The sequence below is a fragment of the Gadus chalcogrammus genome, chromosome 4 (genome assembly GCF_026213295.1).
Source record: "Gadus chalcogrammus isolate NIFS_2021 chromosome 4, NIFS_Gcha_1.0, whole genome shotgun sequence".
Lineage (NCBI taxonomy): Eukaryota > Metazoa > Chordata > Actinopteri > Gadiformes > Gadidae > Gadus > Gadus chalcogrammus.
The window spans coordinates 3,270,882-3,337,620 of NC_079415.1; the positions used below are offsets into that span (position 1 = coordinate 3,270,882).

The following is a 66,739-nucleotide window of genomic DNA, read 5'->3' on the forward strand; positions in this document are numbered from 1 at the left end:
CGTCATGAAAAAAAACATATGGGGTAACACTGTTCCTTTTTTTATTGGTCGTCATGAAAAAAAACATAAGGGGTAACACTGTTGTTTTTTATTGGTCGTCATGAAAAAAAACATAAGGGCTAACACTGTTGTTTTTTATTGGTCGTCATGAAAAAAAACATAAGGGGTAACACGTTTGTTGTTTATTGGTCGTCATGAAAAAAAACATAAAGGGGGTAACACTGTTGTTTTTTTTGGTCGTCATGAAAAAAAACATAAGGGTAACACTGTTCCGTTTTTTATTGGTCGTCATGAAAAAAAACATAAGGGGTAACACTGTTGTTTTTTATTGGTCGTCATGAAAAAATATATAAGGGGTAACACTTTTGTTTTTTATTGGTCGTCATGAAAAAAAACGTAAGGGCTAACACTGTTGTTTTTTATTGGTCGTCATGAAAAAAAACATAAGGGGTAACACGTTTGTTGTTTATTGGTCGTCATGAAAAAAAACATAAAGGGGGTAACACTGTTGTTTTTTTTGGTCGTCATGAAAAAAAACATAAGGGTAACACTGTTCCGTTTTTTATTGGTCGTCATGAAAAAAAACATAAGGGGTAACACTGTTGTTTTTTATTGGTCGTCATGAAAAAAAACATAAGGGGTAACACTGTTGTTTTTTTTGGTCGTCATGAAAAAAAACATATGGGGTAACACTGTTCCTTTTTTTATTGGTCGTCATGAAAAAAAAATAAGGAGTAACACTGTTGTTTTTTATTGGTCGTCATGAAAAAAAACATAAGGGGTAACACTTTTGTTTTTTATTGGTCGTCATGAAAAAAAACAAAGGGGGTAACACTGTTGTTTTTTATTGGTCGTCATGAAAAAAAATATAAGGGGTGACACTTTTGTTTTTTATTGGTCGTCATGAAAAAAATCGTAAAGGGGGTAACACTTCTGTTTTTTTTGGTCGTCATGAAAAAAAACATAAGGGGTAACACTGTTGTTTTTTATTGGTCGTCATGAAAAAAAACATAAGGGGTAACACTGTTTATTATTTTTCGTCATGAAAAAAAACATAAAGGGGGTAACACTGTTGCTTTTTTTGGTCGTCATGAAAAAAAACATATGGGGTAACACTGTTCCTTTTTTTATTGGACGTCATGAAAAAAAACATAAGGGGTAACACTGTTGTTTTTTATTGGTCGTCATGAAAAAAAAAAAAAGGGGTAACACTTTTGTTTTTTATTGGTCGTCATGAAAAAAAAAATAAAGGTGGTAACACTGTTATTTTTTTTGGTCGTCATGAAAAAAAACATAAGGGGTAACACTGTTCCTTTTTTTATTGGTCGTCATGAAAAAAAACATAAGGGGTAACACTGTTGTTTTTTATTGCTCGTCATGAAAAAAAACATAAGGGGTAACGCTTTTGTTTTTTATTGGTCGTCATGAAAAAAAACATAAAGGGGGTAACACTGTTGTTTTTTTTGGTCGTCATGAAAAAAAACATAAGGGGTAACACTGTTTATTATTTGTCGTCGTGAAAAAAAACAAGAGAAATAATAGAAATACACACATACATTTTAATGTCATGTATATCCTCTTTATTGATGATTGATTATTGTGTAGTGACATCTTCCAGTGGTGCAGTGGGGTGCACTCTGCCTAATCCCCAGGAGACCGGGGTTCACGTCCGGTTGATGACCTCTGTTGGAAGTATCTTTTCTCTATTTCATGCGAATTATAAAGTCAAGTATAACCTTTGTGATGACTATAACTGGTGTCTTGATGGTGCATTGTTAAGTTCGGAGGTTAACACTCTAAACAGCTCATGTTCCGATCACTGCAAAAACGTCGACAGGGGTGCCACTGTCGTTTTTTATTGGTCAACATGGAAAAAACATGAGGGGTAACTGTCGTTTTTTATCGGCCGTTATGAAATAAATATAAGGGGAAAACACTGTCGATATTTATCTAATAAAACATAGGGGGTGACACTGTTGTTTTTCTTTGGTCGTCATGAAAAAAAACACAAGGGGTAACACTGTCGTTTTTATCAAATGAAACATGAGTGGTAACACTGTCGTTTTTATCAAATGAAACATGAGTGGTAACACTGTCGTTTTTATCAAATGAAACATAAGGGGTAACACTGTCGTTTTTTTCTTTGGTCGTCATGAAAAAAAACATAAGGGGTAACACTGTTGTTTTTTATTGGTCGTCATGAAAGAAAACATAAGGGGTAACACTGTTGTTTTTTATTGGTCGTCATGAAAAAAAACATAAGGGGTAACACTGTCGTCTTTGTCAAATAAAATATAAGGGGTAACACTGTTGTCTTTGTCAAATAAAATAAAAGGGGTAACACTGTCGTTTTTTATCAGTCATCATGAAAAAAACAAGTCGTTTTTTTTTCATGACGACCAATAAAAAACGACAGTGTTACCCCTTGTGGTTTTTTTCATGACGACCAAAGAAAAATATTAGTGTTATCCCCTATGTTTTATTTGATAAATATCGACAGTGTTACCCCTTATGTTTGTTTCATGACGACCAATAAAAAACAGCAGTCTTACCCCTTATGTTTTTTTTCATGACGACCAATAAAAACGACAGTGTTACCCCTTATGTTTTTTTTCATATATATATGTATATACTGAATAGTCAAAAATAGTTTTGAATAAGATGAACCGATTTCACCATCCCACCAGTAATGAGTGATGAGTGTGTGTGCTGAGTCAGTAAGACCAGACTCCTTTGTCCTCGATATAGAAAGGTTTTATTGAAGACACAAGAAAAAGGATGTAGCCACCAGTCCTTAAAGCACGCTGGTCTACGAAGGGCAGAAGGAGTACATCAGATGCACCCTTCAGCTCCTGCTTCCAAAATCATGAGGTCACTTTCTGTGCCCTGAGCGATGCATAACCTCACAGACGCACACGCAAACACACGCACACACAGGCGCACAATAAAATAAATGAATAAGCGCACATCCACTTTTCCGTAAGTTTCCTTCGATGTTAGCATGTCGGTATGGAAGGTTGCAGTAGTCGTGTTGGGGGTAGCCGTGGTCGGGTGCTGCAGACGGAGCACCCCTAGCACGAGGTGAGGTCCACCTTGAGGTCCTTGGACAGCAGGTCCAGCATCACCGGGTGCATGGCGGCTCGGTGGGTCTTGAACATGCGCACGGCCTCGTCACGGAACTTGTCGAAGTTGTACACCTCCCTGCAACGACACGGTCAACGGTCAAACTGAGGGCCAAACCAGGGCGTTCAGCAGACGCTATGATCCTGAAAGACGACGGTTCAGTCGCCATCATCGGGAGCCGTTAGGGTTAGGTGCCTCGCCCAGAGACACCTCGAGGAGCCAGGGATCGAACTAGAAGGGACATTTTTTCCTAACATAAAGCGGCATTAACGACGACAAAAGGGACAAAGGTTCGCGATCAACAATTTTGCGACAATCAACAATATTTTTGCGAGGTTTAACTGTTTTTTATTCCGATATTTCTTTGTCGTTAATGTCGCTTTATTTCTTTGCTTTTGCAAAAAAACTATAAAACTGATGCAGACCGCAAGAGGCGGACAAAACCAAACCAGTGAATCACCAGTCAGGTTCTCAACCAAAGGCCTCATCACAAAGACCAACGTGAGTACCTCCATCGTTCACGCACACAGCAGGGGGAGCTCACGCTAAAATGCTGAACCACAAAGCCAACTTCACAAATTGTACTTATAACGGAGGTTGTGGTGAAACCAGGAGAGACGGTTCGGCCAGTCTCTGAAGAGGTAAGAACTGCACCTAGGGCGATCTCAATTTCGATTTTAGCGTCTAACGATCACAAAATAAACGAGTTTTCTATATATATTTTTTTTTTATGTTTTATAGAAACTGCAGAACGGCTGGACACATATCTGTACATTATTTTAGATTTGAACATTTTCTTTTGGACCATTTTGTGTCATTTTTTAAGGCGAAATTCCACAGCTCTCAGTTACAAAGTATATTTGAGAGAGACACGCTCAAGAAATACTCAAAGTTTCCAAACTCAAAAAATAAATCGTTTGAATAATGGTGATTTCAACATTGACCAAAATAATGGTGATTATGATTTTCTCCATAACCGAGCGGCTCTCACTGCACCTGAACAGGGGGCGGGTGAACTTCATGCGGCCCTGCTCCGTGGCCATCTGCAGCGCCTTGGGGACCGCCTCCTCCCACCGGGACTTCACACACAGACGCAGCCACCTGCAGGCAAAGACACACACGCACACACACACACACACACACACACACACACACACACACACACACACACACACACACACACACACACACACACACACACACACACACACACACACACACACACACACACACACACACGCGTTCAGGTAACATGCACGTGGCAGGAGACGTAACGGTGGAGGTCTTCTTGCTAAGCGTGTCTATCAGCGTTAATGAGATAGATCAAATCTAGAAAGAGTTGCTATCTAATGTTACCCGAGTATGTTTCCCTCACTATTGTATGGTGACATAAATCGCACGTTTTTTTTATTGACGTTTTGTAAAAAGGACAAACTAAATTATAGACAAACAGTGTCAGCTAACAATCCGAATGATGCTTTCTATTTGGTAATGCTAGTAAAAAAAAACACATACATATACCTATTTTAGCGATCGACCGCACTCTGTGTGTAATCTAGGAAACTACAGACGCCTAAAATCGTTAACCCCGCCCTACGTAGAGCGCCTGGTGGTGGGGTCGGGGAGCTCACCTGGCGCGGATCTCAGCGTTGATGCAGCTGTTGAAGTCGTACGCTTCCTGCATCCTCTTCACGTGGGTCAGGGGGAGGGGCTCCTGAAAGAGGGGGGGGGGGGGGGCTGTTACCTTATGCACAGCAATGGAGGCAACTCTTCCAAGTGTGAAGTACGCATGAATGAGTTTGAGAGTGATTGAGGCAGTGGGTTGGAGAGCGAAGGAGTGAGTTGGAGAGTGAGTGAACGAGTGAGTGAATGAGTGAGTGAGTTTGAGAGAGAGAGAGAGATTGAGATTGAGTCAGTGAGTTTGAGATTGATTGAGTTAGTTTGAGAGTGAATGAGTGAATGCGTTAGTTTGAGAGTGAATGAGTCAGTGAGTATAAAAGTGAGATATTCAGAAATTGAGGCCCGATCCCATTTCTACCCCTTACCCCTCCCCCTTACCCCTTCAAAACAAGAAGGGAGGGGTAAGGGGAAGGGGTAAGGGGTAGAAATGGGATTGGGCCCGAGAGTGAGTGAGTGAGTGAGTTGGAGTGAGTTAGAGTGAGTGAATTTGAGATTGAGCGAATTTGAGAGTGAGTGAGTGAGTGAGTGAGTTTCGGAGTGAGTGAGAGAAACTGTCTGTCTGTCTGTCTGTGTCCGTGTGTCTCACCTCCTGCAGGAGGAGGGACAGGAACTCGATGACCTGGTGGGAGGAGAGGGTTGTCAGGTCTGCCGCGGTGAAACCCCCCAGGTCTGCCTCACCGGCCTAGGAGAAGGAGAAGGAGGGGGAGGAGTCAGATCACAGGTCAGACCCGGTCGCTCTGGTGTGTGTGATGGCGCCGACGGCCGTAAAGGGGGGAGGTTACCTTGGTCCATTTACTGCACAGCGCGATGCAAGAGTCCGCCATCGTGGTGTCGTACCTGGGGGGAGACATTCTAATCAACTCAACATCCATGGAGCCGATATAGAGCCGTGATACTGGAGAGGGAGTCGTACTGACCGTGGGTCTGATTTTAGACCCATATCTAAAGGCTGATGACTTTAGAATCATAACTCAAGACTTTAGACTCTTATCTAAAGACTGATGACTTTAAAATCATATCTAAAGACTGATGAGTTCAGAGTCATATCTAAAGACTGATGACCGTAGACTCAAATCTAAAGACTAATGAGTTTAGACTCATATCTAAAGACTGATTTACATTTACATTTAGCAGACGCTTTTATCCAAGGCGACTTACAATAAGTACATTTGTCATAAGAATTGCATCAATATATATCTGTCGGTACAGAAAGGATGTTCATAGAACCAAGTGCAAGTACAACAATCGCTAGGCTAACCAATTCCCCGTGTTACAGCCATGATAGCAGCTTCTGCAGTTGCTACACAGTTAAGTACTATAATACAATACAACACAACACAACATGACCGTAGACTCGTATCTAAAGACTAATGAGTTCAGACTCGTATCTAAAGACTGGTGACCGGTCAGTTTATTTGCATTCGCTACATATTTGTTGCCATGTACCTGTAGGCAGGGATCTGTAAGAGTGTGATTCGAACACAAATTTGGCCAGCAAATATAAACAATAAAAAGGACTGAGGAGAACACTGTGATTGGCCAGTGTGGAATTGAGAGCTTCGTCCATTCAACAAGAATGATTTCTCCTTTGGAGCGTGACGGTATTTATCTGTCACGTTCCGGGAAAAAAAAAACGGAGAAGCACTCCCGACGAGGCGCTCGATGTCAACGCACTCGGACTCCGAACGAGCGTGCCGATCGTAACCACGGCGACACTCACTGCGGTTTGACGGGCGGCATGCCCGGTGTGTGCATCCAGGCGTTCCAGTCCACCGTGTTGAGGACGTCCACCTGGAGACAGACCCCAGGGGGGGGGCGACGTCAGGAAACGGTATATAACATGTTACAAATATAATAAGTCTGATGCAGGCTGATACAGGCCCAATCCCATTTCTACCCCTTACCCCTCCCCCCTTACCCCTTCAAAACAAGGGGGAGGGGTAAGGGGAAGGGGTAGAAATGGGATTGGGCCTTAGCCTGAAGAGGCCCCGGATGGGGGGCGGGAGGGAAAGGTCAAAGGTTACCTTGTCCTGGAAGTAGGTGAACAGGTATGCCTTCCACTCCTCTGTGGTGGCGCTGCCGTAGGCGAACATCTGGATGTAGGACTTGACGAAGCCCATGAACACCACTGCACCGGGGAAGGAACACAACAGATTATTAATCGTGACAGTCCTTTATTTTCTACTCGGATGGAAGGGAAAATAATCAAGCACTTTTCCTAATGCCCGAAGTCAACAATTTGTACACGGTTGTAAACACACTGAAAAACAAACTTTATTAAAAAAGAATAATTCAATCCAATGCGTTTCAGATACAGTTTGTGTGTGTGCGTGTGTGTCCGTCTGTCTCTGTGTGTTTATGTTTGCTGAGTATATGTGCGTCTATGTGTGTGTGAGAGAAAATGGTTTGTGTGTGTATATATACACGTGTGTCTGTTTGCGTGTATGAGTGAGAGTCTGTCTGTCTGTCTGTCTGTCTGTCTGTCTGTCTGTCTGTCTGTCTGTCTGTCTGTCTGTCTGTGTGTGTGCGCACACGCATGCGCGCGCACACGTACATGCATACGTGTGTACGTACGTACGTACGTACATGCATGCGTGTGTGTGAGATATTAAAAGAGACTGCGTGTGTGTGTGTGAGCGAGGGCAATAGAGTGTGTGGCTGCACGATAGACAGACGGAGGCAGAAGGTGTGCGTGTCCCCCTCACCAGGGCCCCCCAGCAGCTCCTCCAGGTGGTAGAGCAGGGCGAACCCCTTCTCGTAGGGCACGGAGGAGAAGGCGTCGTCTGGGTTCACGTCCTGAAGGCTGGGGACCAGGTTAGTCAGGGGGTTGTCGGCTCCGAACGTCTTCACCTGGAGGGGGGGGGGGGGGCGTGTACGGTTTAGTGTCGGGTTACACACACACACACACACACACACACACACACACACACACACACACACACACACACACACACACACACACACACACACACACACACACACACACACACACACACACACACACACACACACACACACACACACACACACACACGGCCAGCTCGTCAGGAGCAGGCAGGGTTAGAGAGGCGTCTTGCCCAGGGACACGGGTAGGGTGTATTCCATTTAGATGGCTGTCCTCCGAGAACAGACTGTGGTTGAATTGGAACTGGGAGGGTTGATCTGATCGGTAATCATTGAATCATCGGGACTTCGCTATTTCACTGCGGTGTGTGTGCCTCTGTGTGTGTGTGCGTGCGTGCGTGTGTATGCCTGCTTGTGTGTGTGTGTGCTTGTGTATTTGTGTGCATGCTTTGTGTATGTGTGCATGCTTGTGTGCATGCGTGCATGCTTGTTTGCGTGCGTGCGGGCTGTTGTGTGTTTGTGTGTGTGTGTGTGTGTGTGTATGTGTATGTGTGTGTGTGTGTGTGCGTGTGTGTGCTTGTGTGTGAGTGCGCTGCTCACAGATTCCTGCAGCTCTTTCCAGCCTCCCATGGCCTTGAACTGTCTGAACTGCTCGCTCTCCATAGATCTGCCGATCATGCGCTCCAGGTAGACGGTGTGGCCCTCGTTCAGCCTGGGGGGGGGGGGGGGGGGGGGGACAGAGAGACAGAGTAAGAGAGACAGAAACAGAGAGACAGAGTAAGAAAGACAGAGAGACGGGGAAAACGAATGTGTTGCAGAGTTGAACTGGTTTGACAAAACCAACCATCTAGCCAGACCACAATCACCACCCCAACTATAATATGATGGTTGCTACATGATGGTAATCAATCACAGTCACAGGTCTACTCATGCTTAGAATGCGAGCGACGCTATTAGAGAGTATGTTTTCTCTCCTAATGTTCGGGATTTCACTATCAAAGAGTCTGTCTGTCTGTCTGTCTGTCTGTCTGTCTGTCTGTCTGTCTGTCTGTCTGTCTGTCTGTCTGTCTGTCTGTCTGTCTGTCTGTCTGTCTGTCTGTCTGTCTGTCTGTCTGTCTGTCTGTCTGTCTGTCTGTCTGTCTGTCTGTCTGTCTGTCTGTCTGTCTGTCTGTCTGTCTGTCTGTCTGTCTGTCTGTCTGTCTGTCTGTCTGTCTGTCTGTCTGTCTGTCTGTCTGTCTGTCTGTCTGTCTGTCTGTCTGTCTGTCTGTCTGTCTGTCTGTCTGTCTGTCTGTCTGTCTGTCTGTCTGTCTGTCTGTCTGTCTGTCTGTCTGTCTGTCTGTCTGTCTGTCTGTCTGTCTGTCTGTCTGTCTGTCTGTCTGTCTGTCTGTCTGTCTGTCTGTCTGTCTGTCTGTCTGTCTGTCTGTCTGTCTGTCTGTCTGTCTGTCTGTCTGTCTGTCTGTCTGTCTGTCTGTCTGTCTGTCTGTCTGTCTGTCTGTCTGTCTGTCTGTCTGTCTGTCTGTCTGTCTGTCTGTCTGTCTGTCTGTCTGTCTGTCTGTCTGTCTGTCTGTCTGTCTGTCTGTCTGTCTGTCTGTCTGTCTGTCTGTCTGTCTGTCTGTCTGTCTGTCTGTCTGTCTGTCTGTCTGTCTGTCTGTCTGTCTGTCTGTCTGTCTGTCTGTCTGTCTGTCTGTCTGTCTGTCTGTCTGTCTGTCTGTCTGTCTGTCTGTCTGTCTGTCTGTCTGTCTGTCTGTCTGTCTGTCTGTCTGTCTGTCTGTCTGTCTGTCTGTCTGTCTGTCTGTCTGTCTGTCTGTCTGTCTGTCTGTCTGTCTGTCTGTCTGTCTGTCTGTCTGTCTGTCTGTCTGTCTGTCTGTCTGTCTGTCTGTCTGTCTGTCTGTCTGTCTGTCTGTCTGTCTGTCTGTCTGTCTGTCTGTCTGTCTGTCTGTCTGTCTGTCTGTCTGTCTGTCTGTCTGTCTGTCTGTCTGTCTGTCTGTCTGTCTGTCTGTCTGTCTGTCTGTCTGTCTGTCTGTCTGTCTGTCTGTCTGTCTGTCTGTCTGTCTGTCTGTCTGTCTGTCTGTCTGTCTGTCTGTCTGTCTGTCTGTCTGTCTGTCTGTCTGTCTGTCTGTCTGTCTGTCTGTCTGTCTGTCTGTCTGTCTGTCTGTCTGTCTGTCTGTCTGTCTGTCTGTCTGTCTGTCTGTCTGTCTGTCTGTCTGTCTGTCTGTCTGTCTGTCTGTCTGTCTGTCTGTCTGTCTGTCTGTCTGTCTGTCTGTCTGTCTGTCTGTCTGTCTGTCTGTCTGTCTGTCTGTCTGTCTGTCTGTCTGTCTGTCTGTCTGTCTGTCTGTCTGTCTGTCTGTCTGTCTGTCTGTCTGTCTGTCTGTCTGTCTGTCTGTCTGTCTGTCTGTCTGTCTGTCTGTCTGTCTGTCTGTCTGTCTGTCTGTCTGTCTGTCTGTCTGTCTGTCTGTCTGTCTGTCTGTCTGTCTGTCTGTCTGTCTGTCTGTCTGTCTGTCTGTCTGTCTGTCTGTCTGTCTGTCTGTCTGTCTGTCTGTCTGTCTGTCTGTCTGTCTGTCTGTCTGTCTGTCTGTCTGTCTGTCTGTCTGTCTGTCTGTCTGTCTGTCTGTCTGTCTGTCTGTCTGTCTGTCTGTCTGTCTGTCTGTCTGTCTGTCTGTCTGTCTGTCTGTCTGTCTGTCTGTCTGTCTGTCTGTCTGTCTGTCTGTCTGTCTGTCTGTCTGTCTGTCTGTCTGTCTGTCTGTCTGTCTGTCTGTCTGTCTGTCTGTCTGTCTGTCTGTCTGTCTGTCTGTCTGTCTGTCTGTCTGTCTGTCTGTCTGTCTGTCTGTCTGTCTGTCTGTCTGTCTGTCTGTCTGTCTGTCTGTCTGTCTGTCTGTCTGTCTGTCTGTCTGTCTGTCTGTCTGTCTGTCTGTCTGTCTGTCTGTCTGTCTGTCTGTCTGTCTGTCTGTCTGTCTGTCTGTCTGTCTGTCTGTCTGTCTGTCTGTCTGTCTGTCTGTCTGTCTGTCTGTAAGAGAGAATGGTGAAACAGGCAGACACAGTGAGATGTCTGCGTGGGCCTCTGTTCACACTGATCCCAGGATTAAGGACCAGGCCGGGAGAGAGATACACCCCAGTATAGCTTCATACTGAACAATGTATCGTGCGCATAGTCAATACAGCGACGAGTATTGTTCTTGCATAGCTGTGGAGCGATATATTCGAGGGAATGTCAGGGTAGAGATGTATTACTGGACAAATTTGCTATAATTCCTCCCTCGCTTAATTTCACTAGTTTAGGGGAATTTTCTTTCATATGAAAACAATCACACACACGCGCGTGTGTGTGAACTCATACAAACATCACACTTGAAGAGCTGCATCTACACCAAAGATGTCATCTTCTTTAAGGGTTATAGTGACGCGTGTATCAGATAGATGATGCGTTGAATGGCGGGAACAGCCCAACCAGAAGTTAGGGCTGTGCAATTAATCAAATTGTAATCGTGATTTCGATTTTTGGGTCAAACAATCTCCAAAATAATAGTTGAGTTGAAACAAAAAAAAAAAATTAACATCTGGACACATACTTGCTTTTTTTTTAAGGGGAGATTTCAAAGTTCTCCATTACAAAGTGTTTTTTTTGGTGAGAAATGCTGAATAAATGCATCATGTTTCCAACTCAAAAATAATCGTTAGAATAATCGCGATTTCAATATTGACCAAAATAATCGTGATTATGATTTTGTCCATATTCGAGCAGCCCTACCAGAAGTGCTCCCAGGTCTTGTTAGTCACCAGGTTACCGGTCCAGCTGTGGGAGATCTCGTGGGCGATGACCTGGGGACGGACAGACGGACAGACGATCACCGTGATACATGCTTTTTGCATACAGTGTTGTTTTCAGCCTCATTGTGGCTCTTTAATGCAAAACGCACACACTGTCATGCAAAGTCTGATTCAAAACAAATATGTTGGGATCAGGTGTGTTGCGTGTTTGTGTGTCAAAGGATTACAGAGAGGGAGTTTTTGTCTTACGTTGGATAAGGATCGGTCTCCGGCCTGCAACACAAAATAAAAAACAAAATTTTACATACAAATATCAAGATACCAAGAGTACAAATCCTAAAAATATGGCAGGTGCCATTTGAAAATATAATAACTTTATTTTAAATAGCAATTTTGATGGTTTTATTGTGAAGTGATACACACCTCACAAAGCATACAATTACTCAATATGTTTTAATTCACTGTCTAAAATCAAACCTGAAACTTTGTGTTTGCGTAATATATAATATAAATGTGTGCGTGTCTAATACAATATAAATGTGTGCGTGTGTGTGTCTAATACAATGTAAATGTGTGCGTGTGTGTGTCTAATACAATGTAATGTGAGTGTGTGTGTCTAATGCAATGTAATGTGTGTGTGTGTGTGTGTGTGTGTGTGTGTGTCTAATACAATGTAATGTGTGTGTGTGTGTGTGTCTAATACAATGTTGTGTGTGTGTGTCTAATACAATGTAATGTGAGTGTGTGTCTAATACAATGTTGTGTGTGTGTGTGTGTGTGTGTGTGTGTGTGTGTGTGTGTGTGTGTGTGTGTGTGTGTGTGTGTGTGTGTGTGTGTGTGTGTGTGTGTGTGTGTGTGTGTGTGTGTGTGTGTGTGTGTGTGTCCTCCTACCAGCAGGGTGGGCGTGGCGAAGGTGAGGCAAGGGTTCTCCATACCCCCGTAGGGGAAGGAGGGGGGCAGCACCAGGATGTCGTACTGGCCCCACACGTACGGCCCCACCAGGGACTCCGCCGTCTTCAGCATGTTCTCCGTCTGCGGAGGGGCGGGGCATACACAGGAAGTGTCACTCACCCGCACGTCCGGTTGTTAAACGGAGGAGGGATCAGGGCAGAGTGGGGTGAACTATAAAGGGGATGAATCTCACCTCGGAAAACTCAAACGCCGCCTTGTCTACAAACTCCTTCTCGGACCAGACAAGAGACCGGGGCCCGATCTCTCTGGCGGGGGGGGGGACGAAAGATATAACATATAAATATAAACATATATAATGTAATATTAATGCAGAAGATAGAAATAAAGAAGAGACTATTGTTGACTCTTAGCCTACACAAGACCAAAGCACACGGGCCGTAGAGGTAAAAGACTCTAGAATCTGAAAATAGACATGATCCTTTCCGGAGGGTGAGAAAAAAATTAGGCTACGCTAGGTATGCGCTCGGGGTACTTTGCTCCTTTGAAACAAGACGATCCTATTGGTTGTATTCAAAAGTATGAAAATATATATAGAAAAAAACGGGTTTTACGCCTAGGCTAAATCAGGCTTTTCCCTGACAAGACTTCACCCCCTGGGAGACCGAGCCTTCTGCTCCGCTGCCCCTCACATCTGGGACCCCCTCCCTGAACATCTGCGGAAACCCCAGTCTGTGGAGACTTTTAAAAAAGGACTAAAAACCTTTTTGTTCAATCAGGCGTTCTTAAATTGTCCTTTGATTTTTTACCAAAATTAAATCTTCACTTCAACTCCTCTTTTAGCTGTTTTTATTAACGTATTTTATCACTGGACTTTAATGCCTGATTGCCCTTAGTGTTTGGTTATTAAGTTTTTTTCGGTTTCTGTAGCACTTTGAGATTGTTTTATGAAAAGTGTAAAGTGCTTTACAGTTAAAATGTATTATTATTATGTGTTATTAAGTGTTCACGTGTCAGTACAGTGGAACACTGTCAGCGCAGGCTGGGGCCGTTGCTGGTTGTGTGTCGGTTCAGGGAGCGGAGAACACGGTACCTGCTCTCCAGCGCCCCCACCACGATGGCGATCAGGTAGGACGGCATCGGCACCTGAGGAGCATGGGTGGGGGGGGGGGGGGGGGGGGGGGTCAAAGGTCGGCAGATATACACACAATTAAAGCGGTTTCTGTTTCCTGTATTGGAGACACGCAAGCCTGGTAGTTCCTCATGACAGCAAAATGGTTCCCGAGCAACACAGGCTAACGTACGCCGAGATTGGCGACGAGTTAATACAATAAATGATTTGTGACACGATGACAGGGTGTGTGTGTGTGTGCGTTCAAGTGTTTTTGTGTGTGTGTGTGTGCCTGTGTATGTGTGTGTGAACATTATCAGGGATGCAGCGAGTGATTGTTGAGGTGACCTATGAAACGGCTCCTAAAACGTCTTTGAGCCAATCAGAAGCGAGGACCGGAGAGCGGCGGGGAGATGTGGGCGGGCTCACCGGCTGTCTGAAGCGGTAGATGAGCCGGCTGCTGTCCTCCGGGTCGGGCGCCTGTCCGTCACGCATGGCGCTCATCACGGCCACCAGCTCCTGTGGCACGGACACCTGGAGGGCAGCGCACGCACACGCACACGCACACGCACACACACACACACACACACACACACACACACACACACACACACACACACACACACACCTTAAGTACAGCCAGGATGATGCAGGGCTAGGCTGTACAATATGGTCATATTGATTCATTATTATGTGACGAACATTGAAAAGATCCAATTATATTATTGCAATAATATAATAATGATTTTTTTTTTACATAATACTGTTCTGGGATTTTCTGCAGTGAAACGTAGATACTCAAAACCTTGTTATTGGCCCATTTTTTAGATTTTGGAAGCTGATCGAATATATGATTTAGTCACTTGTTTTTATGTATGGACCCAGCACCAACAAACATATCTGTTTTTCTGTGTCGGGTATGTCTGTCTGGTTGTCTGTCTGTATATGTGCTCGTGTGTATCTGTGCGTGTGTGTATCTGTGTGCGTGTGTGTATCTGTGTGCGTGTGCGTGTGTTTTACCTGAGCATAGTAGGTGTGCTTCACAGAGGGCGTGTCTTGACACGGGATCATTGTCCTGCAGTGGATGGCCTGTGAACGGGTCGTAGCGCGGTCAATATCCTCATATCTTCATATTAATCGCTTGCCCCTGAAGGTAATTACCTTTTCATGGGGTGAGGACATTGACCCGCAAAAGTGAAACTCTTTCTACGTGCAGCTTATCAGTACATTAATTATTAAACTAAATATTAAGCATTACAATGGAAGCCTGGAGGCAGTTAACATCAGTAGAGGGGAAATTAAAATGTCAGTAAAACAACATCCCCAAAACTACCAAGGGGGGGATTTGAAGTGACTCAGATGTGTGGTCTGGAACTGGATTTCTTTATGATGGAGCTTCAATCGTTATTTAATCCTACCCCCTTTGATCCTGTTATGACTAACCCATTGAGGGGAAGTGTGTGCGTTTTATTGCCTGAGGGTGAGGGACAACAAACTGCGTGCGTGTGTGTGCGTCGATATGTGACAATGTGTCGGAAGCGTTGCAGACACACGCAGAAAAAAAAAGGCGGTAAACCAGCGCAACATCCACTCTCTGCAACTGCTAGTGAACCACAAGGCACGGGAGCAGTTTAGAATGGATCTCCTTGTGCGTTCGTCCAAAGACTACCTGGCACTGGCTGAAGAGGTACGGCTGTTTCTTCCCCGCCGTCTGGTCAGGTGTGAGCCACTGCAACGCGGTCGCCTTGGGAGCCGTCTCATAGGCCACCTCCACAATCACTTGCTGCCCCCTGATAATGTCCAAATACACACACACACACACACACACACACACACACACACACACACACACACACACACACACACACACACACACACACACACACACACACACACACACACACACACAGGCCAACATACACACACACACAGATTTTATCTATGACTGCATTTTTGGGAACGGTGTAATCTGTGATCGCAGAGACGCAGAGACACAAGTTGTATGGCAGTGGATCAGATTAAAGTATAAAAAGAAAACAAAAAAAACTGTTATGTTAATGGTTGATGGTTGAAGGTGAGATTACAGGAAGGGGCATGTCACCTGGAGAGCTCAAATGGCAGGGTGATCTCCAAGGGGGTGCCGAGGAAGCTGTGTTCCGGACCCATGTTGAACTTGGCACTTTGTCCATTTGCTGTCGCCGAGAAGATCGTGAGGTCTCGGGTGTCCAAAGTCTTACAGATAGCAGGAAAGAAGGAAATAAATAAGGGGGAAGGGGAACTTACACAACGGGAACACGAACACAACATAGTTTGGGTAATCACTGCGGGGTTGGCACAGGATGTACAAACGCCAACGGGAAGTTCTACAGAGAACAAATCTTCGGGTTTTATTGTTGTTTCTGCTTTTTGACCCCAGGTATCAGATGGTGGCTTTGTGCCGCAGAACTGTCAAACCAAGCGCACAACTTTCTTTACGCATCATCAGCATTACTGTACCGGTCAAAGTTCAAGGAAACATATCAATTGTTGTAAGTTGTAAGCTTAAATTCCTCCCAAGGAATACTTTTAAAACATGACAATTTTGTAACTATTAAAAAAATAAAAACAATTAATTATCTTTTCGATTCAAACAGAGGGCATATTTTCGTCCCCCTCAATCAAATGCTTTTATTTGATTGTACAGCGTATTACGCATCTCTTACGGCTCTGGGAGCGTGTAATAATCCCACCAGTGCCAGTAGTACCAGTAGTGTAAGCATAGCGTTACTGTACCACAGTCGAGCAGCGATCCTCCAGAACCTCCACGGTGAGCGCCACCTTCCCCTTCAGAACCCGTCTCTCGAAGTCCACATGGTAGCTGAGGTTCAGATGCTTGGTGGTGCACTTGGAGGAAGACGCAAAGGAGCAGGGGTCTTGAACCGAAGCCATTGTCAATTCAGTGAGAGGGAGCAGAAAGCAAGGCTCAGGCTCAAATGCCGGGGTTTTAAACTACAACCGAGGGACCGCACATTTTGATGATGACGAGTCGCGGTGCATTGTGGGATATGTAGTCGCCTCGGGCGCAACCGCGAGATTTCGGCTTGTGACCAAATTAACCACTTTACCGTTTTATTTTTAAATATTTTTTTAACAGAGTTTTACTTAAATGACAATAAAGACTAGAACGAGAATACAATTAATATGTATTAAGCAAGCACCGTTTGTTGACATAGTTCGGGTACATATCGACAGGGGGCGCCAGAGGGCGTCGTTGGTATCAGCTGGAAACACCTGACACACACGAACACACACATGTTGTGAACACGGTGCGATGAAGACCCTGACCTCTGATTCGTGATGGATCCGTCCCACGGACCCGCATCTCATCACAATGAGACGGGGAACGCAGTGGAAAGAACGGATTCCCGCTCAACGTGGGCCCAGTTTCTGTCCTGGTTGGAATGCGTGTGCGTGGTTACCTTCGACCTCGAGCTCGGACAAGCCATAGAGGTAACAGAGGTTAGCTTGTAGCATCCTCCACCGGCAATAAGAGGTGCAGAGGTTAGCGTGTAGCATCCTCCACTGGCCATAGATGTGCAGAGGTTAGCGTGTAGCATCCTGCACTGGGCAAAGAAGTGTGCAGCGGTTAGCTTGTAGCATCCTCCAGTGGCAAATAGAGGTGCAGTAGCTAACTGGTAGAATCCTACAATGTCCTTAAATACACAGTAGTTAACTAGTAGCATCCTTCACTGGCCATAGTGGTACACTAGCTATCTGGTAGCATCCTCCACTGGCCGTATCGTCAAAGTAGTCGGGTCCTAGCATCCTCCACTACCCATAGAGAAACAGTGGTTAGCTTTTCGCATAGCTAGGTTGTAGCATCCTCTACTGACAGGTGCTGATGATAGCGAGGATGCTGATGATTGAAGAAAAAAGTGTTTTTCATAGAATACCGTTATCTTGTTGAACATTCTCTTGGATTAAGTGTCATCATGTACTTGAAAAGCTATACAGTCCAAACCCATTTTGTTATAGTTTACATTAATGAAGTGTTTTGATTATCTTTGGTTCCCCAGTTGGTGTATCCCCATGATGCTAAACTCACAGAGAAGGAGGTAACTCTTAGTTTTACCTCGATTCATCAACATTGATTATGTTTTGTCCGAAATCCTCATTGTTTTGAATGCTATTTAGGTATTTAAAAGCAAACAGACCTAAGTGTTGTATCGTATATCCACATTGTTTACAGAAAACCAGCATCTGTTACTTATCCTTCCCCGACTCTTACTCAGGTAAATAGATATTTACTCCCACGGCAAGCACAGAGCCATGTCATACACAACAGCAGGTGACGCAGACAGTTAATCTGACCGTGTGCGTAATATATCTTTTCCCAGGATGCCTTGGGGATACACAGTTTAGCTTCAGGTTTCGCCAGTCCATCGGACGCATCAGCCCCGACTTTGGGGAAGATGCGTACGACCGGGACGCCCCCGTCACGCTTCAGGTGAGGCCAGCCTGGTTTGTGCACGCTAACATTTACTCTTACTGTGGATACTAATCCAAAGCGACCTACAATAAGTACATTTGTCAGAAGAAAGAGAGACGATATATCGCTGTCGGTACAGTAAGGATGTTCATAGAACCAAGTGCCAAGCACTAACAATCACTAGTTGAACCCATTCCCCGTATACAACAAAGATGGCTAGGATAAGATGCTACACAACGCTAAGTACTATTTATTTAAGTGCCAGGACGTACAACGAACCAGAACCAGTACCAGAACATACAACTTAAGCCCTTGACCTGTCTGGTGCCTTCAACTGATTTCACTGGACTGGTAAACACCTCAGTCATGGGTGACGTTAAAATGGCATCCGTTGAAAAGAAGGAATTCCATTTGACGGAGTATGTTTGTCCTTCTCTTGTTTTTCTGTCTGTCGGTCTGCCCATACCAGCGTGACCTGGGCCATTTCTATGGTTACGTGTATTTCAGACAAGTGAAGGACGTCTCCGTCAAACGAGGGTACTTTCAGAAGGTGAGACGGCCCCCTGGGATCTCTCCCTCACAGCACTAAACCACGTTCAACACCTGTGCATTCCTCAGCATCCATCTCCATGCCTTAATATAACCATATTCTCTCTCTCTCTCTCTCTCTGTCTCTGTCTCTGTCTCTGTCTCTCTCTCTCTCTCTCTCTCTCTCTCTCTCTCTCTCTCTCTCTCTCTGTCTCTGTCTCTGTCTCTGTCTCTGTCTCTGTCTCTGTCTCTATCCTCTCTCTGTCTCTATCCTCTCTCTGTCTCGTGCACTAGTCTCTGGTTCTGGTGTCCAGGCTGCCCTACGTCCACCTCTTCCACACCCTGCTGCAGATCATCGCCCCCGAGTACTTTGAGAAGCTGGAGCCCTGTCTGGAAGCCGGTGAGTGAGATTGCCCCCGGACGACAGCATTCCACCGGAAACAACTCTCAAATACCGTCATGGTTCTGATGTGGTCTGTGTGTTAAAAGTGACCCTGTTCTGTCTGCCGCACAGTGTGCAACGAAATAGACCAATGGCCTTCGCCGGTGCCAGGCTTGACCCTTAACCTCCCCGTGATGGGCACGGTTTTACAGGTAGGCACAACACCTCAAAGCAAGCATTGGTGTCCCCTTTGATGTGTCATTTATTCAGCCAGTAAATCGTCCTCTGGTTCTGCAGGTTCGGATCCCATCCAAGACGGACAAGCCAGGGGGGAGCCCGGCCAAACATGCCCCGAAAGAGGTACGAGCCTGTGTTGTTCTGTTGGACCTGATGGCGTTTGACTACAGATATTTATACTGACTAGATATCACCTGAGCTGTGCTGTTCAGTGGCATGCATGCGTCAATGCCGCCGCCATCTTGCCGCGGGGTAAACCTCATCGACGGTCGTTGATTCAGTCAGGTGGGTGGTTGCCCCGTGGCAAGATGGCGGTTTTGTTTATGCATGCTTAGAAGCCGCAATGCAATATCTAGTCAGTATATATCTATGGTATTTGACAGCAAGTCGCAGTAAACTGCGGTATAACATAGTGACCGTAAACAAGCCGTTTTCCTTTTTGCCTCAGCATCTTCTCCCGGCGCCGACCCTGCTGCCCACAATTCATGAGTTGGATCTGTTCAAGTGAGTGAGAGAAACGATTCATGGTTTAACAAGCATCTGTTTGGATGAAACGGCTTCGATCTAGAAATATTTCATAAAAAGATATGATCGCTTATCCTTTGTGTTGCCATGTATTCTGCTTCAATAAACAATCGTTTAATCTCAAAAACATGGAGTCGATACACAGGGCTTTAGATCAGATCTCGCTATGATGTGATTCTTCCAGACTGTCCTACTGTGATAGGTGTCATAGGTCAGAATATAATCAAGTGACCTCTCTCTCAGGTGTTTCCAGTCAGCCCTGATCCACCTGCAGGTTCTCTGGGAGCTCACGTTGCTAGGGGAACCCCTGGTCGTCATGGCGCCGTCTCCGACGATGTCGTCCGAAATCGTGCTGGCCCTCGTTAGGTAACCTAATTCACCATATAATAGAATCTATCATATACTTATATAATATATACTCTCCTGTGCCTGACCTTTCCCCTTTTTAAAGGGCACACATAATAACAACAGGTGTGAGTGTGATTAGCCATTACAAGCTGTTTTGAAAATCTGCCTCCTCTGACATCACAAATGGGCGTGTCCACCTACCAGCCTACCCAGCGGACTGTAGCAAACATTGCTCGTCTATCCGTCATGCATCCAGGTGGACACGCCCACTTGTGATGTCAGAAGAGGCTGATTTTCCAAACGGCTTGTAACGGCTAACCCCACCCCCACCCGGTGGTATGATATGTCACCATTTAAGGTTTGAGAAGCGCTCTGAACCAGCCTCTCTGCCCCTGTAGCTCCATCGCGCCGCTGAAGTACTGCAGTGACTACAGGCCCTACTTCACCATCCACGACAGCGAGTTCAGGGAGTACACCACCAGGACCCAGGCCCCGTGAGTAGGACGCACGATCCTGTGTTGGTGTGGGTCTCAGTGTGGTTCTTTTACCACTCATATTTGCGTTGTTAAAGCGAAATGGGTGGTGCAATGTATTTATGTATTATCTTTTCTCTCCGTCTGTATGTCTGTCTGTCTGTCTGTCTGTCTGTCTGTCGTTCTCTGTCTGTTTCCGTTTTTCTCTCCCTCTGTGTGCGTCTCTTTGCTTCTCTTTGTGTGTCTCTCTCTTTCCATCTGTGTCTGTTTGTGTCTGTCTTCCTTCTTCTCTGTGTCCTTATTTCCTTCTCTTGGTGTGTCTCTCGTCCGCCCCTCTGTCTGTCCGTCTGCCTGCCTCGCTCGCCCTCAGTCCCAACGTCATCCTGGGCGTCACCAATCCGTTCTTCATCAAGACCTTCCAGAGCTGGCCCCACATCGTGCGTCTGGGGGACCCCAGGATGGCGGGGGACCTGCCCAAGCAGGTCAAGGTGAAGAAGCTGGCCAAACTCAAAACCCTGGACACAAAGCCAGGTAGGGTCTGGGCAACACTTTTGCTAATGTACAAATGTGCTAATCCTAGATGCTTATCCCACAACACGAATCCATACCGTGGAAGTGGTTAAGGTCTTTAAACAAGACATCCAGGCGAATAATCTCCTCTGCAATGTGACCCTCTGTAGGTATCTACACAGCATACAAAACCTTTCTGCAGAAGGACAAGATCCTCATCAAGAGACTACTTAAGGTAGACGCTGGTTCATCCCTCTGGCCACGCCCACTCTACCTCCTGACTCTGCCTCCTGACCCTTCCCCCTGACTCCACCTCCTGACCCCTGACTCCACCCCTGACTCCACCCCTGACTCCACCCCTGACTCCACCCCTTGACTCCGCCCCTGACTCAGCCTCCTTGCTCCACCTCCTGACCCCGCCTTCTGACTCCGACTCAACCTACTGATTACGACTCCACCTCCTGACCCCGCCTCCTGACTCCGCCTCCTGACCCCACCTCCCTGACTCCGCCTCTGTCCACTGCGTCTACAGGGCATCCAGAGGAAGAGGCCGTCGGAAGTGCAGAGCGCCATCTTGAGGAGACACCTGCTGGAGCTCACGCAGAGCTTCATCATCCCCTTGGTAAGACCCTCCCTCCTCTTCCTCACCGTGTCCCCCGGCCCTGGGAGACGGGGGGGGTCTGACCGCCTGTGTTCTGCCTTTATTGATCGTCTTTCTATTGTATGTTGGCTTTAGCTTTCTGCTAAATTTTAAACACATTGAACTTTCTTTTAAACTTTTCCTTTTCTGTTCTTTTAATTATCTATTTTCTTTTATAACTTATCTTTAGTGTATGTTTGGTTTAGCTTTCTGCTCAATCTCAAACACATTGGACTTTCTTTTAAACTTTTCCTTTTACTTATCAATTTTTTTTTCATTATCTCATGTCATTGTATGACTTATGTTTCAATGTGAATCACCTGCCTCGTGTGCTAAAAGTACTTTATAAAGAAAGTTGCCTTGTCCTCCGTCCCCCAGGAGCGGTACATGGCCAGCCTGATGCCCCTGCAGCGTTCCGTCACCCCCTGGAAGGTGGGTCGCTCGGGGGGGGGGGGGGCGGGGTCGTCCCACTCTGCTGTGTAGATAAGGGGGAGGCAGGTGGCTCAGGAGGTAGAGCGAGGTTGGCTGGTAGCCGGAAGGTTGCTAGTTCGATCCCCGGCTCCTCCTAGTGTCTAGGTTTCCCCCCTGAGCAAGACACCTCACCCTGACTGCTCCCGATGAGCTGGCTGTCACCCTACCTTTGTAAGTTATGTCAACAATGAGCACAACAATGCCGCAGCTTTTGACTCCGTAGACCATGAAACACTTTTAAAGAGACTAAGGGACTGGGTTGGCTTATCCGGCACTGCCTTAGGTTGGTTTTCGTCATACTTATCAAACCGGATGTGCTGTGTCTCCATTAAGAAACACACCTCATCAATATCCAATATTAGGTATGGAGTACCTCAAGGGTCAATACTTGGACCTATTCTTTTCTCAATTGATATGCTTCCACTAGGTGAGGTCATCAGGAGACATGGCATTTATTTGCATTTTTATGCTAATGATTCTCAGTTGTATTTACCCATCAAGCCCAACGACCCATATATGCTATATGCTAAGTGCACTTCATGAATGCCTAAATGACATTAAAAGCTGGATGGCACAACATTTTCCCCAGCTTAATTACAAAAAAACTGAAATCCTGGTCATTGCCCCCAGCAAATATCCGAAGAAATACTGCCATCTACTGGTGACCTGTCAAAACTTATCAAACCTGTTGCAAGAAGCCTTGAAGCCCTGTTTGACCGTAATTTATGTTTTGAGCAACACATCACCAAGATCGTACAATCTTGTTTTTACCAACTCCGCAATATTTCTAAAATTAGATCAAAATTAAATCTCAGTGATGTAGAAACGTTGCTACAGACTGCTGCCAGGCTTTTAACAAGATCTAGAAAATATGACCATATCACCTGTTCTAGCGTCTCTACATTGGCTTCCCGTTTGTTTTAAGGATTGATTTTAAGATTTTATTGATTACTTTTAAGGCATTGTACTTTTATTTGTTCAGCACTTTCTTGTAACTGTTTTGAAAAGTGCTATATAAATAAAGTTTATTCATATTTAATATCCTTCCGTGAAATACAAACCTGTTTCAGAAGGCTTTGGATGTTATTAACAAACATGTACAGTACAGACAAAACTCTAGGGATATTTAAAAGGAACCCATCTTGAGCTCTGGGTGCTAAGCTGTTGATGGGTAACAATGAAGGAATGGGGTAAGGTCTATGTATCAGTTGCCTTGGAGATGAAAATGAGTTCCCAGTGGTTTCAGTGGGCTGAGGCATGCTTGTGTTAAATGGCCCCACGATCTGTCCCTCACACACGTTCTCTTCCCATTGGCTGTCCCCTGTCTCAGACTCCTCCCCAGATCCGCCCCTTCAGCCAAGAGGAGTTCATGGCCACCCTGGAACACGCCGGCCCCCACCTGACCTCCATGCTCAAAGGGGATTGGATGGGACTCTACAGGTGTGTTTGACTCCCCTCTCCTCTCCTAGGACCATAATAATAATAATACATTAGACTTGTATAGCGCTTTTCTAATTACTCAGACGTTTTACAGAGTGAACACAAAATGAAATAATTTGATAAGAATGTATAATAGTAAGAAGATAAGCAAAAGGAGGAAGGGGAGGGACGGGGAAGGAAGTTATGTTGTGAAAGCGATCTTAAAATGGTGTGTGTTTAATGAAGGGAGAGTGATAGCCTGTTGGATGTGGTTGGGGAGGTGGGAGGGTAACTGAGAAGGCCCTGTCACCCCAGGTCCAAAGCTTGGTCCCGGGGGTTCTCTGAGTGTGGTTGTGTCCGTACACCGGAGGCTACGGGTGGTGGTAGTAGTAGTGTGGTGGAGGAGGAGGTCGGAGAGGTAGGGCAGAGCCAGGTTATTTACGACCAAAGGCGATGGACTGTGTCCGTGTCCCGTCTCCCCTCTGACCGATGGCCCTCCGCTGTCTGCCCACAGACGGTTCTTCCGGTCCCCCAACTTCGACGGCTGGTACCGCCTGCGCCGCCGGGAGATGACCCAGAAACTGGAGAGCCTCCACCTGGAGGCGGTGTGTGACGCGGTGAGCGAGTGGTGGCTCTGAGTGACTCTCTCGGGGGTACTCTGGCTGTCTTTCGGACAGGGTTTTGGATCTTGGCTCGCGGTCTCCCCCCGTCACGAATTGGGTTCATGCCCCTTTGAACATCACGGTTATGGGTTATTCTTAAACTGACAGAGGAGGTGAACAAGTTGGACTCAACCACACGTACAGTACTTAGCATTGTGTCGCATCTTACCCTAGCTATCTTTGTTGTATATGGGGAATGGGTAAAGCTTGCTATTGTTAGTGCTTGCCACTTGGTTCTATGAAAATCCTTACTGAACCGACCGCGATATATTTTTGTTTCTTTCTTCTGGCAAATGTACTCGCTTTGGATAAAGCACCTGCTAAACACGCTAAATGTAAGTGTGCACAGTACAGTGAGACGGTGCGTGATACACTTGGATTGTTAGTCAGAAAATGCCTTGGGATCGAACAATCCCTGGTACTTAGAGCTAGTATTGATTTGTATCCCGATTTAGTTTGAGAAGAATTAGTAGAGATTCATCTCTAAAATGGTCATCGCATTGAGAGCGCTGTGTGATATGTCCTAGCTCCTAAGATGGTCGTTGCATTGAGAGCGCTGGGTGATATCCTAGCTCCTAATATGGTCATTGCATTGAGAGGGTACTGTGTGATCATCCGCCCTGCTCTTCTGTCACGGGACCACCCTCCCCTCCTCAGGATCTGGTGGGCTGGACCAAGGACAAGTCTGAGGTGGAGGTCGTGGACCTGGTCCTCAAACTGAGGGAGAAGCTGGTACGTAAACCGGGAGTCACGTTCTCACAGTACAAAAGAAAACTACAACAACGACGGACCCAGCCAATCTCCTATGGTTATGGCTAGAGTCCGACCGGTACTGGATTTTAAGGCCTGATGCTGTAGAAAATGACCGATATCGATATATCGGCCGATATTCTAAATATTGTATATCATTCGTCATTCTGAGTATATCGGCCGATATTCTAAATATTGTGTATCATTCGTCATTCTGAATATATCGGCCGATATTCCGAGTAAATTGGCCAATGTTCTAAATATGTATCGGCCGATATACCAAATATATCGGCCGTTATTCAAAATATATCGGCCGATGTTCAGTGTATATATTGTGGTATCCTGGGGGTCGGAGGTCCATCTTTAAGGCCTTAACGTTTGGCGGTTGCCCCCCATCCCCAACAGACCAAGGCCCACCGGCAGCAGCTGTCGGTGCGGGAGGGGGCCGTTGACCAATTGGAGGGCTGCGTTCAGACCATCGCGGCGGCGCTGCCAGAGGACCTTCAGAACGTCCTGCACAGACACAGGCCGTGACGACTCCACCACCACCACCACCTCCTCTGTTGCCCTTCAGCCCACGGCAGCTCCGTTTATATTCTAGATCTGAGATCCGAGCGAAGCCAGTATTTTTCAGTAATATTCCAAGTAGTTACTGTAAGGTTTTGCGCAATCCTTTCCGAATTTCTAGGGTGTGTGTGGGTGGCAGCTTTGCTCAATTTCTTCCGTATTGTTTGTGTGACTGAGCTCTGATCGGTTTGTCTGGTTTAAGAGGCGCGTGTGTTACAGAGACGGTCCAAATCTCTCCCTGCTTTTTAGCAACTCAACCCCCAACCGTTGCTACTTTAATTTATACTGGGTGGAAACACTTTTTAAATCAGTGTTTCGCTTTCCAAATCGGTGTTTCGCTTTCCTCACACCTTTTTTGATTTCAGCATTGTATGTTATAAGAGTAAACTTTTATTTTGAATTTAAATATTAGTTGGATATTTTCAAAACTATCCGGCAGTAAATAATTCTATACCAGCAGGCCTAAACCTCAATTCTCTGCTCATTCAGTCTTGACTTACACTAAGAATGTAAAAACAGGCAAGCTTTGCCTTTCATTTACCACTATAACTTATACTTAATGTTAGACTATAAAAAAGGATGTTTATTTAATGTACTTATGTTGAAAGCCCAACGCTCTTGTAATATTTTCATAATCAAGACGTGAACATTCATAGTAAAATGTTTTCTAAAAATGTGAATACTTGTCTTGTGTTACAGTACACTTTCCATTTCTAGTTTTGTCCCAGCCAACAGTCTGATTCACACAGGAAAAATAGTTTAATTCTCCAAGGGAATCAAAAATATACATATGAGTGGCATTATTCACAAAGTGCTTCTTCCAAAAGGTGGTCCAGGAGAATATAACCACAGTGTCAAATGTTAGTGTTTACACGCACATCAAACACACACGAGTAAACATCCAAGCACCAACATGTATGTCACATGCAACTTCCTATGTCAATACTCAAGAAAACACATCAACCCTAACTGGGGTTATTTTTGGAATGAAACAGGAAAGTTCGGAGTGACTCGCCCCCGTTCCTCATAATAAATCGTAAAGTATTTTCCAAAAAAAAACAAAAACGTTAGATTGTAAATCGGCAAATTTTTCAAGAAAGGAAAAAACCAATCTAATATTGCCAACACACCCGGACCTGAAACACCACCACTGCCATAATGAACCGTTCAAGTGAGTAAAAACCAAACCAGTCCTTCTGTTTGGAGGGCGCGGTGGTCCCTTCCTACTTGCCCACCACGGGCCACCACGTCTGCCCCTGCAGCTTCAGCACCGCCTTCTTCTCCTGGGGGCTGAAGTGCAGGATGGTGAGGATGGCGCCCAGGGTCTGCCGGCGGCCGCTGACGTCCTGCAGCGTGAGGAAGCGGTAGATGACGTTCTTCAGGTACTCCAGGTTGGCGCCCTCCCGGCCCTGGTCCCTCGTCAGCTTGTCGAGCCGCGCCCGGAGCTCCGCCGTCTCCTCCTCGTGCCGCTCCCCGTTGCCCACCAGCCGGCCCTGCAGCTGGTGGAGGTCCTCCTCCAGCCGCCGCTTCTCCCGCCGCAGCGCGCCCGCCTCCGCCTCCCGCCGCGCCAGCTGCTCCACGTAGAGCAGCAGCTGCGTGGGCGCGCTGGTGCCCGCCAGCTTCAGCGCCTGCGTGATGATCTCGCTCTCCTCCAGCGCCGCGTCCTGTCCGCACGCCGCCACCTCCTCGCCGCCGTCGGCCCTTCCGGCTTCCCCCGCCCCCTCTGGGGTCCCGGCGGAGTCGGCGTCGTGGCGCCCGTGGCGCTGGCCCGGCCCGCCGCCGCACATCAGCGCGACCGACCGCAGCTTCTCCAGCTCGCGGTCCTTCTCGTCCAGCAGCGCGCCGACGCGCTCCCGCTGCTTCTGCAGCTCCGCCTCCAGCCGCAGCAGGCCCTCGCGGTGCGCCGCCTCGGCGCGCTCCAGCTCCTGCCGGTGGGCCGGCAGCAGCGCCGCCGCCGCCTGCTCGCGCTCCCCCACGTCCCTCCGGTGCCGGGCGTCCGCCTCGTCCGCGTGGATCCGCAGGTTGATGTACTTCTCCTTGAGCTCGGCCAGCTGGTCGCGGGCGGCCTCCAGCTCCTTGGCCTGGCAGCCGTCCTTGGTGTTCTTGTTCTTCAGCACCACCTGCGCCCGCAGCTTGTAGCGCTCAAACTCCTCACGCAGCAGCCGCAGCTCCTGCTGGCAGCGCAGCTCCGTGCCGTTCTGCTCGCCGCCGCCGTCGTCCTCCGGCTCCGACAGCTTCTCGATCTCCCCGACCGCTGTCCGCCGCTGCTCCTCCTCGGGGCTGCGGCGTGACGCCAGCATCAGCAGCTTCTTCACCCGCTCCATCTTGTCCTTCAGAGCGCCCACGTCCAGGCGGGCGTCGTCGTCGTCGTCGTCGCCACCCTTGACGGCGACGACGCTCGGGTCGGCGGCGGAGACGCGGGCCGACGCGGCGATGGCCAGCGTCTTGTTCTCCGTGTCCAGCTGCAGCAGGCGATCGCGCAGCCGCTGGAGGCTCTGCTGGTCGCGCTGCTTGGCCTTCTCGCAGGACCCCAGCAGCGCCGACAGTTCCGACAGCCGCTCCTCCAGGCTGGCCACGCGGCCCTCCTCCCCCTGGGCCTGGCAGCGGGCGCGCTCCTCCGCCTGGGACGCCTGGCCGGAGACACGAGAGAGGAACGCGTCGTTAAGGTCCAACGCAGGGCGGGGCGAGAAATCGAATTTTGAGCGCGTTTTCGCGTCAAACGGTCAAAAAATTTACATAATAGTTTTTCCAATTTTTATTATTTTTCAGATTTAATGTTTTATAGAAAGGGCAGAAAAGCTGGACACATCTGTATATTATTTTAGATTGGAACATTTTGTGTATTTTTTTAAGGCGGAATTTCACAGGTGTGTTTTTTTGGAGAGACATGCAGAATAAATACAACACGTTTTTAAACTCAAAAATAATCGTTTGAATAATCGTGATTTCATTATTGACCAAAATAATCGTGATTATGATTTTTCCCATAAGCGACGTGCGCCTCCGAAAAAAAAAATAGTACACAGCATCATGTAGCATCTTATCGTACTATCTTTGTTGCATACGGGGAATGGGTTAACATAGCGATTGTTAAGTGCTTGGCACTTAGTTCTATGAACATCCTTACTGCACCGACAGCGAGATATGGTCGTTTATCTTTCTTCTGACAAATGCACTTCTTTGGATAAAAGCGTCTGCTGAATGCCCAGGATGTGAATGATCCGGTCGTTCAAACACCAGCACCAACACCACCGCCCCTGCCACCACCCTCGCCACCGCCCCCAGCACCACCACCACCCCACCACCCTCACCGCCCCCCCCCGCCCATACCTTTCTGATCTCGTGCTGCAGCTGCTGCTGGTGGTGTCCCTTCGTCTCGGCCAGCTCCCTCTGCAGCTCCTCCACCCGGGGGTCGGGCTTCCTGCGCTCCTCCTCCGCCGCCCGCAGGCCGCGCCGCATCTCCTCCCGCTGCTCGCCGCTCTCTCTCAGGCGCGCCTCGCACTCGGCGCCGCGCTCCGCCGCCCGCGCGCTCTCCTGCAGCGCGGCGCGCGCGTCCTCCAGCCGGAGCTCCGCCTCCTGCCGCAGGTCGCGCTCCTCCCGCAGGAGCTCCTGCAGCTCGCGCAGCATGAGGGCGTGGTCGTCCTGCTCCCGGGCGCGCTCGTGCTGCTGGGTGATGACGCGGGCCTTGCTCTCGGCCAGCTGCTCCTGCGCCGCCCGGGCCCGGGCCTCGTGCTGCCGCCGCTCCTCCTCCAGCCGGCCCTGGAGCTCCTCCAGCTCCTGCTTGGCGTTGCGCTTGTCCGCCTGGAAGCTGGCCTCCATCCGCGACTTCTCCTGCGACACCGTGGCCAGGGAGCTGGTCAGGGTGCTGAGCTGGGTCCTCAGCTGGGTCACCCGCCGGTCCGCCTCGGCCTGGGGGTGGCCGGTGGCCGCCGCCGGCGGCGGGGGCGTGTGCTGCCTGAGGAGCTGATCCGGGCCTCGGCCGCCGGAGCCGGAGCCGACGGCGCTCTCGGAGCCGCTGGCGTCCGGCTCGGCCTGTTGGCCCCGGGCGCCGGCGCCTTCGCTCTCCCCGCCGCCTTCCTGCTCGTCCCCTACCGGCTCCCCCCTGGCGCCCTCGCTCGTGACGCTGGCGGCCGTGTCCAGGCTGTCGGCGCTGTGCATGGAGCAGCGGTCGTCCAGGAGGTCGGAGGTCACCGAGGCCGGGCCGGTCGGGGAGCCGCCGTCCCAGGGCTGATGGCCCAGGTCCACCTCCTGGGACACGGTGAGCACCTTCAGGCTGGCCTCCAGGGCCTCCTTCTCCTTCATCAGGCCCTTGTAGGCCCGGACCACATCCTTGAAGCGGGTCTGGTACTGGATCAGCTGCTTCTTCTGGGACTCGATGGTGTCAAACATGTCTTTCTTGCTCGGGCCGCCCCCGAAGCTCATCCCAAACTTTTCCATGACTAGGGGGAGATTTGAACCCGACTACATTGAAGCTCCAACCAGACCCATGCTTGTTGACATGACTCACCTGAGGAGGAGAATAACGTGTTGGGACTCAGTGTCATGTTGATTTTTTATGTAGAGTTCTTGGAAGGACAACAACGTTCAGTTAAGACAATCGGGACAAACAAAAGCTTGTTGCACAGAATTACATATCAAGTGCTGCATTCCACGTGATGAAAGCAGATATTGTGTGTCTACATAAAGACGGAGAGCGCAAGACAGAGGACATAGTTATCTTATGAATATTGATGTCAGAAAAAGAAAACACTACTCGAGATCGAACAATATTCAAATAGTTGACATGTGTTGTTATGTATTAGCCCTATTGTACTCAACCCGGACATGGAGACGTGGCTGAGCTACGTGGATGCAATAAGTTTGTCATGATATCAGCTGACCCTATTGTCATTATATTATATGAAAATAACCTTTTGACCTAATTATACGTGATCGTTCGCTGTTTTCAGACACTTTATATAACGGTGGTCAATACAAGGTTGTCCTTACCAGCTGTTTACATGGAATAAGTACTCTCCAGCACTGATCATGAATGATCCGGTCCGGGAAGAACTCTTTGCCCAATACTCAACAATCAAAAAGGTGTGTCTGGTGAAGGTAAAAAAGCTGAAGGAGGATAACTAAATCATATCAACCAACAGAGGGATGCGAGCTAACGTTAGCCGCGTCGGTCCGGATAACTTTTAGAGGCGGCGCATGCGCCTGGAGAAAAAACTTTTATTTAAAACGAATAAATAAACAATTCTGTCGCTCAGCGAAACAATATGGCTTGCATTCAAGCCCCGAAATGTATATATTTTTGTTTGCAGAATATAATTTAAATTAAAGTAGGTTCAAAGCTAATCCGGCAAACATTTTGCCAGATATTGCGTTCCGTTGCCTCTATGAAATGAATAAAAAATAATACATTGTTTATCAAGAGCAAGATATGTATTTTCGAAAAAAACCTCAAACGTTTTTAATCCGGCGTTAAAATTCCACGGTGCGATACAATTTTTGCCACGTAAAAGAAAAAGTGCCCAAAAATAGAATATCAATAAAGTTGAGCGAAAGGCGTGACGTCATTTGTTCCGCGTTGGACGGTACGTGGCACCAGGGAGGAGTCCGCGACGGAGAGCTGCACCCACTTCTGCCCTGTTCCACGTCCGATTCTTTACTTTACCTGAGCACTAAACCCCGCTCCGTTGACAGCTTAAGGTGTCAGTATCTTCTCTTAAGGTTAACTCTCTATCCCCGTCTCGGACAGTCCAGCACGATGGGTCTCACCTTCTCGTCGCTGTTCACGAAGCTTTTCGGCAAGAAGCAGATGAGAATACTCATGGGTGAGCGGAGAAGCTAATGCTAGGGCTAACAGCGGTGTAATGTAATGCAGACAGGACGCTGTCCGTTCTGCTGTTGGGCTGGTTCAATTATGGTTCTGACTGCTTTATTCTCTGGGTTTAATATGCCATTGACTTGTTTTCGTTTTGTGGAGGGTGGCCTCTTTTATATCTCGAAAATGTCTGTTTTTAACCATGGAGAGACAGCTAGCTAGTCCTTTGATGGCTAATGGTACCACCATTGGGTAAACATTAACGAATCACCCTGTGTAATGCATTGGCTGATGTGGTGTTTCATGTAATACGGCGTTTGCCAGTGATGTGTCAAAGAACCGCGTTCAAGATCCATGCCAATTCTGAATGTTTCCTATTTTTCTTTTGCAGTTGGATTGGATGCTGCTGGAAAGACCACTATACTGTATAAACTGAAGCTTGGGGAAATCGTTACCACTATCCCGACAATCGGTACATTTACTACATTTACTTTTCATTTCTCAAGTAAACTGCAAATGTTTAACGTGTGGTGATGACGAGTAGCTATTTGCATATTTGTAATTAAGTTGGTACCCATTATTTGAAACTGGATCTTGAGTATTAATTTACTATAGTTCTTGGACAAGGAGTGAACCCAACCCCTCAAAGAGATTTTCTGTTGAGGTTGTCAAACCCAGGGTTTTTTGTTTGCCCTGATATTGATCCCAGAACCGTGACCTAGTCTACCGAATTGAACCCACTTCAAATCCCAGAGCATCTTGTTACGTCATCCCTTTAAAGCCGGCCTTCCGGTTTTGTAGGTTGTCTTTTTTTCTTTATTCGTACAAAGGCATGACACACACCCATTACCTCTCTCCGCCCACTCCCAGGTTTCAACGTGGAGACGGTAGAATACAAGAACATCTGCTTCACTGTGTGGGATGTCGGCGGTCAGGACAAGATCCGACCTCTGTGGCGACACTACTTCCAGAACACGCAGGTACAGTAGGTGGGGTCTCGGGACAGTGCCGCCTAAAGGCACTGTGTCATGGCCGTTTTTTTTTATTGATCGCGTTCTTTTCAACGCGTGATATAAATGGGATGAATAACCTGAATTTTCCTGGACTTTTTCAGGGCCTCATCTTCGTTGTGGACAGCAACGACCGAGAGAGAGTTGCAGAGTCCAAAGACGAGCTCGTGAAAATGGTGAGCACCAAGCATACAATGCTGGTTTCTTGTTTTGGGCTTTTGTTTGGCCTCGGGGATATTTAATTAAACTATTAGCTGGTTAGAGAACGGCGGGATTTGGGATTCTTTAATCGTCACCCATTTGAAATTATGACTATCCACGTGGATGTAATTTGTCACATGACCGTGTTTTAAATACAGCCCGCTTTTCCTTACACACTCTCTTCGCCCGCTCATACTTGTGTTCTTCCTCCTTCCTTGTGTTTGCGTCTTGCCGCCCTCAGCTGCAGGAGGACGAGCTGAAGGACGCGGTGGTGCTGGTGTTTGCTAACAAACAGGACCTGCCCAACGCCATGCCCGTCAACGAACTCTCCGACAAGCTGGACCTGCATAATTTGCGCACCAGGACCGTAAGTGACACAGAACCCTCGCAGAGCTCCCGGAGACACTGAGATGACGTATTAGGAGTACTCTTTAGCCATGCAATAGGCCGTTTCAATTCCATTCAAAAAGCCTTATGGCACGACCATTGTTGTAACAGTATTACTGATGCATTATTGATCTTTATTTTTTACACCTGATGGAAGTATGTTTTCTTTCCCTACAAGAGTTTTCTACTTTGTTAATGCATAATAATTAAAAAATATTTATTAAAAGAAAAAAATATATATATATATTTTTTATAAATATTGGTAGTCAAGGCGGGGCCCTATTGTTGTTCAGGCGGCCGCCTTAACAACACAGTACTGGGGGAAACACTGGACCTTTTTGGGCCACATCTTCATTGTTTGAAAAAAACAACAACCCGTGTCTTAACTCTCTTCCGGCAAAGCCTGCTAAACACATGTGATGTAATATATCGTCTTTTCATCCCAGCACCTTCTGGCTGGGAGTCCAAGCACCCTAACCCTGACATGGCCAGGTTTGTCTCTCTGTTTCCCCCCCCCTGTGCAGTGGCAAGTCCAGGCCACCTGTGCCACCCAGGGCACGGGACTCTACGAGGGACTCGATTGGCTATCCAGCGAGCTGTCGAAGCGCTAGAGGGGGGAGGGGGGGGAGAAAGGGGGAGGGAGGTACACAGGAGTGGACATGAGTGACATGAACATGTGCAGCTGGAAGGAGGGGGAGCGCTCAGCAACAAGTAGGAGGAGGATGTAGAGATGCAGCATTCCATCAGAGGAAAACACGTTTTGTTTGTCTTTTGTTGAAGTTTGTTTCGTTTTAAATTATAAGTGTGTTTGAACGGTAGAACATGCAGTCGTGGACTTTGCACTCAAGTTCCGGTTCTGATGCCTTTTCTTTTTTCCCCATTTCATTTTGTGTTGTCCTTGAAGGTGTTTTAGAATGTTGTCCTTTTTTTTTTTTCCTTATTCTTCATGACTCCAAACTTTGAATTAGCATGTTTTAAGGAAATGATGTATAAAAACAAATTCTGAGACTTTGTGGCAGTTGTGCTTATATTGATTATGTGTGTGGAATGGCTTTTGGATGTGTGTACGTTGGGGATGGGTGCTTTGCGACTGTTGAGGGCTGATTATGGTCCCACCTTCATGCAACGCAATGACCACGCAGACGCTTCGGCACAGTCGCGAACCTGTTTTGGTTTTAGTGAGCGGACCAATCACAGCACTTGCTGCGTCGACGGAAGGTTAACATTTTTGGGAGGCGCACGTCCGGCCCTTGCGGTGGACGCAAGGTGGGTCCGCAAGGGGTCTGTAACCCCCTTGCGTGAATGTGGGACCAATCAGCACTTAAGGGTGAACAGACACTTTGGCCCAACTTTCTCCAGGGGTGGGAGTGGGCTGAAGGGGGTCAAAGGCCACTCCACACCCGCCTCTGGTTGACTGAACCATTCCACAGAGCTGAAAGTGAAGAGCAGTTCCATTCCGTAACAATGTGAAAGTGCAAGTATTTTCCAAGGCCATTACGATGCAATAAAAGTGTCTTTTTTTCCCCCTCTTCTCAATTATTGTATTAGATTCACGTCACACTAATAGAATACAAGCAGACTAATCAATGGTTTTCTAATATCATATATTGATATTATCACTTATATCCTTCATATATAAAAGGCTGATCAGTCACATAGGTTACATAATCAACTGTTCCAATCTGGTAAATCTTACACAATAGAATTGAAGGCTTGATTTGCACATGGCAAATGGATTAAAAACGTGCATATACATCTAATCTTTATTTCTTAACTACATTTTGTATTTACACATGGTCGAACAGATGATGACAAACCATTGATCGGCATAAACCATTAAATGGAACCTAGTCCACATCACCACGTTGAGGTTTTGAACTCCGTCTGCGTAACAATACAATTTACAAGACAAATCCCGAGCCGCTGTCTTCCCCGCAGTTCTTTTGGGACTCCGCCCCCGTCGGCCACAATCACTTTGGCTTCCAAATGCTCTTATTACGTATACGTTTTGAAAGACAAACTAAGGGCAATGGCATAGTCCAGTGTGTACACTTCTGACATGCCCGGTGCTGGTTCCTCTACGTTCTCCCCGTTGGAACCTAGGTGGCGCTAGACGGTCACAGGGGCATGCTGGTTGTTCTGCCGCTTCACCACAAACACCTTCTGCCCCGATACCGTCACGGTGTAGACAAAGTCTTCCAGCATGACTGTGGAGATAAAAAAAAAACATATTTTAAGTTATTACCTACTGCAAAATGTCAGTCATGTTAACCAGTCTGAACATTCCTACTATAGGTTCAGTGGCAGTTCTACATTGAATTACACCCCGTGCGAGACGCCCTCCGAGCTGTGAGACATTAGCCCACTAATTAATTTAGAGTATCGCCCTCCACCAGACGCATGCCGTGACGTCCATATGACCACAGGTGGGGCGGCGAACTACTTGCAAAAGCATGCTCCCAAAGAAATAGTTTGTAAATCATTTCTCCAAGTCTTTTATCAATAATGTGATTGCCTCACTACCCCTCTAAAGTTTCTGCAGGCTTTCCGAAAAAAAATTGGTCGGTTTACATCAAATTTTTAGATGATGGTGGGTGGCGATTCTAGCTGAGTTTAACGTCTCATGCAATGTTGGGGCAGGGCAGCTCAGGGATCGCGTTCCTCTGTATGTTTATCACATAACCCTGCAGGCTTCACTAAGGATTTCAATCCGCACGCCGCTAACAGTGGACCCCCCGTACACCCCCTTGTCCATTAATTTGGGAGACGCAGAGGTGAACTGCCCCCCTCCCCTTTCCACACAGATCTGTGCACGGCCCCTTCTCAGCTAGCCGAGGCGCCTGCAGTCGGAGGGGGCGCCAATATGCCAAATCTCCACACAGTGGTATATGATAGATAAGGCCTAAAAAAAAAAAAAAGTTTGGTTCTTGTTGGTTGTCAGTTGAGGTCATGGGTAGGTAGGGAATTTATTTTATTTTTTTATTTTATTTTTTCCAGCGGCAGCGAATGATAGGTAGGTTGTTTTCATTTAAAAAAAAGAGAAAATTTGCTCATCCTTGTACTAGAATGAAGAGGGGCTGTACCAAAACGTAATTATAGTTTGCATCAATTTTTTTTTTTTAATAATTTTTAATAATTTGGGACGCACATAAATTGATAGGGACGGTCGGAAACCGGAACCAAACAATATATATATATTTTTTTAGTTCTAATAGAAAACCACTTAGCTGCGCAGATGATATCTTTTTTTAAGTGCTCGTGTCTCCCCCCTTGTGTCGTGAAATAATGCCGACCTGGGCGGCGGCCCGCTTCGCCCGTGCCTCAAACCGCCACCGTGTAGGTTTGACCCTCTCACTACATTGCATTCACGTTCCCCTTATAATATTCAGGCGCTTCTGCCAGCAAAACTTGACTACAACAAACAAGACTACAAAAACCTGAAAGCCTTGCATGCCCTCTCCTCATTCATACCCATCTACCCAACCTCATACCCACTACCCACGCTTCCCTGATTAGACCTATTGATCCTACATGGACATTTAAATGTGCCCCGGGATCCAGGGACTTACCTGAAATACGTTTGAAGGGTGGTTCAGCGGCGCCCTGCAACCGGAAGCGACATGCTGTCCGCACCATTTGCATAATGACTCCAGCCGTGTGCTCGTCGTTCTCTAACTCCCCGGCCGACTGGGGAAGGATGAGCAAACCCATATTGATGATGCATTTACAGTCAGGCGATTTAGCAGAAGCGACTTACAATACGTACATTTGCCCTTAAGTTAGATAAATGTTTCATAACTCGACACCAACTCGATTGATCGGTTTATGATTGATGCTAAGGGATGGTGAGAAGGTGTTGACAACGAAAGGAACATGAAAACTCAATTTGAGTAGATAGAGCAAAGTTTGATGAGTTTTGAAAGATTGAAGTCACAATAAACACAACGTGTCGTTTTAGGGATGGAATAATACACACATCATGTATCATTGGGGGCGAGTCTATACCTCAATTCAATTTGTATAGCCCTTAATCACAGATACAGTAGGGCTGCAGCAGGGCTTAACAGGCCGTATAATTATGACACCCCCCCTAACCCTAGCCCCCCCAAGAGGGCCCCCCACATTCATACACACAGATACACACATGCAAAATATCCCAAGAAAACCACGATATGTATCGGCAGGGATGGGTACCCACCGCTAAGACGCCTTCTTCACTGATCACCAGGTAACCCAGCTGGTCGGGGATCCGCTCGAGACCCTGGGTCAGGGCGGCTGTGGTCTGAAAGTGAAAAACAAGTCTCGTGATTCGCAGCCGACACTAATGTAGCCAGCTAACAATGCTAGCTGGGAATACGACAACACACAGTTTATACTTCGTATTTGAATAACTAACCAAAGGCAGACTTTAAAAGACGGACGCTTGTTTAAAGGCCGTTTCAAATGTGGACGAAGCTGGCGTGTTCGCATTTTTAAATAACACAAAACTCACCATTTTGAGTTGGGATTTAGGAAGTTTGCAACATCGACACTTCCCCTCCTCGCCCCTGAATCACGTGACTGGCAGCAGCGACCTCGTCAAGGGACGTCACTTGACCGCCGCTAATCGAAGCCAATAAATAACAATATATTAGCCGTTATTATTAAGTGAGGGCACAACATTATATTTTATTTATAATTATTTTTTAATGAACTAAATTTAATGTGACAATAAATAAACACCTTTGGCAGCATTGGCTACTTTTCCACCACCAGAGAGCGAACTTCTGAACCACAGTCCCCCTCGTCTTGTCACCTGACTCAACCGGAAGTGGGATTTAGTCAGGTGACCCCTTTCCATCACGTGATCTTACCGTCCAGAGCGCTGTCACAGTTGTCATTGAGCTGTTTTTCCTTTACATCGCCTATTAATACAAGTCTTGCAAAGCTTTAACCCTTCCATAATGGCAGGACGCGGTAAATTAATCGCGGTTATCGGCGACGAGGACACTTGCACTGGGTTCCTCCTGGGAGGCATCGGCGAGCTGAACAAGAACCGTAAACCCAATTTCCTAGTGGTGGAAAAGGATACGAGTATCACGGAGATTGAAGAGACCTTCAAGTAAGTATGCTAATCACAAAATGATTGGTATTATTGATTGTCAATGTCAGTCTGGCCCCGTCCGTTAAAAGCGATCTTTTACACGCATGATCAACATAGTGTTCGACAGATTTGCCAGATTGGGCCAAATTGGTGTTGCACACAGATGTCATTCATAATGAATCCATAATTAACCTTTTAAACTGTTTGTTTCTCCGACTTGTGTTTATCCACATCAATGCACATATGCATTGCGATATGAAATTACAATGCACTATCATCAACATGTGTCTTTCATTGTTTATTTGGTTAAATAAAGTGTTTAACTGTGCTTGGTCTCTCCTTCTCCCTCACCCAGGAGCTTCTTGGTCCGTAATGACATCGGGATCATTCTGATCAACCAGTTTATCGCCGAGATGATCCGCCATGCGATCGACGGCCACATGGAGTCCATCCCTGCCGTCCTAGAGATCCCGTCGAAGGAGCACCCCTACGACGCGTCCAAGGATTCTATTTTACGCAGGGCCAAAGGGATGTTTTCTGCAGAAGACTTCCGATAAATTGTTTTCTACATCCTCCAGTTTAAACACACAGCACACACACAAACACGCACAGCACAACACACACACGCACACACTACACACAACACAACAAACACACACACTCTCTCTGCAGCCTGGAATAGGGACGGCAGGGTTCAATATTAAAATAGATGTCTATAAATTATACGTACTTTGTCACCGCCCATCATTCCCGATTGACGTGTTATTCTTTAATTGCCGTTAAATGTCCAACATTAAATGGCCCTACGCTTAAGTATGTATGTCCCACGCAGTGTTTTGCGTTCTTTCGTTTCTGTTTTATTTGGATTATTTTAGTCCTTATATGGTTATAACCAGGAAATGAGGAATGTGTCTCAAAGATCTGCAGCGCATGCGTCTGACTCATGACCGCCCAAAATGGTTGTGTATGTTTGTGAATCAAAAGCACGTCTTTGACCCTTGATGTTTACAGATTTATGTATTTTCCCCCTGTTTTGGAGTTATTCCTCTTGTTTCTTAAGCTTTAAGTGGAAGTCTAAATCTACTGTATGCATTGATCTTTTCTTTGTTGACAACCTTACAGTGGGAGTCTGTGGAAATGGATAAGAAATTGTTACAGCTGTATTAACTTATATCTGGAAAAAATACAACACAAAAAATAAATTATTTGATGTTTGAGTGAACAACAGAAGGCTGGTTAATCACCAACACTGGTTTCAAGCGATGTAGTTATCAGAATACAAGCCTAACCAACAAATGGTAGTATGTTGTCTTTGGAAGGGCAGCAAAATATGAATATCCCATAATGAAACCACTGAGAATGTAGCACATGGTTGCAACTAACTTTTCATCACTTGGAAGTGATAAGACACTATGGAAACACGTCACTGTTCGCCATGGTTTTTGTATTTTGATATAGGCCTAGAATGATGTATATATTTTTTCATTCGTCAGCAAAAAACAACAACTGACCCTGACATTGAACCCGCTACCTGAAGCTCAGTAAATATTTGAACAGCGTCAGTGTTCTATTGGTTATTTTCGACGGAACGATCATTACTTTCTCTCGGTTGTCGAACCGAACTTGTCGTTTATCCTCAGCTTTTCCAATATATAATACCATTACGAGGTCAAATATTTTGCCAACACAAAGATTGTGCGGAGGACGTTTTAAAGAGAGACCAAGCGACTATAAATAGGCTGCTTGCTTTTCTAGGTGCAAGAACAGTTCTGCATGTTCTCTCGTTCACTGCTTGTGAAACCTTCCAGCAGCATGACCCCTTCATGGTCTGTCGTTGTGATGTGGCTGCTGGTTTGCTTTGTCTCTGGAGGTCCTCTGACTTCCTTAGACGTCAACAACGGGTAAGGTGTTGTTCATCCAATTGGACGTCATTCAGCATTGTTCAGAGTTCAGCAGCACGCACTTAAAGGATTCATATGTGTGGCAAGATTCTGCAATTTTTAATTATATTTTTGGTCCAATATGAAGAACGTCATTCGACCCACATGATGGCAATAGCACCGAAAGGAATGGCAACTACACCAAGTGAGTTTTGAGAAGTTTAAATGTCAAAATATTCAACATCAAATCCTATATCCAAACGTAATCTGTAATCTTTTTTGTATACAAAGGTCGCCTAAAGACCCCGCACCGTGAGTAGTGAGCTACATTATTCATAAGCGTCTGTCATCATTTTTTTGTGGGTCCTATATGAAAAACAATACTTTGTCCTTCCTGAAAGAAGGGTGGATTTTGAGTTGAAAAAATCCAATGATAATACTTGTCTTCAATGACAAATTCCTAGTTCAGTAGCACGCACTTAAAGGATTCATATGTGTGGCAAGATTCTGCAATTTTTAATTATATTTTTTGGTCCAATATGAAGAACGTCATTCGACCCAGATGATGGCAATATCACCGAAAGGTATGGCAACTACACCGAGTGAGTTTTGTCATCATTTTTTTTGTAATAGGCTACTTGTCTTCAATGACAAATTCTTACATTGTGTTGAATTAAACACTGGTGAATTTGCTATTACGACTGTAGCAAAGCTCCAGCTTACACTGATAATATAGTCTATGTGTTTTTCAGATATCAATTAATAATAATTATAAATGTTGTATCTTGGTTGCAAGTGAAAGGGCTCTGATATCTTTAGGGCTTTTGGCATCAGCTACATTTATATTAAGCCCATGCTTTCTTCCACAGCCCGTCACAAGTAAAGAATCGTAGCAAAAATGAAAGTAACAAAACCGAAATCTGGTCAGTCTCACGGAAATACGTGACATTGTCACGTCATTTGATTTATCTATTAATTCGTGATCTGGGACACGTAATTTAAAATGTATCGTACCAAAAAGCACACATTTCAAATTCATGTAATATAGCCCGACATTTATTTTTTATTTATCTAATTTGTTTCAAGATTTTCAACACAAACACAGAAAAATTGTCTGATAACTAAAAATATGACAGCTTTTGGCCACCCGTTTCTACTTTCACCTTTTGATTCTGAGAAATTGTGACAATTCACGGATAGGCCTATAGGCTATTTAATGCAGGTGCGCTGCTCTGTAGGCAAACTGCGACGGAAAAAAGGTCTGCTTCATCTCTTCTTTTAGAATTGTAGGCCTATGTCTTCTTAATGTTTATTTTATCTAGCCATCTATTGTCTTGTTTATTTGTATGGCTATGTGAATGAAAGTCTGCGTCGATGCCTCAGTGTCGCGAGCGAACGTTGCCATGAAATTTGTGCTTTTTTGGCACGAAAATTTTCAAATGACGTGTCCCAGATCACGAATGAATACATTAGGCCTAAATGACGTGACAGTGTCACGTATTTCCGTGAGACTGGGTTGTAGATGTAGAAAATGTATGGTTGTTCTTACTTTTAGTGGATCAAAAGCAATGTAGCCAGGAAATTATCTTTTGATATAAACAATCTTTAATCTACTTTTTTACAGGGTTTTTCTGAGTACACCGTGAGTACCAATGTCCTTATTTCGCTTCAATTGACTCTGATTCTAATCAGATTAATAATGGAAACTAATCTTTCTAGTTTTCAAAGTCTTCTTTCAACCCCTCGATTATTTGTGTTTTTTCTTGTGTTTTGTTTAGAGGCATGCGTTGGCCAACACACGGTGTTCATTCAATACCGCCGTCAGGGGACGAGATTGCAGGATATGCGACGATGGATCCTCATGGGAATGGCAAAAAATAATGATATTATTATGATATTATCTAATTATTTAATATCATACTATTATAGGCCTATAGCCTGATAAGAACATCATGATACAGTTCACTCGTCACAAAACACGATGCTCAATGAGTGGGAAATTAGTAAAAGTCTTTACTTGAGAAACGTTACATTTTTTAATTATCACCCATGTTAAATACATTGCATCATCGATCGATATGGGTAATTAGTGTCTGTCATTTCTGATGCAAAAGCACATCAATGATTTAGTCCGTTACACGCAGGACCAAATTTGGACGAGTGACGCCTTGTTGCTGGTGTCTCCTTCTGCGCTCAGAGAAAAAACAACTCATTGATTGGTGTTGATACATTACTTTATTCATTCTGAAGATTGATACTTGTATAGTGAATCATATTTCTAATAAACACAAGAGGACATAATGGCAAAATCTACAGTTTTCTTTCCATGTTGATATGTCAAACACCGTAATGATATAAGGACTGGACACAACCTTACGTTGTCAACAAGACACTCCGCTGATAAGAGACTAAAGCAGAATCAATGAAATAACATTAGGCTACGATTAATTTGGGGTAACCACTTATATCAGCAATAATACTAATGTATAAATATAAAAAAATATATATATATTATTTTATTTTACTTTAATTAATCCCCATGGAGAAATCCATTCTCTGCATTGAACCCATCAGCTAGGAGGTAGGAGCTGAGAGCTGGTACCTAGGAGGTAGGAGCTGAGAGCTGGTACCTAGGAGGTAGGAGCTGAGAGCTGGTACCTAGGAGGTAGGAGCTGAGAGCTGGTACCTAGGAGGTAGGAGCTGAGAGCTGGTACCTAGGAGGTAGGAGCTGAGAGCTGGTACCTAGGAGGTAGGAGCTGAGAGCTGGTACCTAGGAGGTAGGAGCTGAGAGCTGGTACCTAGGAGGTAGGAGCTGAGAGCTGGTACCTAGGAGGTAGGAGCTGAGAGCTGGTACCTAGGAGGTAGGAGCTGAGAGCTGGTACCTAGGAGGTAGGAGCTGAGAGCTGGTACCTAGGAGGTAGGAGCTGAGAGCTGGTACCTAGGAGGTAGGAGCTGAGAGCTGGTACCTAGGAGCGGGCAGTGGGCTGCCTGCCTCACAGGGCGGGGCCTGGGCACCACCTCCAGGGAGGAGCCAGCCCGTCTCTGGGTCATGGACAGGAAAGGAGTGTTAACAGAAACAATTTGTGGTGCTGGAGGAAACCGGAGCTCTCGCAGGTGGGGGTGGTGGTACTGGTACTACTACTATTACAAGTAATACTACTACTACTACTACTACTACTACTTGCAAAATTCTAGCATGTGATAAATGACAGCATTTTATTATCTAAATCTTCTCAGCCTAAAGGTGGATCTCCTTGGAGCCCTGTTGCTAGATGACTAAAGGTCTATTTCAATACACAAAGAGCAGAACACAGCGATGACCTCCCTCTCATGTCTTGCTGGGCTGGTCCTTGTGAAACACCTGTCCGTCCTCGAGAACCCAGCTGATATTTGACCCAGTCACACCCACCTCGGCCAGTTTGGCATGGAGCTGGTGGACAGGCGCAAGGTGTTAGTTGTATGGTCATGGTTACTTCTTATCTATTCACATTTTTAACCCAACTGTATTCATGGTTTCAATGTTACTATCCTCATGTTTGAATTTGGCATGTTAGTGTAAGTGGGTTAAGTTACAAAGAGTTTATAAATGTACATTTTTTTTCATAAAACCAAGCTATAAGTATATCATATTTGACTGAATAGTATTAATTCGGCACCGTACCTGTTCCAAAATCTGGCGTCCCACCTCAGGATCCATCATGTCTGCTTCAGAGCTGATCTTTATCTTGAAGGTTGACCGTTGCTTCAGATTTCCCTGGCAGGCGAAGTTGTACAAAAGGCCACATTCCTCATCAAAAAAGTGCCCTGAGTTGACGGACATTTTTACACAACGTGGAGCAATGGGGCCTCGAGAGCTGTTTGGTTCACCGGGTCCCCAATTCAAGAAAGTGGCACTACTTCCGTCAGACCAGAGGGACCACGGGTATCTGTGGAGACCAATCCATGCTTGTTCTGGAATGAGTGCCGATACATTGTAGCTCTCAGAAATATTGCGCACACTGGCCAGGTCCGTGTAGTTAGACCGGCAGGATTGCATTGCATCATACCAAGTCATACGTTTTGGGAGCGCGATGTAGTGGGGCTCTTCATCTAAAACAGAATGAGGTGGAAAAAAGAAAAGGAATCTGATTAACACTATATCTGTCAATATTCATCTAATCTATACCCTAAATAAACATGGCTAAGGTGAGCAGAATATCTTATATATGTTATCAATGTGTCCCTTATTCCTCTTTTAATAGTACTGCTAAAACATAATTAAAAACGAATAATGAATCATAAAATTGCACCTCACCATCAAAGCAAACTGCACCGCGTTGTTCAGAGCACGATGTATCGGCCCACACTCCGGTCAATCCTTTACCAGTATTGAACATAACTGTACAATTCTCTTCATTCCTACGGAAGTCTGGGTCACCACCAGTCCACGTTCCATAGTTTTGGCCAATTTTGTAGTCCTGGTCTCCGAGGGACCACTTCCAACGGGTGCGGTCATCATAAAGTCCGATCCACATGAAGTCGTCGTCGTAATTAAAGCCCGTTCTGGACTCATTCAGGTGCTGGAGGTCCACTACGTTGTCTACGGTGGCCAGGTCCCCCTTCAGGTCCCTGCAGTGTTGCTGAGCATCGGTCCAGCTCAGCTTCTGGTCCACGTAGTAGTAGGATTTGATAGGAGGCAAGGCATGGTGGCCCAGGAAGAGCCCTGCAGGGGAAACCACAGCCAGGCACGCAGACAGTCAGTGTTGAGAGTTGTTCTGTGTCGGCACAAGAACACCTTGTTAGTGTCCCATTATGTGTCATTCGCTACTTGTATTTTCAAAACTCTGTGTGTAGTGCTGTTACAACTCATTGTACACAAAGTTATTACTAAATTGTGACTGTAACCTCGTATTCGTAAAAAATACGAGGTTACAGTAAATTCTTACTGTTTAGCATCTTAATTGCGGCTGGGATGAATGAGTTGTAATATTTTTTTAACCTGCAGTTTGGCATTCTAAATGGTCTACCTGAGGGTAGCAACCCCATTTCCTGATTCAGTATGTGGGTTGGATCATCCAGAATCGTATGTCCCTCCCGGAGCACAGTATTTTCCTACAGCTACTGTAGGTAGCAATTTTCTTGGTGGCCTACATTTTTAAAAGCTGTAATGACCAGATGCCCTAACTTGGACTTTAACTGAAATGTCAATACCATGACCAGGTTTGCATACGAATGCAAACCTAGTGCCACACAATGTTTCATGAATCATTCCTTGTTCTTCCCCCCTTGAACCGAGATATTGTCTGATTGATGTATTCCATTTCTTCCCGTTTTTGACTTCATGGGATAGGTCGATATTTGCATCTGCTCCAAAGATAAGCACCAACCCATTCTCAACAGTACCTCTATGTATTTATTTTAAAATGATCTCTTTGTGAAACCTCCTGGTCTAGTCTTCTCTCTCTGTCTTTCATTATCAAACCCTCAGAACTATATCTGCTTTATGTATCTGAATACATCTTATGAACCCGCTATAAACAATGCTGCCAGGTCTCACTTTGTAAACAGGCCCGCCTCACTTTGCTACAGAGATGATCCTGAACCGGTCAGAACTCACTCACTCAACCAAACAACTTGGTGTCAAAAGTGGGATACCAGACTGAGGTAATTCACAACCTGCTGATTAAACTCTCAGAATTATTACTGACTTCTCTCAGTGCCCGTTTGAATTTTCTGAGTGAGGCTAGGTAGCATTAAATTAAGAAAGCTAGAAACAGTACATAACATAAATAGACACTGACAAAAACACACAAACGAGTCTGACCTGAAAGACAGAACAGCAGTATGGTCTCCTGCATCCTGTAACAAAAAAACATTTCACTTAATCAGTTGACATCTTTACCATTAAAAATGTACAACAAAAACTGCAATGGCCTCATAACATACAGTATAACCAGTACACACAACTAGAAATTAATATGTACACACAAGTAGAACATATATGCGCTTATGAAGGAGTATAGATCAGTTTGGAGGGTCACCAAGAGTTTTGTCCTACCTTTGTTAAATTCCATCAGCTTTCTTATTAAGCAGAACTCTGTGATGTGATCGTTGCAAAATCGCTGACTGCAGAATCTTATGTATGCCTATGGTGTGATGTAATATGAAAATGTATTGACAGAGATTTGCATGTTTATAGAATTCTGGCGAATGGAAGAGCAGTATGTTTTACTGCATCCTGGATCAAAAATATTTTTCCATTTCTGACTGGTTGACAGAATAGCTGAGGATCTATATTGATCCATCGACCTATGCATGTACATCAATCCATCTATAATGATCTGACCTATCCTTCCGTCTAACACCAATCCAGTCCACACTGCTACGTAGATGATGCAACGGAAAGTATATTTGTGAGTGCTGCATGCAGTGACGAAATCCCTTAATTCAAAATTAGTTTTGCTTCAATAAAAGGCTGCCCTTTTGTGAAGATGCATTAACGACACATTAAAATGGATCAAGATATGAAATCTCTAGCTTTTGTTGAAAGGATTTTGATGATATGGATATTTTCGACTTCAGATTTTCAAAGTTTTGTTGTTGTTGACAGTGTCACACACACAGACATGCATTACTTTAAATATGAAGGACCTAAAAATAAAGTGTTGTTGAGCTTCCCTCATGTCGCCACACATATCTGTAAGCACACAACAACACGCGCATGAACAAACGTACGCCTAAGCGTGTTGTATTTAATCTATCAATCTAAAATAGGGCCCTTTGGAGGAGTAACGCCTTGTTGCTAGTGTCTCCTTTTGTGCTTGGGAAAAAAACCTCATTGATTAGTGATCATACATTTCTTTATTCATTCTGAAGATTGATACTGGTATAGTGCATCACATTACTAATAAACACAAGAGGACAAAATGGCAAAATCTACAGTTTTCTTTCCATGTTGATATCTAACACATCGTACTGAAATAAGGACCGGACACAACCTTTCTTTGTCAAGAAGACACTCCGCTGATAAAAAACTAATTTAGAATAAATGAAATATCATTACGATTAATTTGGGGTTCAGGGCGGGGCCTGGGAACTAGCTCCAGGTAAGGCGCCCGTGTCTTGGTGATGGACAGGAAAGGAGTGTTAACACAAACATTTGAGGTGTTGAAGGAAACTGAGCACCTGCAGATGGGGGTGGTGGTACTGGTACTACTACAACTACTACTCCTACTACTGCTACAACTACTATACATGAACTACTTCTGCTGTAGCTACTACAACTACTATGCCTACTACTACTGCTACAACTACTACTACTACTAGTACAACTATACATTAACTACTACTGCTAATGCTACTACAACTACTACTGCTACTATGAATGATTATAAAATAACTAGTTCACAAATCTATCTAAAACTATGATTATTAAGAGCAACCAGATGATAGGGAATAAATCTTTTTTTCATTAAATAGCCTACAAAGTACTGCACCATTTATATGGTGTTCTCTAAATGTTCTCAGCCTAAGGGTGGATCTCTTTGGAGCCCTGTTGCTAGATGACTAAAGGTTTATTTCAATACACAAAGAGCAGAACACAGCGATGACCTCCTCTCATGTCTTGCTGGGCTGGTCCTTGTGAAACACCTGTCCGTCCTCGAGAACCCAGCTGATATTTGTACCAGTCACACCCACCTCGGCCAGTTTGGCATGGAGCTGGGGGACAGACACAAGGTGTTGGTAGTATGGGCATGGTTACTTCTTATCTATTTACATTTTTAACCAAACTATGTTCATTGTTTACATGTTACTATCTTCATGTTTGAATTTGGCATGTTAGTGTCGGTGGGTTAAGTTACAAAGAGTTTATAAATATATTACATTTAAGTACTTCCTATATCACAGGAGTGGGCATACCCCTAAATTAAAACATGCAAATTGGTTTCATAAAACCAACCTATAAGTATATAATAATTGACTGAATGGCATTAATTAGGCACCATACCTGTTCCAAAATCTGCCGTCCCACCTCAGGATCCGTCATGTCTGCTTCAGAGCTGATCTTTATCTTGAAGGTTGACCGTTGCTTCAGATTTCCCTGGCAGGCGAAGTTATACAAAAGTCTGCATTCCTCATCAAAAAAAGGCCCTGAGTTGACGGACATTTTTACACAACGTGGAGCAATGGGGCCTTCAGAGCTGTTTGGTTCACCTGGTCCCCAATTCAAGAAGGTGGCTCTACTTCCGTCAGACCAGTGGGACCACGGATATCTGTGGAGACCAATCCATGTTTCAAATGGCTGAAGTGCCAAAACTTTGTCGTTCTCAGCCGCGTTGCTGACACTGGCCAGGTCAGTGTAGTGAGACCGGCAGTATTGCAACGCCTCGTACCAAGTCATTGGGTTTGGGACCAAGATGTAGTTGGGCTCTTCATCTAAAACAGAATGAGGTGGAAAAAAGGAAAGGAATCAGATAACGTTACATCTCTGTCAATATTCTTCTATTCGATACCCTAATTAAACATGGCTAAGGTGACCATAATAGCTTATATCTGTTATCAATGTGTGCCTATAATCCTATTTTACTAGTAGGCTACAGCTAAATCATAGATAAAAACGAAAACGTATTAATAAGAAAGCACCTCACCATCAAAGCAAGCCGCACTAAATCGCGCGTCGCACGACTTATCCATCCAGCTACCAGTAGAGTACATAGTTGTACAATTCTCTTCGTTATCATAGAAGTCTGGATTAACTCCGACCCACGTTCCATAGTTTTGGCCAAGTTTGTAGTCCTGGTCTCTGAGGGACCACTTCCATCGAGTGCGGTCATCATAAAGTCCGATCCACATGAAGTCATTGTCGTAATTAAAGCCCGTTCTGGACTCTTGCAGGTGCTGGAGGTCCACTACGTTGTCTACGGTGGCCAGGTCCCCATTCCGCTCCCTGCAGTGTTGCTGAGCATCGGTCCAGCTCAGCTTCTGGTCCACGTAGTAGTAGGATTTGATAGGAGGCAAGGCATGGTGGCCCAGGAAGAGCCCTGCAGGGGGAAACAACACACACACACGAAAATAGTTATTACAATATTGGCATGGGTTAGAGATCCCCGGTGACAATCAAAGGTTGAGGTGAGAGCCACAGCAGTGCAACAACCGCAAACATCCCAGCATTGTGGCTAGATGTCCTTGTTGTTAATTGTGTGATGTGTGGCACAACCTCACCAATTACACACCACGGGCACACACGTCACACACACACAGACACACAGACAAAGGCACACACACAGGCAGAGTTTTTAGTTGTGCATTGTTGGCACAAGAACACCTTGTTAGTGTCCTCATGTGACCTTCGCTAATTGTATTTTTAAACTCTGCATATAGGCCTGTTACAACTCTGCTGTTACAACTCTTTTGTTGAAACTCTGTTGTTGTAACTGTGGTAACATAGTAATTACTAAATTGTCTCTTCTGCAGTCCTATGGCCACACCCTGTGCCATGAATTATTCCTCGTCCTTCTCACCTCGAACAGAGGTTGTGTCTGATAGATGTATCCCATTTCTTCCCGTTAAGATAAGCATCAACTCTTTTCGACAGAACCTCCATGTATTTATTTTAAAATGATCTCTTTGTGAAACCTCCTGTTCTGGTCTTTTCTCACTGTCTGTAATTATCAATCCCTCAGAACTGTATATGTTTTATGAATCTGAATGCATCTTGTGAACACGTTAGCAAACAATGCTGCTGGGTTCCGTTTGTTAATAGGCCCGCCTCACTTTGCTACAGAGATGATCCTGAACCAGTCAGAACTCAGCCACATGATATGAAATATTAGAGCAGCGCCAAACAACTTGGTGTCAGAAGTGGGATACAAGTCACAACCTGCTGAGTCAACTATAAGAATTTGTGCTGACTTCTCTCAGTGCCCGTTTTAATTTTCTGAGTGTGGCTAGGTGGTATTAAATTAAGAAAGCTATAAACAGTACATAAAATAAACGGACACTGACAAAAACACACAAACGAGTCTGACCTGAAAGACAGAAGAGCAGTATGGTCTCCTGCATCCTGTAACAAAAAAACATTTCACTAAATCAGTTGACACCTTTCGCATTAAAAATGTACAACACAAAACTGCATCGGCCTTCATTGCATACAGTATGACCAGTACACACAGCTAGAAATTATACATAAAAGTAGAACATATACACGCTCAATAAAAGTATAGATCTGTTTGGAGGTCACCAAGTGTTTTGTCCTACCTTTGTTGCATTCTATCAGCTTTGGTAATAATCAGAAATCGTTGATGCAGGCCTTGTGCAATGGCTGACTCCAGAACGTTACCTAGACCTTGGGGGTCATTCTTATATCAAACGCTGTAAACATCCAAATTTATTTTGACTGGGATTTGCCTGTATTTGAATTTCAGAATGCTTTCTGACATGCTAGCGGGAGGACGAGCAGTAGTCTCCTGCATTCTGTCACAAAAAAATCAGTTGACACCTTTGGCAATAAAAAAAAGCATTAAACACAGCTAGAAATGTATATAACAGGGAAATGCATTTCCTGCAGAAAATGTGGTAAGTGCTGTCCTACAAAGTGGGGTTGAAAATATGTTTTAAAAAAGCTACAAAGATTAAGACATAAAGAAACGTTAAATGGCTTGAATCAAGTCTAAATGGGTTAAACAATGTAAACATGCACACTATTTACTGTAAAACATTTTTTAATGTTTGGAAACAAATTAAGTGACAGCTGAATGAAAAGCGCAAAGCACTGGTAAAAATGCAGAAATGTAAAAGGAATTTAACTGAAGAATCTGAAAGGTCAAATGTATTGCCTGCACTTGCGAAAAATCGGAAAGGTCAAATGTATTGCAGTGCACTGCTAAAAAACCTGGAAGCTGAAAACGAAAATAGTCAGAGGCTGAATTGCATTATCTGAAGAAACAAAGTGCTGAAATACATCGTTACAAAAGCTGGAAGCTAAACTGTAATACTGTCAAAGCTGGAAGATAGTAGTGGTAGCTGCTGTAGTAGTAGTAGTAATGGTAGTAGTAGCTGAAGTAGTATTAGTAGTAATGGTAGTAGTAGTAGTAGCAGATGTAGAAGTAGTAGTAGTAGCTGAAGTAGTATTAGTAGTAATGGTAGTAGTAGTAGTAGTAGCTGAAGTAGTAGTAGTAGCTGAAGTAATGTGGTACTAGCTGCACAAACGATATGCCAGATGAAAGGTATGGTATGTTTGTAGAAAGAATTATAATAATCCCACCAGTTTTTTTTAAAAACTGCGAAATTGTTTGTACTCGCCTAATGCAAATTTTCCAGCCTAACGTGGTTAAAAGTATTCCAATTTGGCGGGACAAATCGCCCAATCTGGCAACTATGCCTGAACGTAAAAAGTAGGCCAAATGAGCGGGAAAAACTGCCCAATCTGGCAACACTTCCTGCACGTCCTGGCGCTCTTACCTCAGCGTAAATCAATGAGACCAACTGAAAACGAAGCCGATATGAAACTTAAACTGTGATTATGAAAAAAGTATAAAGGTAGTCGAAATTCTGATTCCAGATTATTGAAGATACAAGTGTCTTGATTTGTTAAACCTTTGAACGAAGGTTATCGATAAACAATTGAACGAAGGCTGAATTAGTAAGTGTCGGGAGAATGGGCGGGAGGCTCCACCGTCCTTCCATTGACTTCCATTGTGAAAAAAAATATTTTAAAAGTAGAATGTCTTAAAACAGTATAAAGTGTTACGTATTTTAAGCACATAAGCTTCCCCCACATAGCCACTAGGAAGCAGGATCGAACACACAAGCTGCATTACCCTCACATAGCCACTGGGAAGCAGGATCGAACACATAATCTGCAATAACTACTCCAGCCACAGATGGCAGCACCTTTGGACAGGTGAGGATGGCGGAGCCATTACGTCACACCGGACACGCCCACTTCACATAGGCCACGCCCACTTGACGATCACAGCGCGAAATTCAGATTGAGAGGACAGAACGAATTGGTAGCCCCGCCGAGATGACCGGGCCTAAGCCGGGGACTCGAAGTAGTGCACGATATTATTCTCATACGCGATAGATACAATTCTCTCCCTTATGCTTCATAGGTATCAATACCGAAATAGTCCTACTTTAACAAATAAAGTGAGTTAAAAGCGACCAAGGATTGGACAACTTTCTTCAAAAAAACGCAACAAAAGTATTTAAAAAATCTGAAAAGAAGCACCCGATTCCAAGCTAATCTGAACATTAAAAAATTGGAATGGAGTCTCTAGGTGAAAATTTGAGGAAGGAGATAGGTCCCAAAATGTAATATTTAATATTATCTAATTATCATACTTGTTTGGAAGATTTTCTGCCTCGCTCCTCACCTCACAGTCCCAGAGCTACTGTCCTTTATTTGCCCTTTCATTTTCCAAATTAGCCCCTGTCAATCAGTTAATTACTCCCTGCCCTGCCACAGACTATTTTAGCCACACCGGTGACCACATCCCATTCCTTTGTTCAGAGACACTGAACACCTTGAGAGCTGTGCCTTTGAAATCCACAGTCATCCACCTCAGGATCGCCCTGCCCTATTAACCCTGGCTATCAGTTAGCTTCATCTCGGGCCACTGCTACCTGTCAAGTCCCAGATTAACCTTGTCCTCAGCCCCCTGCACAGCCCTGGCTCTCCTTTAATTACTCTTGCCTATAGTCAGGGCCGAGCCATCTCTGAAGTCTCAGCCTCCCATTACCCTGTACTCTATGCCCATATGCTGCCATCTCCACCCTTTTCTGGCCCCATGACCAACTCTGCCCAGCCGGCGTAACCAGCCTCTGAATATGCAACCGCAACACCTGACATCTGCTGCTCATTCAGGCCCTCTAGCTCTTCCTGTGGCCCCACTGCTGTCCTACAGACGGGTGAAGGTCCCTCATTCCCTGATTTCACCAGAGAGGATGAAAGCCAGTACATGATGTCAAAGATGGCCTTATCAAATTTGATAGATCCGGGAGAGTCAGAGCAGTAGAAATACCATATTTTATTGGATCACTTAAAGGAAGATCAGGCGAAGCGACTTGCATTAGCCTTTGTCCATGCCCTAGACCCTTTCACTCAAGCTGTTGAGGCCCTAGATCAGCGTTATGGTCAACCAAGGCAGCTTGCGTTGAGGGAGCTCAGAAGTATAATGGACATGACAGCTATCAGAGTAGGTGATGGTAGAGCCCTAGATCAGTTTGCCGTTCAGGCCTTAGTAGGTCTCCTCCAGGGTTTCTGGGGGTTTCTCTGAACTCACCTGTGGCTCACATGTCGAGCGGCTTCTGGAGAAACTGCCCAGTGACCAGTTCAGTCACTTTAAGAGAAGCATGCATTTAAGCCAGTCAGGCCCCCTGTCATAAAACCTCCTGGACTTCTCAAACTGGCTGCAACAGGAGGCAAACTGCCAACCCAGAAGGGAGAGACCACCACAACCCGCCCGACCAAGACTGCCACAACCTCCTTACCCGTACCGAGGTACATCCATACTGCACGGGGCCTAGAACATCCCTCCAGTGACCTGGCCTAAAGCCCACCCTGTCCCAAATCAGCCTCCCCCCAACACCTCATCAGCACTTTGCCCGGTCTGTCCCTATTGCAACTCCAGCTCACATCGACTTGAAGTAAGAAAAACAGAAATATTCATTAGTCACGCACAAATAACTGAAGGTTAACATTGTTGAACTGAACTGCTGGTAGATTCATTAAGAAATACAAGGGAAATTACAAGGGAGTTTAAGATACTCACACTTAAGGAATTAACTGCGTTAAGCAAGGAATAATTAAATGGGAACAAACATTTGTAGGTGCATTAATTACAGTTACAGTAGATGTATTAATCAAACAATTGTATAAGCTTCTGTAAAAATCAAACATTTACAACCCCACTGCCTAGGGGTAGTGGGGGAAGGCAACAGATGTAAATGAGCTGGGTTAGGATGAGCAAGTTGTTGGTGAACAATGAAGGACTGGAAACAACAGAGGATGAAGATGGGTTTGATATTGGTGAACATAAAACGAGGTTCTGGGTTTTCCGACGGGTGGGTTTTGGTCCAGCTTCAGTTCGTAAAGAAGTAGTGTGGTAGTAATCTGTATTAAGAAGGTGCAATAACACCCCTTTTGATCCATCCACTCTCGTGAGTCATTCTGCATCTCACCCCTTCGCTCGCTACTATATACACGTATATTTTTTGTCTTTTGCATGTTCTACAGTGCAATGTATACTGTTTAAATTATCTTTCCTTAAAAATACAAAATTTACGAAATGAAAATCAAGACTGAGGCACCCAAATGTCTATAGCAGGGGCCCTTTCTGGCTTGAGAGAGAAGCTCAACAAATATGTGTGTGTTGTGTTGCATATAAAAAAGTAATGCACAACTCTGTGTGACCCTATCGACAGCAAAACTTTGAAAGTAAAAGATATCCTAAGCAATCTAAGCCCTTTAATCCGAATGTTCTATGGTAGATTTACAATGGAAACCCTTTTATTGGGTCGTTAATGCATCTTCACTGAAGGCCAACCTTTTATTGAAGCTGTGAAACAAATTTGGAATGAAGGGATTTCGTCACTGCATGCAACACTCACACGCTGTCTCAGGATAGGCAAGGCAACTTTATTTGTACAGCACTTTTCATACACAAGGCAGACTCAAAGTGCTTCACATATAAACATTGTCATACAATAAAATAAAATGATAGATGGGTAAAAGAAAAGATATGCCAAGAAATGAGTAAAAATAAAGTTAAAAAGCATTTAGTAATAAAATAGAAAATAAAGGCAAAGTTAAAAAAAGCTTTTTAGAAAGTGCAATGTATTTAAGATTAAGCAGAAAGCTAAAGCAAACAAAAGTCTTCAGTGTTGTTGTAAAGGTGCTCAGAGTTGGGGCAAGTCTTAAATCCTGCATAGTAACTAAATCCTGCTTTCCCATGTTTCGTGTTTACTCTGGGGATAATTAACAGATTGGTCTCAGAAGATCTTATGGGTTTAGAAGGCTTATGTAGTGGAAGCATATCAGTTTAATAGTTTGGGCCTAAACCATGTAGGGATTTATAGGTTAGCAACATGATTTTAAAATAAATTCTTTGACCTACAGGAAGCCAATGTAACGATTTATGAATCAAGCTTACTAGTGATAAAGGCATGTACAAGTTTTTGTAAGTCTTCGGTGGACATGAGCCCTCAAAGTCTTGCTAGGTAGAAGGAAGAATAGGGGAAGTCTTTAAAGATGGATTTATGTACATGCATAGGTCGATGGATCGATATAGATCCTCTGTAATCCTGTCAAGCAGTCTGAAAGGATGTGTGTATGAAGTGAAAAAATGTTATGTTACGGGACGCAGGAAAACATACTGCTCTGCCCTTCGCTAGCATTTTATATGCATGCAAATCTCAGTCGTCAATAAAAACAAATTTGAGAATCAAACCTTAGGCATATGGTACTTTCTTCAATCAGCTATCCCTCAATAATGGCATTAAAGGTTTTGATTTAATAACAAAGCTGATCAACAAAGCAACAAATATAGGACAGAACAGTATGTGACGTCCAAACAGATCTATGTTTCTTCTTGAGCATTAATGTGGTCTAGTGATATATATTTTTTTGCTGTGTTTAATGCTGATACAGTAAATTAATGAAGGCCATTGCAGTTGTTGTTTTTTAATACCCAAGGTGTCAACTGATGAAGTGAAATGTTTTTTTTTAGCTGACTACTGTTATTCCTTTCCCTAGCATGTGAGGAAGCATTCTGGATATCAAATATAGGCAAATCCCGGTCAGAATAAATTTGGATGGTTAATACGTTTGATTTAAGAATCACATCTTAAGCCTCGGTAATGTTCTGGAGCCAGCCATTGCACAAGGGCCGCATCAAAGATTTCCGATTATTAACAAAGCTGATAGAACGCAACAAAGGTAAGACAAAACAGATTTACTTTTATTGAGCGTGTATATGTTCTACTTGTATGTACATATTCATTTCTAGTTGTGTGTAGTGGTCATACTGTATGCAATGTAGGCTGATGCAGTTTTTGTTGTACATTTCTAATGCTAAAGGTGTCAACTGATGAAGTGAAATGTTTTTTTGTTACAGGATGCAGGAGACCATACTGCTCTTCTGTCTTTCAGGTCTGACTCGTTTGTGTGTTTTTGTCAGTGTCTGCTTTTGTTATGTACTGTTTATAGCTTTCTTAATTTAATGCTACCTAGCCACACTCAGAAAATTCAAATGGGTTAGAAGAAGTCAGCACCAATTCTTATAGTTGAAGCAGCAGGTTGACAGTTGTATCCCACTTCTGACACCAAGTTGTTTGGTGCTGCTTCAAGCTTACATATCATGTGGCTGAGTTCTGACCGGTTCAGGATCATCGCTGTAGCAAAGTGAGGCGGGCCTGTTAACAAAGGTAGCAGCAGCATTGTTTACTAGCGTGTTCAAAATATGTATTCAGATTCATACAACGTATACAGTTCTGAGGAATGGATAATCACAGACAGAGAGAGAGAGAAGACCAGACCAGGAGGTTTCACATAGAGATCATTTTAAATTAAATGGATAGTTTCTGTCGAAAAGAGTTGATGCTTATCTTTCACATGTCTACAACGGGAAGAAATGGAATACATCTATCAGACACAACCTCGGTTAGAGGGGAGAAGAGCAAGGAATGATTCATGGCACATGGTGTGGTCATAATGCTTCAAAAGAGACAATTTATTGTCTCTTTTGAAGCTAACACAGTTGTAACGGCAGAGTTGCAACAGGCCAACATGCAGAATTTTACAAATACAATTAGCGAAGGACACAAAGGGACACTAACAAGGTGTTCTTGTGCTGACACTAAAGCACTAAAAACTCTACCTGTGTGTGTGTGTGTGTGTGTGTGCCTTTGTCTGTGTGTGTGCAAGGACATCTAGCCACGATGCTGGGATGTTGGCGGTTTCTGCACAGCTGTGGCTCTCACCTCAGCCTTTGATTTTCACTGGGGATCTCTAACCCATGCTAAAATTGTAATGACTATTTTCTTGTGTGTGTGTGTGTGTTGTTTTTCCCTGCAGGGCTCTTCCTGGGCCACCATGCCTTGCCTCCTATCAAATCCTACTTCTACGTGGACCAGAAGCTGAGCTGGACCGATGCTCAGCAACACTGCAGGGAGCAGAATGGGGACCTGGCCACCGTAGACAACGTAGCGGACCTCCAGCACCTGCAAGAGTCCAGAACGGGCTTTAATTACGACGACGACTTCATGTGGATCGGACTTTATGATGACCGCACCCGTTGGAAGTGGTCCCTAGGAGACCAGGACTACAAAGTTGGCCAAAACTATGGAACGTGGTCTGGTCCTGACCCAGACTTCAGGAATAACAAAGAGAATTGTACAGGCACTACCTCTTCAGGTAGCTGGTTCGATTCGTTGTGCTCCAATCTAAAGGATGCAGTTTGCTTTGATGGTGAGGGGCATTGTTTTTATTACTTTTGGTTTTTATTCATGTTTTAGCAGTACTAGTAAAAGAGGATTATGGGCACAAATTGATAACAGATATAAGATATACTGCTTACCTTTGCCATGTTTAATTAGGGTATAGATTAGAATAATATTGACAGAGATGTAGTCTTAATATGATTCCTTTCCTCTCTTCCACCTTTTAGATGAAGAGTCCAACTACATCTTGGTCCAAAACACAATGACTTGGTACGAGGCGTTGCAATACTGCCGGTCTCACTACACTGACCTGGCCATTGTGCCCAACGCGGCTGAGAACAGCAAAGTAATGGCACTTAATCCACAATCATCATGGATTGGTCTCCACAGACATCCGTGGTCCCTCTGGTCTGACGGAAGTAGTGCCACTTTCTTGAATTGGGGACCCGGTGAACCAAACAACCATGGAGGCCCCATTGCTCCACGTTGTGTCAAAATGTCTGTAACCTCAGGGCATTTTTTTGATGAGGAATGTGGCCTTTTGTATAACTTTGCCTGCCAGGGAAATCTGAAGCACTCGTCCTTCAAGATCAAGATCAGCTCTGAAGCCGACATGACGGATCCTGAGGTGGGACGCCAGATTTTGGAACAGGTATGTTATGTTCTTGCAGTAGGAGACGTTTGGGCAGCAACACGGCAAAAATAAAATCGAATGCTTCCCTTAAGTATGCTTTTATTTGTCGGCTTCTGCATTAATACAAAGATTGGTTTTCCTATTATTAAATAGTTTGGAATAATTTAAACTTAAAACGTGCATACCTGTGATATATGAAGCACTTGAATGTAATATATTTATTAACTTACTCTTGGTAACTTAACCCACTTACTAAGTGCTTCATATTTCATATTTGCACTGTGAGATGTAAAGAACGAGAATGTATGAGAATGCTGGAACCATCCAAATCAATTATTATCTTTTTAACTGTGCCCATGATTATGCTGCCGCGTGCCATTGGTGGCACGCGGGTTGCCGACCCCTGATATATATATATATATATATATATATATTAGAGCTGTCAGTTAAACGCGCTATTAACGGCGTTAACGCAAACCAATTTTAACGGCGTCAATTTTTTTATCGCGCGATTAACGCAAATCTTTTATTTACATTATTATTATTATTTTTTTTTTTTTTTCTTTTGCTCAAAACAAAGAAGCAGTAGCCTGACTGCTATGTTCAAATGAAATTTTTTCAAAGCAGTCTAAACGACTGCTTAGATTTTGATTGCACTATAGGCTCTTTTATTGTATTTTCCTGTTTTGATCAGTATATGCCAATGTTGTTATCAATAAAAAATCATTTGCACAAGGCAAGCCGATGCACTTCACCATGTTGATAAGAGAATTAAAACGAGAAGAATTAATGGGACAAAGAAATCAAGGGATATTTAGCATAGAAAACGAATTTGCGATTAATCGCGATTAATGTGAGTTAACTATGGCATTAATGCGATTAATCACGATTAAATATTTTAATCGCTTGACAGCTCTAATATATATATATATATATATGACTGGAGATAGGATAGGTTAATTCACTTGAGGTGGTAAACAGTCTGGTTATGTTTTTAAATTGTCTATTCTCTTGCCAGAAGGACTATCTAGAATGACTAGGTTACTTTGAGATGCCCCTGGAATCCCCATGCTTGTTTCTAGTGTAAAGCAAGCAAAAAAAAAACAAATTAAATTATATCTGGGACTTTAGCCCCAAATGAAACTGCCTATAGTGACGCCACTGAATGAGAACCATGACTACTACTAACACCTTGTGTCTGTCCACCAGCTCCATGCCAAACTGGCCGAGTTGGGTGTGACTGGGGCAAATATCAGCTGGGTTCTCAAGGACGGACAGGTGTTTCACAAGGACCAGCCCAGATAGACATGAGAGGAGGTCATCGCTGTGTTCTGCTCTTTGTGTATTGAAATAAACCTTTAGTCATCTAGTAACACGGCTCCAAAGAGACCACCTTTAGGCTGAGAACATTTAGAGAATACCATATAATTGTGTGTAGGGCAGGCTATCTATTTATTAAAAAGTATGTATTCCCTATCATATGGTTGCTCCTAATAATCATAGTTTTAGCTAGATTTGTACACTAGTTATTTTATTATTATTCATAGTAGCAGTAGTAGTTGTAGTAGCATTAGCAGTAGTAGTTAATGTATAGCAGTTGTACTAGTAGTAGTAGTTCTACTAGTAGTAGCATTAGCAGCAGCAGCAGGAGTTGTAGTAGTACCAGTACCACCACCCCCATCTGCATGTGCTCAGTTTCCTTCATCACCTCAAAATGTTTGTGTTAACACTCCTTTCCTGTCCATGACCAAGAGACGGGCGCCTTACCTGGAGGTAGTGCCCTGGCCCCGCCCTGAACCCCAAATTAATCGTAATGATATTTCATTGATTCTACATTAGTTTCTTCAGCTTAGTGTCTTGTTGACAAGGAAAGGTTGTGTCCGGTCCTTATTTCAGTACGATGTTTTAGATATCAACATGGAAAGTAAACTGTCGATTTTGCCAATGTGTCCTATTGTGTTTATTAGTAATGTGATACACTACCAGTATCAATCTTCAGAATGAATAAAGAAATGTATCAAAACCAATCAATCAGGTTTTTTTCCTAAGAGCATAAGGAGACACCAGCAACAAGGCCTTACTCCTCCAAAGGATCCTATTTTATATAGATGGGTAGATAGATAGATAGATAGATAGATAGATAGATAGATAGATAGATAGATAGATAGATAGATAGATAGATAGATAGATAGATAGATAGATGGATAGATAGATGGATAGATGGATGGATGGATGGATGGATGGATGGATGGATGGATGGATGGATGGATGGATGGATGGATGGATGGATGGATGGATGGATGGATGGATGGATGGATGGATGGATGGATGGATGGATGGATGGATGGATGGATGGATGGATGGATGGATGGATGGATGGATGGATGGATGGATGGATGGCTGGATGGCTGGATGGATGGATGGATGGATGGATGGATGGATGGATGGATGGATGGATGGATGGATGGATGGATGGATGGATAGATAGATAGATAGATAGATAGATAGATAGATAGATAGATAGATAGATAGATAGATAGATAGATAGATAGATAGATAGATTAAATACAACACGCTTAGGCATACGTTTGTTCATGCGCGTGTTCTTGTCTGCCTACAGATGTGTGTGGCGACGTGAGGGAAGCTCAACAACACTTTATTTTTAGGTGCTACATATTTAAAGTAATGCATGTCTGTGTGTGTGACACTGTCAACAACAACAAAACTTTGAAAATCTGAAGTCGAAAATATCCATATCATCAAAATCCTTTCAACAAAAGCTAGAGATTTCATATCTGGATCCATTTTAATGTGTCGTTAATGCATCTTCACAAAAGGCCAGCCTTTTATTGAAGCATAACAAATTTTGAATTAAGGGATTTCGTCACTGCATTCAACACTCACAAATATACTTTCCGTTGCATCATCTACGTAGCTGTGTGGACTGGATTGGTGATGGACGGAAGGATAGGTCAGTTCATTATAGATGGATTGATGTACATGCATAGGTCGATGGATCAATATAGATCCTCAGTTATTCTGTCAACCAGTCAGAAATGGCAAAATATTTTTGTTCCAGGATGCAGTAAAACATACTGCTCTTCCATTCGCCAACATTTTATAAACATGCAAATCTCTGTCAATACATTTTCATATTACATCACACCATAGGCATACATAAGATTCTGCAGTCAGCGATTTTTGCAACGATCACATCACAGAGTTCTGCTTAATAAGAAAGCTGATAGAATTTAACAAAGGTAGGACAAAACTCTTGGTGACCCTCCAAACAGATCTATACTCCTTCATAAGCGCATATATGTTCTACTTGTATGTATATATTAATTTCTAGTTGTGTGTACTGGTTATACTGTATGTTATGAGGCCATTGCAGTTTTTGTTCATTTTTAATGGTAAAGATGTCAACTGATAAAGTGAAATGTTTTTTTGTTACAGGATGCAGGAGACCATACTGCTGTTCTGTCTTTCAGGTCAGACTCGTTTGTGTGTTTTTGTCAGTGTCTATTTATGTTATGTACTGTTTCTAGCTTTCTTAATTTAATGCTACCAAGCCGCACTCAGAAAATTCAAACGGGCACTGAGAGAAGTCAGTAATAATTCTGAGAGTTGAAACTGCAGGTTGTGAATTACCTCAGTCTGGTATCCCACTTTTGACACCAAGTTTTTTGGCGCTGCTCTAATCTTTTATATAATCTGGCCGTATTGTTCTGACCGGTTCAGGATCATCTCTGTAGCAAAGTGAGGCGGGCCTGTTTACAAAGTGAGACCTGGCAGCATTGCTTACTAGCGTGTTCATAAGATGAATTCAGATACATAAAACAGATACAGTTCTGAGGGTTTGATAATCAAAGACAGAGAGAAGACCAGACCAGGAGGTTTCACAAAGAGATTTGTTTAAAATAAATACATAGAGGTACTGTTGAGAATGGGTTGGTAATTATCTTTGGAGCAGATGCAAATATCGACCTATCCCATGAACACAGAATAGTCAAAAACGGGAAGAAATTGAATACATCTATCAGACAATATCTCGGTTCAAGGGGGGAAGAACAAGGAATGATTCATGATCAATGAAACATTGTGTGGTACCAGGTTTGCATACATACAAACCTGGTTATGGTAATCTGACATTTCAGTTAAAGTCCAAGTTAGGGCGTCTGATCATTATAGCTTTTAAAAATGTAGGCCACCTAGAAAATTGCTACCTACAGTAGCTGTAGGAAAAGACTGTTCTTACGGAGGGACATACGATTCTGGATGATCCAACCCACATACTGAATCAGGAAATGGGGTTGCTACCCTCAGGTAGACAATTTAGCATGCCAAACTGCAAGTTAAAAAATATTACAACTCATTCATCCCAGCTGCAATTAAGATGCTAAACAGTAAGAAATGACTGTAACCTCGTATTTTTAGCCTTAGCCTATTGTTGCCCTGATTGCTGTTCTTGTACACTTTTACCCCCACTGTGTTTTGGCATTTTTGCTGAACTGAAGCTCTGTTTGTTTGTTTTTTGCGATCGTCTTTGTTGGGGATTATGCAGTGAAGCATATTTGTATTGTCTATTTCTGCATATATTTGATGTGGCATGTTGCAAATTTGTGACGCAGTGACTGTAGCCCAAGACGAATTTTCCCCCTTGGGGACATTAAGGTATACTTTATCTTATCTTATAAGACTGCAGAAGAGACAATTTAGTAATATTTTACAATGAGTTGTAACAGCCCTAGATGCAGAGTTTTGCAAATACAAGTAGCGAAGGACACATGATAGGACTCTAACAAGGTGTTCTTGTGCCGGCACAGAACAACTCTCAACACTGACTGTCTGCGTGCCTGGCTGTGGTTTCCCCTGCAGGGCTCTTCCTGGGCCACCATGCCTTACCTCCTATCGAATCCTACTACTACGAGGACCAGAAGCTGAGCTGGACCGATGCTCAGCAACACTGCAGGGACCTGAAGGGGGACCTGGCCACCGTAGACAACGTAGCGGACCTCCAGCACCTGAATGAGTCCAGAACGGGCTTTAATTACGACGACGACTTCATGTGGATCGGACTTTATGATGACCGCACCCGTTGGAAGTGGTCCCTCGGAGACCAGGACTACAAAGTTGGCCAAAACTATGGAACGTGGAGTGGTAATGACCCAGACTTCTGGAATAACAAAGAGAATTGTACAGGCCTCTCCTCTACAGGAATCTGGTTCGATGTGTCATGCTACAGTCTTTATGGTGCAGTTTGCTTTGATGGTGAGGTGCATTTTTTTTATTACATTTAGTTTTTAACTATGTTTAAGCAGTACTATTAAAGAGGTTTAAAGGCACACATTGATAACATATATAATATATTCTGCTCACCTTAGCCTTAGGGTATAGATTAGAAGAATATTAACTGAGATGTAGTCTCCATCTGATGCTTTTCCTTTTTTCCATCTCATTCTGTTTTAGATGAGGAGTCCAACTACACCGTGGTCCAAAACCCAATGACTTGGTACGAGGCGTTGCAATACTGCCGGTCTCACTACACTGACCTGGCCATTGTGCCCAACGCGACTGAGAGTGGAAAAGTATTGGCACTTAATCAATCAGATGCATGGATTGGTCTCCACAGATATCCTTGGTCCCTCTGGTCTGACGGAAGTAGTGCCACTTTCTTGAATTGGGGACCAGGTGAACCAAACAACCACGGAGGCCCCGTTGCTCCACGTTGTGTCAAAATGTCTGTCACCTCAGGGCATTTTTTTGATGAGGAATGTGGCCTTTTGTATAACTTCGCCTGCCAGAGAAAACAAAAACAATGGTCAACCTTCAAGATAAAGATCAGCTCTGAAGCAGACATGACGGATCCTGAGGTGGGACGCCAGATTTTGGAAAAGGTACGGTGCCGAATTAATACCATTCAGTCGAATATTATATACTTATAGGTTGTTTTTATTGAAACAATTTGCATGTTTTAATTTAGGGGTATGCCGACTCCTGTGATATAGGAAGTACTTAAATTGAATATGTTTATAAACTCTTTGTAACTTAACCCACTTACACTAACATGCCAAATTCAAACATGAAGATAGTAACATTGAAACCATGAACACAGTTGGGTTAAAAATGTAAATAGAGAAGTAACCATGACCATACTACTAACACCTTGTCTCTGTCCACCAGCTCCATGCCAAACTGGCCGAGGTGGGTGTGACTGGGGCAAATATCAGCTGGGTTCTCGAGGACGGACAGGTGTTTCACAAGGACCAGCCCAGCAAGACATGAGAGGGAGGTCATCGCTGTGTTCTGCTCTTTGTGTTTTGAAATAAACCTTTAATAATCTAAAAACAGGGCTCCAAGGAGATCCACCCTTAGGCTGAGAAGATTTAGATAATAAAATGCTCTCATTAATCACATGCTAGAATTTTGCAGCAGTTATTATTATTAGTTGTATTAGTAGTAGTAGCAGTAGTAGTAGTAGTGGTAGTATTATTAGTAGTATTAGTAGTATGGGCAGTAGTGGTACCAGTACCACCATCCCCATGGGGATTAATTAAAGTAAAAACAATGCAACAAATATTTATATCTGATAGATCATATGAATCGTTTATTGCTAATATAAGTGGTATCCCCAAATATAATTTAATGATATTTCATTGATTCTACTTTACTGTCTTATCAGCGGAGTGTCTTGTTGACAAAGAATGTTTGTGGCCGGTCCTTATTTCAGTACGTTGTTCGAGACCAACATGGAAAGAAAACTGTCATTTTGGCCATTATGTCCTATTGTGTTTATTAGAATAGAGAGTTGTTTTTCCCAAGCGCATATGGAGACACCAGCAACAAGGCGTTACTCGTCCAAAGGGTCCTGTTTGTAATGTACTGAATCATTTATGTGCTTTTACATTAGAAATGACTGACACTAATTACCCAATATCGATCTCCGATGCAATGTATTTATATCTGATAATTCAAATAAATAAACAATATATATTTCAAGGAGAAAACTAGGGGAAGTGGTTATTCTGTAGTTCTATGTTGGTTGGAGAAGCATATTGGTGTTTGTCCATCGTGAAAAGTCATTTTAGCATTATATTTTTTTTATTATATAATATTACTACATATAAATATCATGATAACAATACATAATAAGAAATACACTGAGAAAATTGACTCGCTATTGTTTGTATCAAAACATAATTTACATATATTTACCGGACGCGTCATATCATTCTTCTATTCTAATTAGCTGAAAGGTTTGTGATCGAATTATGCAAAAAAGAAGTCGCAACCAATGTTCTTAGGGTGAGATTTAAAATGGAAAACCTTTTATTGCATCTTCAGAGACCAACCTCTCTTTAAGCTTTAAATCAAATTTGGAATTGAGGGATTTCCTCAATGAATGCGACAATAAAGCTCAAGTTTAAATTCCTAGGCATCATTTAAACAGCAGTGTGGACTGGAATAGTGACAGAAGGAAGGATAGATAGGTTCATTATAGATGGATTGATGTACATGCATAGGTCGATGGATCGATATAGATCCTTGGTTAACCTGTCAACCAGTCTGAAACGCTGTGTGTAGGAAGTGAATTTTTTTTAAACCTGTCCATTTTTTTGTTACATGACGCAGGGAAACAAACTGCTTTCCGTTCGCTAGATTTTCATATGCATGCAAATCTCAGTTGTCACTCAAAATAATTTGGATGGCTTAGCATAAGTGTAACCCAGGTTACTAGGCCTTATCAGAAGTCCAGTTTCAGTCAATTGATTAGATCAATAAATTAATAAGATAGATAAAATAAATAGTTAAATAAATAAATAGGGTTTGATTTAAAATAATCTTCCATAAAATGAATAGGAATTATGATTGAAATCTTAAATATGTCAATAAATAGATTAAAATTATTAAGGAATAGGTGAGTCAATCTATGAAAAAAGGGCTTAACCCCCAAAAAATGTATGCAAAAGGATTTTCAATGGATTCTAGTAGTATTTGGTGTGCTGAATAACGTACTAAAAGTATACCAAAATATACCTCCCATTCTTGTTATAGCATTGAGCATCTTCCCATCCCTCCAGGATCTTGGTCTCCAGCAGCTGTGGGTTGCATTTGGGCATGGTGTAAGCCTACGGTGGATTGGTGTTCATGACCTATACCATGTTATTGGGCCAGTTAAGAAGACCAAAGGCATTCGATTCTTTCACACCTTTACAGGTTGTGATACTGTATGAGCCTTTCGCAACAAAGGCAAAAAGACTGCCTGGCAAACCTGGGACATTTTCCCTTAGGCCTCTCTCATCTTCAGCAAACTAAGTCAATACCCTCCTGTTCTGACTGAAAGTGACCTGGAGATCCTTGAGCAGTTTGTGGTCCTGCTGTGTGATCGATGAAGCACAGCTGTTAGTGTAGATGAGGCTAGACTTGGCATGTTTGCCCGAAAGCAGAGGCCATATGAGGCCGTTCCTCCAACAAGAGCAGCTCTGCTTCAACGCACTAAACGTGCTGCATATCAGGCAGGCTGCATATGGGGTCAAGCAACCCAGTGTCAGCCAGAAGCAGAGAGTCCTGCTGACTGGGGTTGGAAAAAGATTGGTGAATAATGGGGGTTATTTTGGACAGCAAATGCACCAGTTGCACAAAGTTGTGAACAACTAGCCAAGTGTGGCTGCAAATCAGAGTGCCGTGGAAAGCACTCTGGGGTTCACTTGCACAGAACTGTGTAATGGCAAATGTGAATAAAAAAATAAGTAGGGGAGGCATTGGCTACCATTTTTAACAGTCTTTATTATGACTCGACAGGGCACAACCTCTCAATCTCAGGTTCGACAGTCTTACCAGAAGGCCTTTGAGCTGGTCAAAATGTGAATAGAACCTTTTTTTTTTTTTAATCCTTCCT

At 44.3% G+C, this 66,739-nt stretch overlaps 10 protein-coding genes across 14 annotated transcripts in view; 5 read left to right on the forward strand and 5 right to left on the reverse strand.

Annotated features, from left to right (window-relative positions):
• Positions 1-2,482: 2,482 nt before the first annotated feature.
• Positions 2,483-16,449, reverse strand: lta4h (leukotriene A4 hydrolase). The gene is made up of 19 exons (XM_056588060.1): positions 16,205-16,449; positions 15,534-15,664; positions 15,102-15,222; positions 14,453-14,521; positions 13,862-13,966; positions 13,415-13,467; positions 12,557-12,629; positions 12,304-12,444; positions 11,662-11,685; positions 11,393-11,463; positions 8,248-8,359; positions 7,509-7,653; positions 6,828-6,931; positions 6,524-6,594; positions 5,586-5,640; positions 5,390-5,485; positions 4,755-4,837; positions 4,120-4,224; positions 2,483-3,201 (listed from the first exon to the last, which is right to left on the reverse strand). The coding sequence occupies exons 1-19, from the start codon at positions 16,358-16,360 to the stop codon at positions 3,072-3,074; spliced, it is 1,845 nt and encodes a 614-aa protein (XP_056444035.1). The 5' UTR covers positions 16,361-16,449; the 3' UTR covers positions 2,483-3,071.
• A 234-nt stretch (positions 16,450-16,683) lies between these two features.
• dennd6b (DENN/MADD domain containing 6B) lies at positions 16,684-26,286 on the forward strand. The gene is made up of 19 exons (XM_056588064.1): positions 16,684-16,921; positions 17,488-17,526; positions 17,661-17,703; positions 17,809-17,918; positions 18,370-18,450; positions 18,723-18,828; positions 18,943-19,022; positions 19,108-19,170; positions 19,496-19,551; positions 19,816-19,938; positions 20,319-20,414; positions 20,764-20,924; positions 21,074-21,138; positions 21,436-21,525; positions 21,922-21,975; positions 23,345-23,454; positions 23,948-24,050; positions 24,753-24,827; positions 25,251-26,286. The coding sequence occupies exons 1-19, from the start codon at positions 16,769-16,771 to the stop codon at positions 25,377-25,379; spliced, it is 1,737 nt and encodes a 578-aa protein (XP_056444039.1). The 5' UTR covers positions 16,684-16,768; the 3' UTR covers positions 25,380-26,286.
• gcc1 (GRIP and coiled-coil domain containing 1) lies at positions 25,259-30,916 on the reverse strand. The gene is made up of 3 exons (XM_056588048.1): positions 30,402-30,916; positions 28,743-29,919; positions 25,259-28,042 (listed from the first exon to the last, which is right to left on the reverse strand). Exons 2-3 carry the CDS (start codon positions 29,847-29,849, stop codon positions 26,636-26,638), a joined length of 2,514 nt encoding a protein of 837 aa, XP_056444023.1. The 5' UTR covers positions 29,850-29,919; positions 30,402-30,916; the 3' UTR covers positions 25,259-26,635.
• A 76-nt stretch (positions 30,917-30,992) lies between these two features.
• Positions 30,993-33,758, forward strand: LOC130380779 (ADP-ribosylation factor 5-like). Its single transcript, XM_056588108.1, has 6 exons — positions 30,993-31,234; positions 31,616-31,696; positions 32,095-32,204; positions 32,339-32,410; positions 32,677-32,802; positions 33,347-33,758. Exons 1-6 carry the CDS (start codon positions 31,168-31,170, stop codon positions 33,431-33,433), a joined length of 543 nt encoding a protein of 180 aa, XP_056444083.1. The 5' UTR covers positions 30,993-31,167; the 3' UTR covers positions 33,434-33,758.
• An 89-nt stretch (positions 33,759-33,847) lies between these two features.
• On the reverse strand, positions 33,848-37,424 carry lamtor4 (late endosomal/lysosomal adaptor, MAPK and MTOR activator 4). Its single transcript, XM_056588114.1, has 4 exons — positions 37,315-37,424; positions 37,021-37,104; positions 36,392-36,509; positions 33,848-35,029 (listed from the first exon to the last, which is right to left on the reverse strand). Exons 1-4 carry the CDS (start codon positions 37,315-37,317, stop codon positions 34,932-34,934), a joined length of 303 nt encoding a protein of 100 aa, XP_056444089.1. The 5' UTR covers positions 37,318-37,424; the 3' UTR covers positions 33,848-34,931.
• Positions 37,425-37,627: 203 nt separating this feature from the next.
• On the forward strand, positions 37,628-42,252 carry atp6v1f (ATPase H+ transporting V1 subunit F). Of its 3 annotated transcripts, XM_056588112.1 has the most exons (7): positions 37,628-37,923; positions 38,261-39,806; positions 39,934-39,990; positions 40,077-40,097; positions 40,331-40,369; positions 41,410-41,427; positions 41,564-42,252. In XM_056588112.1, the coding sequence occupies exons 1-2, from the start codon at positions 37,766-37,768 to the stop codon at positions 38,460-38,462; spliced, it is 360 nt and encodes a 119-aa protein (XP_056444087.1). In that variant the 5' UTR covers positions 37,628-37,765; the 3' UTR covers positions 38,463-39,806; positions 39,934-39,990; positions 40,077-40,097; positions 40,331-40,369; positions 41,410-41,427; positions 41,564-42,252. The 3 variants fall into 3 exon arrangements, with proteins under 3 accessions (XP_056444087.1, XP_056444088.1, XP_056444086.1); XM_056588113.1 differs by lacking the exon at positions 37,628-37,923 and having other exon boundaries at positions 39,456-39,806; positions 40,331-40,387; positions 41,564-42,189; XM_056588111.1 differs by lacking the exon at positions 37,628-37,923 and having other exon boundaries at positions 39,459-39,806; positions 41,564-42,113.
• Positions 41,431-45,889, reverse strand: LOC130380771 (C-type mannose receptor 2-like). Of its 2 annotated transcripts, XM_056588099.1 has the most exons (5): positions 45,823-45,889; positions 45,589-45,623; positions 44,080-44,487; positions 43,447-43,874; positions 41,431-43,215 (listed from the first exon to the last, which is right to left on the reverse strand). In XM_056588099.1, the coding sequence occupies exons 2-5, from the start codon at positions 45,620-45,622 to the stop codon at positions 43,114-43,116; spliced, it is 972 nt and encodes a 323-aa protein (XP_056444074.1). In that variant the 5' UTR covers position 45,623; positions 45,823-45,889; the 3' UTR covers positions 41,431-43,113. The 2 variants fall into 2 exon arrangements, with proteins under 2 accessions (XP_056444074.1, XP_056444072.1); XM_056588097.1 differs by having other exon boundaries at positions 45,589-45,833.
• Positions 45,890-47,155: 1,266 nt separating this feature from the next.
• On the reverse strand, positions 47,156-49,826 carry LOC130380426 (putative C-type lectin domain family 20 member A). Its single transcript, XM_056587619.1, has 4 exons — positions 49,793-49,826; positions 48,413-48,805; positions 47,773-48,200; positions 47,156-47,483 (listed from the first exon to the last, which is right to left on the reverse strand). The coding sequence occupies exons 1-4, from the start codon at positions 49,824-49,826 to the stop codon at positions 47,382-47,384; spliced, it is 957 nt and encodes a 318-aa protein (XP_056443594.1). The 3' UTR covers positions 47,156-47,381.
• Positions 49,827-53,430: 3,604 nt separating this feature from the next.
• LOC130380774 (macrophage mannose receptor 1-like) lies at positions 53,431-58,254 on the forward strand. Its single transcript, XM_056588103.1, has 3 exons — positions 53,431-55,917; positions 56,842-57,234; positions 57,434-58,254. Exons 1-3 carry the CDS (start codon positions 55,866-55,868, stop codon positions 57,910-57,912), a joined length of 924 nt encoding a protein of 307 aa, XP_056444078.1. The 5' UTR covers positions 53,431-55,865; the 3' UTR covers positions 57,913-58,254.
• Positions 58,255-61,034: 2,780 nt separating this feature from the next.
• The window catches only part of LOC130380773 (macrophage mannose receptor 1-like), a 10,563-nt gene continuing 4,858 nt past the window's right edge, over positions 61,035-66,739 (forward strand). The window contains exons 1-5 of one of the 2 annotated variants that reach the window (XM_056588101.1): positions 61,035-61,100; positions 61,297-61,331; positions 62,719-63,111; positions 63,310-63,737; positions 64,024-64,852. In XM_056588101.1, coding sequence (XP_056444076.1) covers positions 61,298-61,331; positions 62,719-63,111; positions 63,310-63,737; positions 64,024-64,125 — 957 coding nt within the window. In that variant the 5' untranslated portion in view covers positions 61,035-61,100; position 61,297 and the 3' untranslated portion in view covers positions 64,126-64,852. Of the gene's footprint in view, positions 61,101-61,296; positions 61,332-62,718; positions 63,112-63,309; positions 63,738-64,023; positions 64,853-66,739 lie in introns of those variants that run through there. The other variant, XM_056588102.1, reaches the window with a different exon arrangement.

Excerpts from the sequence above, each read along its gene's own strand:
- LOC130380774 (XM_056588103.1), top strand. The coding sequence starts at position 55,866 with ATGTTTTTTTGTTACAGGATGCAGGAGACCATACTGCTCTTCTGTCTT. Across the intron at positions 55,918-56,841 it reads ACTGCTCTTCTGTCTTTCAG|GGCTCTTCCTGGGCCACCAT; the intron begins GTCTGACTCGTT and ends TTTTCCCTGCAG. Across the intron at positions 57,235-57,433 it reads GGATGCAGTTTGCTTTGATG|ATGAAGAGTCCAACTACATC; the intron begins GTGAGGGGCATT and ends TCCACCTTTTAG.
- LOC130380771 (XM_056588097.1), bottom strand. The coding sequence starts at position 45,640 with ATGTTTTTTTGTTACAGGATGCAGGAGACCATACTGCTGTTCTGTCTT. Across the intron at positions 44,488-45,588 it reads ACTGCTGTTCTGTCTTTCAG|GGCTCTTCCTGGGCCACCAT; the intron begins GTCAGACTCGTT and ends TTTCCCCTGCAG. Across the intron at positions 43,216-43,446 it reads GACGCCAGATTTTGGAACAG|CTCCATGCCAAACTGGCCGA; the intron begins GTACGGTGCCGA and ends CCTGTCCACCAG.
- lta4h (XM_056588060.1), bottom strand. The coding sequence starts at position 16,360 with ATGGCTTCGGTTCAAGACCCCTGCTCCTTTGCGTCTTCCTCCAAGTGC. Across the intron at positions 14,522-15,101 it reads ACCTCTTCAGCCAGTGCCAG|GCCATCCACTGCAGGACAAT; the intron begins GTAGTCTTTGGA and ends ACCCGTTCACAG. Across the intron at positions 4,838-5,389 it reads TGTCCCTCCTCCTGCAGGAG|GAGCCCCTCCCCCTGACCCA; the intron begins GTGAGACACACG and ends CCCCTCTTTCAG.
- LOC130380779 (XM_056588108.1), top strand. The coding sequence starts at position 31,168 with ATGGGTCTCACCTTCTCGTCGCTGTTCACGAAGCTTTTCGGCAAGAAG. Across the intron at positions 32,411-32,676 it reads AAGACGAGCTCGTGAAAATG|CTGCAGGAGGACGAGCTGAA; the intron begins GTGAGCACCAAG and ends TGCCGCCCTCAG. Across the intron at positions 32,803-33,346 it reads ATAATTTGCGCACCAGGACC|TGGCAAGTCCAGGCCACCTG; the intron begins GTAAGTGACACA and ends CCCCCTGTGCAG.
- dennd6b (XM_056588064.1), top strand. The coding sequence starts at position 16,769 with ATGGATCCGTCCCACGGACCCGCATCTCATCACAATGAGACGGGGAAC. Across the intron at positions 20,415-20,763 it reads ACCACCAGGACCCAGGCCCC|TCCCAACGTCATCCTGGGCG; the intron begins GTGAGTAGGACG and ends GCTCGCCCTCAG. Across the intron at positions 24,828-25,250 it reads TCAAACTGAGGGAGAAGCTG|ACCAAGGCCCACCGGCAGCA; the intron begins GTACGTAAACCG and ends CATCCCCAACAG.
- gcc1 (XM_056588048.1), bottom strand. The coding sequence starts at position 29,849 with ATGGAAAAGTTTGGGATGAGCTTCGGGGGCGGCCCGAGCAAGAAAGAC. Across the intron at positions 28,043-28,742 it reads TGCAGCACGAGATCAGAAAG|GCGTCCCAGGCGGAGGAGCG; the intron begins GTATGGGCGGGG and ends GTCTCCGGCCAG.
- LOC130380426 (XM_056587619.1), bottom strand. The coding sequence starts at position 49,826 with ATGCAGGAGACCATACTGCTCTTCTGTCTTTCAG. Across the intron at positions 48,806-49,792 it reads ACTGCTCTTCTGTCTTTCAG|GGCTCTTCCTGGGCCACCAT; the intron begins GTCAGACTCGTT and ends TTCCCCCTGCAG. Across the intron at positions 48,201-48,412 it reads TAGTGCGGCTTGCTTTGATG|ATGAAGAGCCCAACTACATC; the intron begins GTGAGGTGCTTT and ends ATTCTGTTTTAG.
- lamtor4 (XM_056588114.1), bottom strand. Across the intron at positions 36,510-37,020 it reads GTGAAGAAGGCGTCTTAGCG|TCGGCCGGGGAGTTAGAGAA; the intron begins GTGGGTACCCAT and ends ATCCTTCCCCAG. Across the intron at positions 35,030-36,391 it reads ACCCTTCAAACGTATTTCAG|TCATGCTGGAAGACTTTGTC; the intron begins GTAAGTCCCTGG and ends TTATCTCCACAG.
- atp6v1f (XM_056588113.1), top strand. The coding sequence starts at position 39,679 with ATGTTCTCTCGTTCACTGCTTGTGAAACCTTCCAGCAGCATGACCCCT. Across the intron at positions 39,991-40,076 it reads AGGAATGGCAACTACACCAA|GTCGCCTAAAGACCCCGCAC; the intron begins GTGAGTTTTGAG and ends TTGTATACAAAG. Across the intron at positions 40,098-40,330 it reads TCGCCTAAAGACCCCGCACC|AACGTCATTCGACCCAGATG; the intron begins GTGAGTAGTGAG and ends TCCAATATGAAG.